Raw genomic sequence first — 55,760 nt, forward strand, 5'->3', positions numbered from 1 at the left:
GCCATGCAGAGAAGGCAGGCAGGATGAATTTTCCTGTCATAGGAGGTCAAGAGGGATGAGGCCATGGATAATGTCTTTGTTTCATTCAGAAAAACTTATGCAGCTTCAGGTTGTCTGGAGACCAGACTGGAGAGGCTGGGCTAAGCAGCCCCTTTCCCTGGCTGCCCATTTTCACTCAATTTCCATTGCCTTTCTCTCTCAGGACTTTGCAGAGAAGCACAGAAAAAAAAACCCCAAACGAACAAAAAAACCCAAATAAATGCTGTGACACCAGGCACAGCCATTGCTCAGCTCTATTTACAGGCTTCTTCCCTCTACAGCTGTGTCCCACCTTGGGCTGGCTCCAGAGCTGGATAACCTTGGGGATACACAAAACCTTCTTGCAGACTGCTGTGTCCCCAGACTCTTGGCCACCCAAGGTAGGACACTGGCATCCGGAAGCTATTATAGATGACCACAGGAGCATCACAACAGTACAAGAAGTATAACAGGGATGGTTCAGTTTGTGGAAGACCAAAGGGGGCTACAAATAAAGCCCACTGCAAACTGCCCACTGCCACCACCTCTTTTCAGTGCACTGGTACAGGCAGTTGTGTCACCTCAAAGTGGCTGTGCCAACGTGGTGGCTGCTTCCTCTTGGTTGCTGCCTGTGCTGCCATCTTCTTGCTGTACAACTAAGACCACCAGAGCACCTGTTTTTACAGGACACAACTCTGGACATCACAATGATGAACATCATGTTCATCAGGCTTGACTGCTTTCTGGCCAATTTTCCTTCACAGTGAGGTTTCACTCATGCTAGCCAATTGCCACAAAATTTCTGGCTAATTTTCCTTCACGGTGAGGTTTCACTCATGCTAGCCAATTGTCACAAAATATTGCTGGAACCTGAAACTTAGGAGCCCAAGTGTCATTACTGTAAGAGATACGTGGGAGTCAGAGTCCCATCACTTCAAGGAGACTTCAGCTGCTTAAAAACAGGGTTTGAAAATACGTGCCCTCTAGTTTTAACATCAAAACAAATACCCAAACAATACACCAATGAGAAGCACAAACCATCTGACTCTATATGTCTTTCCATTCTTCATCTATGTGACAAAAATGCTCCTGTGACTGACTGTGCATGAAGAAAAGCAGCCAGCTAAGGCTAAGCATGCTTTAATTGCACATGTGGACAAAAGACAAAATTAAGAATGACCTCAGAGATAATGGCTTTCAACTTCTCAGTCTTACCATCAAGGCTCTTGCAGGACTTCTCACGTCAGGAAGACTGAATTTGCAGCTGCACAAGGGTCAGATTAACACAGCTTCTCCTTGTTTCATCACTCCACCTCCACCCCCAAAAAAAAGCTGCACCTTGCAGATTCCCCTTCTTGTATCCACTGCCAGAAGGTACTTGATGCTTTCATCTCTGCCAGCTGCTGTTCCTTTCTGCTCCTGACCTAATGCAGCTGGTGAGGCAGCAGGGAAGGCAATCCTATGAAAAACACACTTAGTGCTTTCAGGACATACTACAGGTAATGTGTGATCTTTTTCACTAGGATATCTATTCTTCAACTGCAAAAGATGTACTGTGATTCAGAAATGAGTAGGTGTGGATTGTAGCTGAAGGCACAAGGGAATAATTGAATTGCCTTTCCCTTACCTAGCCAAAGGTCTCATCTTCAATTTTACCTTAGCTACCAGCTAATGCACCAGCTACATTTTGATAATGACTTGCTTCCACAGCCTCTGGGAAACCACAAGTTGATCCTGATGTGCAAAACCCCTGACTGTTGATATCAAGTTGTTAATATGCTTTTTACAGATGAGCAGCACTCCAAATCCATCCATTTTCCCCATCTGTGAATTTGCAGGCATCCTTTCACTGCAGCAAACTGTGGCAGCTGGCCTTGCCAAAAAAAAAAAAAACAAAAAAAAAAACAAAAAACACACACACAACAAACCAAAAAAACCCCACAAGGTCTCTTGAAATTGGGGCTGTAACAGCTAGAAGAGAAGGAATGAACTTGGGTGATCACCTGGCTGCCAAACTGCAGGCCTGCCTTCCTTTGAGTTTAACCTTTGTACCTATGAAGAATCATGAGTTGTGGGCTGGGTAACATGAAGGTGGCTCCTCTCTGCTTTCCCCTTCTCTCTGACCTTGTGCAGTTCCATTTCTTTCTTGTTAATTGGCTCAAACAAGATTTCCCCCAAGACTTGGGCAGTTGTATCATCAGCCAGTAATCCGCTAATTCCCTTGGACACGCAGGAGTCCCTTGTGTGCTACTCCATAACTGCATTTTGCCAGTGTTGCACTCCTCCATGATACACCAAATCGATATTATGTTGTGATCAAAGACATCCTTGTCCTCGGAGCAAATTTCCAGCACAGTTAGGGTATTTGGCTGCACAGTATACCATACATTTGAACAGCAGAAATTCTCAAGGTGTCACCATCTAAAACAAAAAGCCTTTGGAAATTAAACATTTTTTCCTCACAGGGGACAGGCTTTGATACATTGCTGAAGAAATCAGCACAAAGCATGTCCTGAAAGTCAACGTGATTTACCTAGACTTTCACAAGAAGGATGGCAGATGTCAGTATCAGAGCTTTCTTACGTCATGCTAGGAATCTATATGTTAATAACTACATATTTGTCATTAAGTAAGAAAGAGTGGATTTCTGGTTTTAACATCCCAGCCAGTGTTACCAGGAGCAGCTTCCCTAAACTGGGAGCAACCAGGGAAGATTTTATTTTTAACTAACTGCCTCAGCGCGATGTTGGTCTGTACTAGACAGCAGTGACTTCACTGAAGTTCACACATCTAGCGAGTGATACCTTGTATCAGGAGTTCAAAAAAACTAGACCTGAGAAGTTACTTGTTAAAATACCTAATCAAAGAGGCTGAAGATCCAAGTTAAAAAGCTTTCCTGTCGGATTTCCCTGAGAACCTTCTCAGGCATAAAATAAAATGTGCAAAGTAGAGGTGCATCATCACCTGTCAGTATGCTTAAAGCTGTTACCACATCTTACATGGCATCCTAAGCTGATGTTGATAATCATAGAATCACAGAATGGTTCAGGTTGGAAGGGACCTTAAAGATCACCTAGTTCCAACCCCCCTGCCATGGGCAAGGACACCTCCCACTAGACCAGGCTGCTCAAAGCCCCATCCAGCCTGGTCAACAGGAAAATAATGATTTTCCTGTTACCTTACCAAGTTCTTTATTCCTAGCATGGTGGTGAGTATCTAGAGGGCACAAAGACCTGTGTCCTGAATTGCACATTTTATGCACATTTTTAGGTATTATGAGTGTTTTCAATGGCTCCCTCCTTGGAGAGGACCAGAAAGAGTTGCTGAAAGACTCAAAACTTTTGAAACTTCATGGTTCCCCAAGGATTCCAAGGAATAATGTCCACCTGAGCCTAAACCGCAAAGGTCCATCCACAACTTTATATAATTTGGGGGATCATTTCTAAAAAGGCTGAGCCTGAGTCCTGCTTTACAAGAGTAAAAGGCATACAAGTATCCCTACAGCTTAACATGTCTGTGGACTTCAGGCTTCACATGGCAGGTGGACACCAGCTTCCGTCTAGGTCCTGGGCTCCTCCCAGCGCATCACCTTCATCCTAGTCTCTCTGCAGCCCAGAATGGAGGGGCCACATTCTCTCAGGACACTGGGGTTCACCCAAGTTTAAAGAAAAAGCCCTGCTTTAGAAGCAGCTTTCATGCCCTAGAGAGCACGTTTTAATTGTACTAAAACAGGAGATCACTAGATGGCCTCATAACCTCAGAGATTTGGGCAGATCCAGGCTTAGGCTGTGTAATCACCAGATTTATTTTTAAAAACCTGGCATCCCAAGTGCTGCAGGACTTAAAATTGTCACCTCAGGCAATGCACAAGAGCCTTTTCAAAACACAGTGTGTGAAATTTGGGACATTATGTCCCATAGGGAAGGTAGAGAGAATGGGGAAGAGAAACACAAAGAGGGGAAAACAGAGGTGCAGCTTGCTTGTGGGACATACCTGGTATTAGAGCACTGGCTGGCTGGTCTTTCAGTGTTCAGTACCTTCAATAGCTGTCGCTGTTACAAATGCATCCAGACACCTTGGCGAGGCCATACCACATTTGACAGTGGTCTTGATCTGATGTGCAGAGGAAGAAAAAACAAAGATCCTATTTTCACTGCTGTGAAATTTGTTTACGTGTTATTACTCCTTTTCCTACATAGATTTTTATTACTGCTTTAAAATGCAGAGCTAGTTTACATTGACGCAAGTCTTTTAAAAAAGTAATTTATAGAATTATAGTATTGTCCAACCGTAAACCTAAGACTGCAAAGTCCACCACTAAACCATGTCCTTCAGCACCGTGTCTACCCATATTTTAAATACCTCCAGGGATGGTGGCTCATCCACTTCCCTGGGCAGCCTGTTCCAATGCTTGATAACACTTCTGGTGAAGAAGTTTTTCCTAATATCTGTTCTAAACTTCCCCTGGTGCAATTTGAGGCCATTTCCGCTTGTCCTATCACCTGTTGCTTGAGAGAAGAGACGGACCCCCACCTCTCTACAACCTCCTTTCAGGTAGGTGTAGAGAGCGATAAGGTCTCCCCTCAGCCTCCTTTTCTCCAGGCTGAACAACCCCGGCTCCCCCAGAAGCTCCTCACAAGACTTGTTCTCCAGACCCTTCACCAGCTTTGTTGCCCTTCTCTGGACACACTCCAGCACCAAAATGTCTCTCTTGTAGTGAGGGGCCCAAAACTGGACACAGTATTCAAGTTGGGGCCCCACCAGTGCTGAGGGCAGGGGGACAATCACTTCCCTAGTCCTGCTGGCCACATTATGCCTGGCGCAGGCCAGGATGCTGTTGGCCTTCTTGTCCCCCCGGGCACGCTGCCGGCTCATATTCAGCCGGCTGTCGACCAACGCCCCCAGGTCGTTTTCCACCGGGCAGGTTTCCAGCCGCTCTTCCCCAAGCCCGTAGCGCTGCGTGGGTTTGTTGTGGCCCAAGTGCGGGACCCGGCACTTGCCCTCGTTGAACCATTTAAAGCGAGCAGGACCGGAGCGCGCACATGACGCTGACCGGGCCCTGGACTCAGGGAGGGGCGGGCCCGAAGCGCTGCGGCGTGGACAAAACCCAACCCCAAGCACCAGCGAAGACTGCCGGTACCGGAGCCGGAACGGAGGCACCTCGCTCCGCGCCACTGCTCCTTTAAGGGCGGGCGGGGACCCCGGCCCCCCTCGGCCCAGCCCCCCTCGGCCCGGCCCCCGCGCAGTGCAGCGGGGCGGGGCGGAGCGGGGCGGAGGGAAGCGGCGGCCCGGGAGCAGCAGGTAGGTGGGGGCCGGGCGCTCCCCGCTCTCGGCCCCGGCCCCGGCCCTGGTCCCGCCCCGGCGGGGGGCGGTGCGGCCGCGGCTGGGCGGGGGTGGGGCGGGCGGCCCGGACGGGTTAGGCCCGCAGCGGCCTGCGCGGGGCGGGACGGCACGGCCCAGCCCAGCCCAGCCCAGGCGGTGGTCCCGGTGTCGGCCTTCCCCTTGTTCGTGCCCTCCCGTAGGCTGGCGGCCGCTTTGCAGAGGGGTGCCCAGGCCGGGGTGACGGATGGGGGGCTGTGTGGGTGGGAGCGGTCTGGATGGATCTGGCTCGGCCCGGGGCGCCGGCGGGTCGCTGGTGGCAGCGGGGCTGGGTGACAGCGGCCTGTTTGCCTCCCTGCCTCCCTCTCTCCCTTCCCTCCCCGAGGCAGGCAGCCTTGGCCTTGGTTCGGCCTGGTTTCCCCCGATGGGAAACGTGGGGCCAGCATGGTTGTGCTTTCAAAGGCACCTGCTGCTTTTAAAAAAAAAAAATTGAATTGCACGGGATTTTTTTTTTTTTTGGTGGATTTTGCTTGGTTTCATCCTCTTTCCCAAGTCCTGCTCACCCACTGATTTTTATTCCCAATAAGATGGGAAGGCCGGGAGTGCCACAACGCAAGGGTATCTGTCCCGACGCCTTCCTGCAGTAAACGCTTCAGCTCAGTTTGGCATTCGGAGCACGGAGCTCTTGGCAGATATTTCTCTACTGGCAGTTAATTTGAAAAGAGTAACCGTCGTGACAGGCAATGCAAAATATCTCAGCCCTGCTAATTTGCGGCAACTCATGGGAAAAAAGCAGCATACACCATTAGCTGACAAGATTTATATCTTTGATTGATTTCAGTTAACTTCATGCTTCCCTTAGGCAGATGAGGATTATACAGCTCTGCCTTCAAGAAGGAAGGCATTCGTTAATTATATTCATTAATTACATAGACTCTGATGAATGGCATTCTCAAATGTGGAAAAAGGCAAATTGTTCAGTCACAGGTATTTATGTGTAATAAAACCACAAAGCCTTTAGCCAATGATTTGAACTAAGACTTCACTGGACTATCAGCCTAAATAGCGAAGTGTTACGGGAGGGAAGTTCACAGCTTAACATTTTAGTAAAGGATCGAACTGAACCCAGGACCTAAAGCAGAGTCCAGTGCACAACAAAAATGGCACTAAACACATATGAACTTTTACTAAAGATCCAGACAGATAAACTGAAGTAATGAAATATGACTTTGTTTTGTTAGCATATTTTTCTTGTTCTCCCTTTGCCTAGTTTTTTTTTAAGGATTACCTGCACAGCTCTAGATGGCAAAGCTGGCCACAATTATTCTGTTGTGAAAACTTGGCAGGAGTGGGCTGAAGTTGATTTTCTTCATGCACCATTCTGCTTTTTCATGAAAACCAGTACAGAAGAGAGAAAACAATTGCAAAATAGAGAGCGCAGTTTCCCTTGTGTCCGTACTTGCAGTCTTACTGTTGTGGAAGCACAGGCCTTAAATGCTTCTCCGGCCATCAGCTTAGGGGGAGGTTCAAAAGCTGTGCCCTGAAGCATGTAAGTCCAAGCTATTGAAAAGAGGTTAGAGAGAGTAAGATGAGGAAGGAAACAGTTGCTCTTTCTTCAGGACACCGCTTGGTAAGGATACTTACAGGATCAGCGTCAGAAAGACCTAGGGTCTGCAAGAGATGGTGGATGAGGAGAATACGGTGATGGTGACGAAGTGCTGAGAGGCTCTTCTTCATTTTCCGGTCAGCTGAGTGCTGCGGCTCTCCACTCTCCATTCTCCTGATTCTTAAATGAGTCTAAACTCTGGTGTACCAATCTTCCATTCCCCTTTTCTTCACTGCTGGTGACCTGAAAACTGTCCTTGAGTGGTGTCAGAAGGCCTTTGAGTGCGAGCTCACCTAGTCTGAACGTCTCACCTTTTAAAAACTTAATTTTCTTTAATGTGTTGGATTCAGTTTCTCTCTCTTTAGACAGCTTGGAGTGAGGGACACTGAGGTTCTGGAGCATGTCCAGAGAAGGGCAGCAAAGCTGGTGAGGACTGTAGAGCACAGGTCTTATGAGGAGCACCTGAGGGAACTGGGGTTGTTCAGTCTGGAGAAAAGGAGGCTGAGGGGAGACCTTATTGATCTCTACAACTACCTGAAAGGAGGTTGTAGAGAGGTGGGGGTCACTCTCTTCTCCCAAGTAACAAGCAATAAGACAAGAGGAAACGGCCTCAAGTTATGCCAGGGGAAGTTTAGAATAGATATTAGGAAAATTTCTTCACAGAAAGAGTTATCAAGCATTGGAGCAGGCTGCCCAGGGAAATGGTTGAGTCACCATCCCTGGAGGTATTTAAAAGACGTGCAGATGTAGTGCTGAGGGACATAGTTTAGTGGTAAGTTGGCAGTGCTAGGTTAAGGGTTGGCCTTGATGATCTAGATTGGTCTCTTCCAACCGCAATGATTCTATGATTCTATGTTTATATAGTTTCTCACAGAGAGTGGGCTACAGTGGTAGCATCCACCTGAGACTGTTGTACCATAAGACTAACCGATCCTTTAAAATACAGACTGAAAAGCAACAAATTGGGAGTATTCTGATTAAGATCAGTTCTTGGGGATATATTTTTTTTTTTTTTCATTTTGGAGCTGGCGGTCTGACAAATCTGAGGGACAAAAAGTCTTTTGAGGAAATCCTTTAATTGCTCAACTTTAAAAAGATGCTTTCATATAAAAGATTCACCACCATTATAACACTTGTAATTAATGGTGTCTCACAAGCAACCTACTGACAACCTTCGCCATGCCCACAGGCCCTGCAATGCCAGAGCCCTACTGCAAAATCTTAAGATTCAATGAAGAACCTTACATGGGAGTAGCTTGCCATATGTATATCTTCAAGGCAGAGGGAGGGAGATGTTAAAAGGCTGAACGTTTAATTTTGAGCTCTATCAACTGTCCCGCTAACTGGTTGTTTCTCATGGGATATGTTTATAGCACTCTCCTGAATGGGTCTCTTGATAGCTTCTTCCTTAAACACCACTTCTTTCAGACTTCAAAGCCTTTCTGAGCAGGGGCAAAGCATGCATTCATGGTCATGCAACAGCACGTTGACCTTCTCTTCCTAAAGCCCTGGTGGTGCATAGCCTTGAAGTCACTGAAAAAACAACACTTACGTAGCATTGTTCTCCTTTCAGGAATTGTCATCTATTACTATCACTCCTGTGAGTTTGTTTCAAGCTTTCTGCCTCATCACCTGCTGTGGTCATCAGATAAGCTGTGCTCTGAGCTCTCCTGGGGAGGGTTTGACCCTGGGGAGACATGGCCTTCCGCGGCTGGAAGCGTCTCCTCCTCTTGGGCAGGCAGAACACCTTTGCCAAGGCTTGGAGGAGCAGGAGGGGAGTCCCCTCTCTGCACTGGAAGCGCTGCCACCATTGGAGTGCTGGCAAGTCTCTGGACCCTGAGGTGAGAGCGTTTTTGGAGGAGAACACAGAGGTCACCAGCAGTGGGCACCTCACACCAGAGATACGACTGCGCCTCCTCACCCCTCGCTGCAAGTTCTGGAAGGAAAAACCTGACCTGTGGCCTTACGGAGACCCTTTCTGGGCAATTTACTGGCCGGGAGGCCAAGCCCTCTCCAGGTACGCATCACCAAAGTTGCTAAGTCAAGTCTGCAGCGGCCCAGGATGTCAGACCTGGATCTGCTTGTAGTGATGCCCAGCGATGTGTATTTGCCTCGTATGAGAGCGCATTATCCATACTCTGCTTATACAGGAGAGACGCAATCTCTGCTGGTTGGCAGTGAAGTTTTGGTACCTGCTGCATGTAGAGTAACTTACAGCTCTTAAGTTGAAATCTGTTGTCTTCAGTGGGAATGCGTGTGTTGATAACGGGGCTGAATTTGGATGTGTGGAAGGGCTGTGCAGTTGCCATGAAAACCTAGCAAGGTGTTTAATTCTATCAACTCATTGTCACTCCAAACAGGAGGATTGCTATTTTGTCGTAACACATGGGGGTTTTTTTTGGTAGGAGACAGACAGCAGCGTGGATGTGTGTCTGGTCTGCTGAGAAAAGTAGGTTTATGCTGATGCACTTGGAGTGGTGGCTGGCCTGAATCACTCTCCTCATTTAGGATTTCAGCAGCCTTATTGTCAAGCCTTCTTGTGGATGCCTTTTAGTCACATCAGAAGCCACATTTTGATTTTGGACACTTACTGTCAAAATGTCTTTAATGTTCCTGATTCCCAGGAATTAGTTAGGGTACCTTTATTCTGTAAAATCAAATCTCTCACTTTGAACAGCAGAAGTTCATAATTGTCACAGCAAAGAACAAGCTGTCAGATATTCCCCACATAGATGAAAGGCAAGGATCTGAATTAGGGCTTTGCTGTTTTTCTGCAAGAAAGCATAAATAGGAAGGCGGTTTTTACCAGGAAAAAGATGAGCTTTACAGTTAAATTGCGAGTCGATTAGCCTGCCGTGTAGGTGAACTAGAGTGCTCCTAAACATTGCATAATTACATTAGGTAAGGTAATCTCTACATTCTGTTATTGTATGATTCATATGCCCAGATATTTGGGTAGCAATAATAATTATCTGGGATTTCACCACTTTATTGACTTACTGCTTATGCACTTGTTTGATGTATTGGGAATGTCAGAAATTAGCTACGTAATCTGGAAAAGCAGAAAGAAAAAGGGAGCATGAAAACAGGCTGCTTCCATAACTGCGCTCCTTTCACCCATTGGCATTGCCACAACATCAGGAGTCTATTTCAAGATGTTCCTCTTGGTGTAACTCAAGATACCTCGTTAACTCAGCATGGCAGACAGCAGTCTCCAACAGCAGCGTGATGCACTGTGTGCGTGCCAGGGGATGCAATCGATTCCAGCTGTCCCAAGTCACCGCAGTCATTAGCAGTAACTCAGGAACCACTCAGCTGGAAACAAGGCACTCGCAGCAGATCATGCTCTACACAAGTTACTGCTGGAAAGTCATTTCAAATCCAAGCATTGCCCCTAGAAAGGGGAAACAGAGCACTTTCTGTGGAGGTCATGCCCCTGTCCTCCACCCCGTTGGTAAACTACGGGCTGTCCTCAGAGAAGTGATGGCCTGAGGAGGAGTGGCCAAAGAGCTGAGCTGCTGAGCCTCGGCACCCATTTCCTGCTGGGTGCCCTCAGAAAAAAAGCATCTGTGGATCTTCAAAGTAGCAAATAATGCTGCAACGCTGCGTGCCAGACCTCATAGAAGGTGATTTTCATTAACACTGAGAAAGTTCCACTCATTGGATTCATAACCACGTACTCACATGCACCAAGTTGTGTGTGCCCAAGCTGTCTGGTGAGTTTCCTTGTGATGACATGTAGGACGAGGCATGGAATGTCAGGTCCTCCTCATGTTTCCTAGGTTCCTGATCTGGGTATTTTGTATCTTCAGTCCTGGTCCTGACTTTCCTGCTGTGGCATCTTAATGGCTTGAACTGTTTAGTTTGAGGGTAGGTTGTCTTTTATTCTGCCTGTCTGGGCTCCTAGGAATCTGTATACAGATGTGGTGGGATCTACGTGCCATCAACACTTGACACTCTTATTAGGCCTCCTTCTGCCATTCCTTCTGGTGCTTCTAGGCCCAGACATTTCCATCCATCCATCCATCTATTCACTGTTGACATCAATCTTAACGTTTCCATCACAGCTCTCTGCACTGGAACCCACCTGCAAAAGCTGTCCTTACCAGTAGCCCCGCGTGAACAGTCAGCCATCAGCCCCCATGACAGAAGACAACACAAATGTAGAATCCTTTCCTGTTTCTACTTTAACAGAAGTTATGGCAATTAGTAGTAAATTTATGGCAATTTGCAGTAATTTTTGTCACCTAAGGGTCTTCCCCCTTGTCACTTAGGGCCTTCCCCCTTGCAGAAGATTGAATTTCAAGGCAATTGTTAAAAGTTCTGAACGCTCAGTAATGGCTACATGATTCATCATCTTTAACAATAACCTGCCTTCTCTCAGGTCTTCTCCATTTCCAGCCTAGAGGTTTTTGCTTGCTGACTCCTCATGGCAGGTGTCAGCCACTAGATGAAGACACCCTTTCTGCTCACCACTGCTCTATTCTCATTTTCTTGTTGCTACTCAGGAACAACATTAAGGAGACTGGAAGAATTTGTATCTGTGCCTGCATGGTTCAGGAAAAGACAAGAAATTCCTCTTCTTCCAAGTAGTTGCATATGCAGTATTTTAGGGGATGGGTAGGCCTTGTGTTTTGATGGGTGCAATATTCACCGTAAATACACCTTCATGTTTCTTCAGTCAGATTGCTTTTAATTTCTACAAATTCTTACTTTCCTGTTTCTGATGCCAAGCATTTTAGTCACCTTGCAGTTTGTGCCCATTTATTAGATAAGGTCTATTTATTAGATAAGGTCACCTGGCAGAGAAGCTGATTGAAATAAAATGTTGCTTAATTGGCTGGATTTTTCTTTGTTTGGGGAGTGGGAGAGAAGTAAGGGAGAAAGATGATGGTTCTTGACTTTTCTATCAGCAGAGACAAATAAGGAGCCATGTACCAACTGCACACGTAGAATATTTCTAAGACACCATGTATGGCAAAAATTCTTATGCAGTGTTATGCAAAACGGCAAATTTGCATAATCTTGTTCATTGCTTTAACAGTTTTTATTTTCAGGTATATTTTAGATAATCCACGCGTTGTTAAAGGACGATCGGTTTTGGATCTTGGAAGTGGATGTGGAGCAACAGCAATAGCTGCTGTGATGAGCGGTGCATCGCAAGTCCTTGCTAATGACATTGACCCTAGTAAGGCCTTTTTTTTTTTTTCATCTCTGTGTAAAGATATTTGTCAAATTTTAAAGCACATTTGACATAGACTTTTCTTTGCTCCATTTGGGAGAAATTCAGGTTCCAAACAGAGTTCTAAGAATGCTAGAAAGATGAATGGATTTTTCCAGTATTAGAACCTGTATTGTACCAGCCTCTCTTGCACATAGTATATCTTCATGGCTCCTTAGAATGAACAAACCGCAAAATTTCTATCAAGTGTTGCCTATACACCATCACGGCTGGTTTGGAAGAGAACTCCAGGCACAGGTAGCAAGTTGGCTTCTCTGTAAGACCATAGCATTTTCCTGAACTTTCATACATTAGGGCCTAGACTTTGCCTTTTTCTCCCAGACTTTGTTTTCCCATAACTGATTTACAAATTTGGTTTATTCATAATTTAATTACTCATTGGTTATGGAAGAAGTACATGCATAGATTAAGGCAGTTGGATATTCTGGTTTGATTCTATGACCGGTTTCCATTTGGTATCCATTCAGGAATAGTTCTTCCCTGTGTCATGGTGCAATGGGGATAAAATTCTGTCACTTTATGCCAGATTTTGACCTGTAATGAAACCTGTGGAAATCCCTAGATAGCATAAACAAAAATATTTAAGAGGTGAACTTCAAAGATGTGTCAAGGAAATTTTTAACGGGGCTGAATGGCAGAATCCTAAAAGGTAACTTTCATTTCACTTTGACTTTTCTCCAGTTGCGGGAATGGCAATGATCTTGAACTGCGAACTGAACCACCTGAATCCCTTCCCCATCACCATTAAGAACATCATTAATTCAGACGCTGGCAACTGGGACCTCATTGTTCTAGGAGATATGTTTTATGATGAACAACTTGCTGATGGTCTGCATCACTGGCTAAAGAAATGCATCAGGATACAGCAAACTGAAGTGCTGATCGGTGACCCTGGCAGGCATCAGTTTTTAAGCCACAGCATTCGCAGTCAATTGCACAAAGTTATAGAATATTCACTTCCTGAGTATACTAGACAAGAAAACAATGGATTAACATCAAGTATTGTCTGGAGTTATCAGCCCTCAAATAACTTAGAAAACTGTTGAAGCTGGCTTTCTAATGAATTTTGTCTCGCTGCATTGGCTTTTTTTATAAGTATGTAAAATGAAAAAGGGAATTAAACACGGAACATATCTGTTGATGCAAAGTAGATTACTGTACCTTCACTGTACTGATTTCAGTCATACTCACTGAGGCTTTTGCTCCAATTGAGGTAAAAACTACATGCAAACTGTATTCACAGGGGCCTGCACTGAAGTGCAAATCCAAAGACATGTAAGAGTTTGCATGCTTGATGTTTTTCCTGTATATTCACGTCTTGCTCTCTGACACCATTGTGAAATATTTTGGACATCCAGCAGACTGCTGTGGGGAGAAGATGGTGGCTGAAAAGTTACTGCACTGCTTTCAGACTTTTGCAGCTTATTTACAGAGAAAATTATTGCTGTCCTTCATAAAGCTCTCTGCTAGATTATTAGCTCATACTATGCTCAACTTAAAGTGCCTTGCTCTTTTTCTGGATATCTCTTCTGAATGTCAAAATAACTAATTCGAATCTCCCCCTTCCCCTCTATAATAAAAATGTACTCTTCCTCAAAGCTGCCAGAGTGGTTACTTAAGAGTTGCACACAAATCTAAAACATGCCTCTTGAACACTAGTCAAAGTGAAAGTTTTTAGTAAGTGGAAAGTGACTAAGTAGTAATAGCTAAGGTAACTTTATCGCCCTGAGAGTCGGGTCAAATGATCTACGTTCCCTAACTTTGCAGGGGTAAAAAAGGCCATTTATTATCATGGGAAGCTAGTAAGCTAGAAAGACATCTTTCTTTCCATGATGCTTCTGAACAGAAGGTAACTAAAAACACAGAATAGAAGTCAGATATAATTATTTTTCTCTTCTCTTGAGAAGTTGCTGGCCAAGCTCCAGAATCACTCCTAGCTACATCTGTCAAGGAAGAATCCCCTGCAGAGGAAAAAAAGAAAAAGAAAACGACATTCACAGGTGAGAGGCTGTAAATGCAGCCATTTGAAGAAGAAACCGATGTTTTCAGAGCAGTCTTGCAGGAACTGTCACCTTTAGCAGTTAAATATTGAACAGGCAGTGATGGGGAACTAAAAACTGCAGAATGGAACACAATGCACCTACAACTATCCAAATACCGGGTGATGTGGTAGAAGCCTATAAAGATGAAAAAGTATGTGGTACTCACTCAGAAAACCACGGTGTTTATGAAGTAGGAGGTTTAGGAGCGCATTCAGATGTACATGGTCATAAAATATAATTTAACAAGTTTTCAGAACTATCCCAATGGAAGACTTAAAAACTTTAATCTTCAGAACAATGTGTGAATATTCTGCAGTGCTCACCCAACAATTTACAACAATAACAATATCCAAACAATACAGAATATGAAGTGGTAAATGCATACACGATGTTCTTCTCCCACTTCACCCAACACTTGTAAGCATTTGTGGAAAATGACTGCGGCTTTATCAGAGTAAAAAAATATTCCAGAAGAGTTATGCTAGTAAGAAATCCATAAGAGAGCTGACTCAAGCGCTGGCAGTGAAGGATTTAACACGACTTGCATTAAATTTTCAAACTTAAAAAATACACCATTAATTCATTGCAATGTTGCACAGATTTTTAAGTACAGAGGACATACCACTAAGTTACATATTTAGAAAAGGCTATAGGAGAACATGGTAAATCTACACACATGTTTAAGGACACAGTGTAAGCTGTATTTGCCTTCAGGATGACAAATCCAAGGTTACATTAGCAAGCGGAAAAAAGGACAACTTTTCCAGTGAGGTTAGCAGTGGCACTGTCCCACAGATAGAAATTTTTTTAAGTGTCCTTTGCTGTTACAGACTTTGGTAGTCTTCCACCTTTAGCTGCTTTACATTATCTCCATTCATAATTTTCTTTCGGGATGTAGCACTTGGGATGAGAGTCTGGCAACCATCACCACACTATGGTACAGTAACATGTTGTACAATAACAGATTGAGGGAACTGGGCTTGTTCAGCTTGGAGAAGACAAGGCTTCAAGGGACCTATAAGCAACCTGCCTGTACTTATCAGGAGATTATCAGGATGACAGCCAGGCTCTTCCAGTGAGAAAGGGTGTAAGTTGAAACAAAATAGGGTCAAACAGGATAGAAGGAAAAAATTTTCCACCATTAACACAGTCAAGCAGTGCAACAAGTTGCCTCAAAAGGTTGTGAAGGCTCTGTCATCTTCAGTTGCCCAAGACTTGTTTGGATAAAGCGCCAACTAAGCTGCTCTGAGCTGGCCCTGCTTTGGGCAGAAGTTAGACTAGAAACCTCCCGAGGCCCCTTCCCACTTGTGTTAGCTTGCAATTCTTACTCTTTTTGTGGCACCCTTCCTGAAACCTGATCCTTATGCTTTACTTATTTGACATGATTACTAACCATGTAAGTGCTGCTGCCTAATCAGCTTGATGAGTATGAAAAACAGTGCAAACCAAATTTATTGCCAACTCACGTTGAAGAGTTCAAAGGAATGATGGGCCCCAACTGACACCAGGCATTCCGCATGGCAAAACAATAAACTACTCTTTAGCCAAAAAAGGGGGTAAAATCTGGTTGATTAAAACAGGAAACCTAAGTATATATTTAGGTTCTAAGGCCTCTATCTGGTCCAAGGATTTGTTGCAATTACAGCCTTCAAATGCTACTTGCTAATGTAGCAAAACTACTTCTGTTTGCAGGAATGGTTTGTGCTGGTGCAGTTATACCTATAGGTATCATAGGAACACATTCATCACTGGGCTGAGCCATTGTACTACATGCAACAAGAATTAGGGATTTAGGCACCGGAGTTCGAAAATTATGCATTCAGTTACACTTGAACGAGTTTTCTAAATGGACCTGCTCTTCCATAAGCCATGTGATCAACAGAAGAACAAGAGATTATTCTCAGACATCATAACATCCTTTAATAGTACTGGATGCAACATATTATATTATTATCTTCCATGCAATTTGACCTGAACTTTAAATAGATTAGTAGAAGACTGTTTTAATTTCTACGACACTTAAAACGCATGTGGCTATGACAAGTGTTAAATTATGAAGTAAACATATTCCTTATGGTTGCCTGAACTCATGGGTTTCTAAGTGTCATCAGATCCACGTAAGACCTCCCTAGCCAAACCCTGCTACTTCCAGATGCAGAGTCTTAACATAGTGTGCTACCTGCCCTGTAGAATGCTAAAATTGCTAGCATTTATAGAAGTTGAATGTAGAATTCATAAAAGTCTCACTAGAAATCATGCTATTTCAACAAAGCCAGTGAACATGACATAATTGTGATGAGACCACTGTTCCATCATGCAATGAACTCATTCTACGCTTCTAAATATTTTTTTCAATATGACCACAATTGAACAATATATAAATGGTTATATTTTCAATTTCTGGGAGGCCACTGGAGATATTATAAACTGCTTATAGCAGGACATACTTTCCTGAACTCCACCATCCTGAGATTCATGTACTCAAACATTAAGTTTGGTCCTATTTCACTCACAGCCATGCTTGTGAGAACCAATGTTTTGTTCCCTAAAAGGATTTTCATACAGGAATGCAGGCAAAAGCCAGAGCAAATAAGTACATATTTTCCCATATACAATATTCTTTTATTGGTCATAACTATTATTCTGAAATTTGTTAAGTCACAATAACTTCAAAACAATTTTATGTTTACATATTCAGACTGTACTTCTGAATGTGTAAAAATCCAGCAAGTATTTGAAGGTAAATATAACCAGAAACCTGCAGCATCAGTAACATCAAAAGAAAAGTACCTGTGTTTTTTCCTCTGGACCTTGCAAAAGTACATGGTGAAAGGAGACTGCTGCTACTTAAAAAAAATTGCACTGCTGTCAATGCCACCTCCATTCAGCAGTTCTGTCTGTTGACTTTTGTCAGATTAAAGTCACAACTTTACAGAGACTGCTGCGTAAGTGTTAATACTATGTTTGGGCTCAGTACTTTTAGTTGCAACTACCCTCTCAGACTACAAACTCAGAACAGGGACTTACTTAAATTGTGTTTGTATATGTAGCTAAGATGCTACAAGATGGTAAGTAGTTGCCAAAGTTGATACTTCAAGAGGAGGCTGAGAGATGACAGTGTAATATTAATTACAGTTTAACTTTCCCCTTAATGAAGCCTGATCAGTGATGCAAAGAAGACAGGGCTCTAAGTACAGACAATAGGGAAGCCCAGACTCACAGGCAAGGACTGGAATGGCGATGGAGACCTCTGGTGGGAACAAGGAGGGAAGCAATCTGGTGGTACAAAAGTCACCAGCTATTTCTCCAAGGAGCTTGTTTTCTGAAAGAGCTCTCCCATCTGTAAACATTACACTCACATGTACACGATAAACAATCAGTAAACAGTCCACGTTACTTGTTTGATTTTGTTTGATATGACTAGCTGCTCTAAAACATCTCGTGAACGATCTGCAAAAGAACCAAGGAATTTCTTGTTATTCATTCAGAATATACATAGATGATGTTTAGAAATTAGGTAAACAGCAGAACAATTCAATTATATATCTGCATTTATTACAATATCACATTTCAGATATACCTGCAGTAATTCAAAACCACTCAGTTCTTTCTCCAATCACATTAACTGTAAAGCATCACCAACCAACCGAACTTAAAAAAACCAACAACCCAAGATAGATCACAACCCCTCTTAAGTTTGGGTTTTCTTCAGGCTGACCAGTCCTACTCCCTTCCACTGTTTCTTGAATGGATGCTGTTCCATACTTTTGGAATAGAGTACGGGTTTAAGATGCTAACATATTTTTCTGAAGTCTTATCATCAACTTTGGGTCTTCATCAGCATGTCGAGGGCCGGGAGGGGGGGGGTGTTACGGGGAAGGAAAGAAAAAAATTCCCAAAACTCCAAAACAACAAAAAAATCCCTCTCTGAAGGTTGATGTATTTCAAAGCAAAACTCTCACCTTGCTTTGAATATCTCAGCGTACGATTATTATTTTATCTAGTAAATTATTATTTGGTTGGGACTATTTACAACATATAGTGTGCTTTTTCAGAGAGCAAGAAGATACTATCAGGAAGTAATTACCCTTCCTTACTCCCTGCACAATTTGACCTACCTGTCACCAACGGGCATCCATGGAACAGAAAAATGTGTATCTTCGGACAAGAAGTAAGGACCGCTTCCACAGCAACATCAGTCAGATTCACACAGCGTTCCATGTGGATCTCCTGACATGAAAATAGTAGTAACAAAAGCCTGTCAGAGCACCCGTAGTTTTGGAGGCAGAGCTTTCCTTTGCCCAACCATTTTCAGAGATCCCCACCCAGCAGAAACTATAACCTACTACTCTTTTGTACGTTGACCTTATCTGTGGTCCTGTACAGACCAGAAAAATACCCTCAGGAAAATTAAGACAGCTTTTCTATGAAAAGTCAGAACTAGAAACATAAACCTGAGTTTTCCCAAAACACATATACCATTCAAGACAACTGAGAAAACTCTTCAATAAGATTCTGTGGTGTTTGAGTCCCATCAGTTTTCCCACAACACACATTCTCCTAACACTGTTGTCCAGAAGAACAGAACCCAAACTGAATTCTGGGGTTACCCAAAACAGGCAGGATTCATTAGTCTCTGCACAAGTTCCTAATATCTATCTATCTAGTTCCTAAAATAAGTCTAAGAACTTCTTCCAAGGGTAGACTAAAACCTGCTCTGTTCTTCATTCCTCTGCAGTTGGGTAACTAGTACCTGTTGTATGTGCTAGAGAACGAATAAATTCAGAATAAATTAACAGACTATTACCAACATTTTCCCCCCTCTGAACTGCCTTACATATCAATAAATATAACATACAAGAAGAAACGCAGAAAAGAGACCATCAAATCTAATGAAAACAGGATTTGGGAAAACATACTTTGGGGATCATGGAGTAAAAATAAAAAAAAACAACATTGTTTTATTGTGAAAGAGTATATTTCCAAATGATAAACCTCAAGGATCTTGAAAGAGCACAGAAATGAAAGGGACCTTTTGTAATAGATGCAACTTTGTAAAGAATGATGACACAGAAAACAAGAACTGTATTCAGAGAAGCAAGATATACAAAAGCTGATATATGTACAATTTTTAGTTCATTTTAATTAAGTGAAATGCAGAACCTGAATGAAGTAAAAAGACTTATAAATCTGCCTGCTAGTTACAGTTGAGAATTTTAAGACCCTACTTTTTTCACTATGTACCCGACATTAGATCACTGTCTACAAATTTTCACTTTGATGATATGAAACAAGAGGTATGAGGATTGTGACACAGACAAGGAAAAGAGTTACACTGAAGAAGAGATTGTAGCAAATAATCCCATATTCTCTACTAAATTTATTTTTCTTACTGTTTGTAAACGAAGAGACACAAACTATTCTAGCTGTTTATACTGACAGAACACAACTTCTGTTTTTAAAATTGTCATTCCACACAAAACCATTAAATTTTGCCTTATTAAAACTTCACAGAGTGCCCCTTACCCCCAACGCCCCCCCCAAAAAAAAAAAAAAAGCAAAAGCCCTTCAATATGTGGCTTTTAAGAAAGTAGAATCAAGTACTGAGCACAGGAAAATGAACAAGCAAAATTCATACTGGCGTGACTGAAATTTCCCATTAGTTCTTCTGAAATCAAAGCCCACCACCTCAACACTACTTTCTTGAACACTTTTAGATGAAGCTACCCAACTTGTTCTTCCTGATCTAGTACAGCTTCCACAGGCATCCATCCACAGCACACGCAAAAGAAACCCCGTGCATTTTCAAAGAAATAGTAACTACAACAACGTGACGAGGAAACATTAAAGGCCACATTTTGTAAGCTGGAAATTTTTATTAGAAATAAATGGAACTGCATTTCTATGGTTTGAGAAAAAGGGTTTACACACGAGAATATAATTCTCTGTGAACTGTGGACAGTAATAATACAGAAAAGGGAAGACAACACTGATGGAGTAATTACACCAACATTGCTGGAAAATAGTTCAAAAACCTCTAGGAACCCCCTAGGAACTTTACAGAACCCCACTCCAAAACCTATTACAATATTTACTTATTACAAACTTGTGTTTTAAGACATACGTACTGAAGACTTTTGAGAGTGACCTAGTCTGAATTACCTAATTCAAATCAGGCTGATACACCTCGCTTTACATTTGCAGGCTGGATACAAGAGGTGGCTTATGAAGACCCTGCATAGTCTCAGGGTTGTTCAGAAAATCTGGAATCAATGTTTTGCTACAGATAAAGGGGTAAGCAGCTAAAATACAAAGATATTTTCAAGTCACTTCTACTATATAAAACAAAAAGATCTCTCATTGCTATGGTCTGAATAATAATAATTTCATCTTGTATCACAAGACATATCAAGACTAAAAAGATTGTGCAATATAGACAAATCAGTCGGAAAAAAACAAAACCAACTCTAACTCTTCGCCCTTCAAATAAAACAGTAACAGTTCTATTTTTTCCAGGCTATTAATTCTGTCAGTTGTCCCAGATTTGGTATTTTGTTTAGGGTTGGTTTTTTTTATTAAACACTACAATACCGGCAGAAGTATGACTTGTTTCCCATCTTAGTTTCTAGATTAATAGCTTGGATTCAGAACCAGCCTATACAAAAGCAAAACCACACACAGAGGTAAGAAATGTACTATATAGAAAAGTAAAAGATCATTTATGATAAGACGTATGGGATACCTCTTCTCCATCATTTAACACTGTCTCAGTGCCTAGAGAACCTTTACGCAAAACCAGCTTCATTTCCACATTCACTTTCATGAGTTAGAGATGCACCTATGCAGAGGTGCTAATTGATTTCATAAATCCATGGAATTATCAACATTATAAATTCTGCCTCAGCGTTCAACAGAATGAAGAAATAACTCCGAAGAAATCAAGGGGAAAAGTTAAGCATTCATTTGCATTTATTATACAGCTCTCTAAAATAATATGAGTTAAAATAAGCATACTACAGTCAACAGAAGAAAACTTAATTTGAAAAGACTGAGGTTTTCAAAAAGCTGGTCTGGGGCACTGCTACAGAGACAGAAAATAGCCAACTGATAACAAAAATCAAGGCAATAGTCATTCAATAAAAGCCATCCCTCAGAAGTAATACTAATAATAATAATTTAAAAATACAAGTATTTGCTTTTGTTCATTTCTTTGGTATTAGTTTAAGTAAGTTACCTTTAAATTCTTTGAACATGTTCCACTCACTAGTGCTACAACGCCATCATCTGTTACCTAGAGAAAAAAACACGTTAGTATTAACACAATGGATTAAAGCTCAACTTTTTCAAACACAGCTATTCGGGGGGGGGGGGGGGGGGGGGAAGAATTATATTAATTTGTTCACTCCCCGCAGTCACTGAACACGCTTAACAGTACAGTATTTTCTTCCCAATGAAGCTTGTAGAGAAAGTTATCAAAGTATGTTTTTTTCAGTCTATTAAACACTGTTGCATTTTACTGCCACGTGATCCAGTCTGGTTTTCTACTGGGATGTTTCCAATTGTGTAACTGCTGTTTCTGCAGCTTCCTTGTCCCATTTAACAGGGGGCACACTATCATGGTCAGAGCACGGCACTTTTAATTTATAAGGTTTAAAGCACTGCTGGAGATGTTCCTGAAGGAAGTTTCTTGGATTGGGAAAAAAAAAAAAGTAATCATAGCAGTCTTTTATCTGCTGTCTTATTTTTACCTATCTCGAAACAAACCAGCCACATAAGACAAAAATCCCTCAAACAAGCAGGCTTACAGCAGTCGTCATACATGCGCTCTAAAAGGTTTATCAAAGTGATTGGCTACAGACTGCCATGAAGCAATGATTACTTGCAAGAGAGACGAGAGAGACCAAAGACATTCCTTTCCTTAGAAAAGCAAAAAAGGCCAATTTATTAATTTGCTCCCGGGAACCAAATTCATTAAGCTACCTCCCCAGTTCAAAAGCTGGACTGGATATCGGATCCGTCACACAGGTTTTTTCATAGAGTTTACATTAGATGGCAGGAATAGTAGTCAGCAAATATGCACAGTAAGACTCAGCCAAATTTGACAGCTAGAATCTAGAGACCACAAGCTCCATTTCTGTTTAAAGATTTGATTATTTCCATTGCACAAACTGTCTTATTGCCTTCTGGCTCTCTATTGCAAGTCTACTGTACAGAACTGTAACAGAAAGGGTCAGATCAGTGCACATGGAGAATGGACAGGAACATCCAGCATGGAGGCGCATAAAGGCCTGTAAGAATGGCAGCTATTGTCAGTACCTAGCTTCGCAGGTCATCAAGATGACAGCACAGTTAGCTCCTGAAAACACTCAAACCAGGAGACAAAGGGCAGTAAATGAATAAATTCTAATAACTCCCATAGGTGGGACAGAACGGAAAGAGTAATCACTATGTAATAAATAAAATCATGTTTGTTAATCAAATCAGGCTTTCTTAAAGGCTGGTGAAAAATTACAATGTTTTGACCCTTCACATACTTAAATCACAGGCATCCGGTGTGCTATCTGGTGCGCTTTGACACCTCAATACCTAAATCATAGGCATCCGGTGTGCTATCTGGTGCGCTTTGACACCTCAATACCTAAATCACAGGCATCTGGTGTGCTTTAACACTTCAAAGGGAAGAGCTAAGTCGTGTGATAAGCTGAAAAGAGTCACCCAAAGGACACCGATAAAGATGAGGAGCCTTCAGCCTCACGACCACCAGGAGGCGGGACAAGACCGACCCCCTAGCAACACGTCGCTCAGACACAGAATATACCAGGATTGACACATACACGGGAACCAGAAGAGTATATAATCAGCTACTTCCGGGAAGTGGGTGCGCGCCGTTGGCGGAGCAAAGACTCCCCGGCCGCCCAGCGCTGTTTTGCTTGCTGCTGCTTGCTTAATAAACTAATTTGATTAATTGGACTGGTTCCTGTCAATTATTGGGCCACAATCTATAACAACTATCAGTTCCTAAAGGGTATAAAATGGTCAACAACCTAAGAGTAACCTGAGTAAAGTGATGAAGATTTGACAGCCTGTGTCCCTTACCCTCCACGACATCAAAACAACCCTGGAGCAGAGTGCCTGGTTGGTGCCTGAACACTGGGGAGACCATCTGAATGCTACCGTCTTGATGCTTGTGAGTATATGGTTATGACAGCAGGAAAGCATGAAACCAGTTTTGTATGAAAACAAAGTCCCCTCGCTTCCCTGTACAAGCTCACAGTAACCATTGCTATACTATTACTACAGTGTTGCAGTATTGTTTTCTACTCTATTGAATATCTATGTGGATTGTCTGCAATGCCACATCTGCACATCCTCTTCAAGGGATACACTCTTATATTGGTGATAAACCACCTGCAGTTAACACCAAGTCACAAATATATCAGCTTCTTGGTACAGATCAGTTGTCACCAAACTCTATGCATCTCTCGAAAAGGCTCACATAGCCCAGCACCAGCAGTTAAGTACATCAGCAACCCAGCTCTCTTCTACGTGAGAAGTGTCTGGACAGATAAAAACGGCTAACCCACAACACTCCTGCTTTTCCCAACACATTTTGCAGAGAACTAAACTGTCCCAGACGCTACATAGAAAACTGATACAGTTCACACAGCCCTTTCAGGCAAGATTGTTCCCACTATTATTTGCCATACACTGAGTCAATGAACATTAGAGAGGACGTGTACCGTTTAATTAGTGCAGCAATTTGGGCTCTTGAGTCTGTGTTTCTACCCGTTGACGCTGCTGGAATTTAGAGCACGCTAGAAGTAGTGCAGTAAGAACAGGGTTTATGTATAAAACCTACCTCCTCAGAATGGTAACATAAGCATACCAATAAACAAACATGAATACATTTCTTATGCAGTCCTGGGCCAGTGTAGCAGAGCTCTTCACGCCAAGCTTCCACTCACACTTTCTGTGTGCGTACAGGGGACACAGTGCTACATCTCCTTCATAATTCAATCCTTCCCTTGCCTCACCTGACCCATTTCTTGTTATTTTACACCACTTCTATGCCTTATATTTATTGTACTTCATCTCTGCAGTCACCAGATGAGCCTATTTTTAAAATGGCTACATCACCTTGAGGCATTTGGCTCCTTTCTAGTCCAGCTCACATCTGCTTCCTCGTTCCTGCAAGTGAGCTGTGTCCTTCTTTGCCTGTTCATTTATTTCCAACATTCTCATGGTTTTACTCTTACACACAGCTTTGCCAGTTTCACCTGATATTTTTACTAAGCATTCACAAGAATAATAACACAAGAATACGGTTAGGCCTTGCAATCTCTACAGGCGTGAGCCATCCATAGTTTCTCTGCTTCGTCTTAAACTTATTTCATTTAAATACGTTTCCATTTATTTTTAGTCAAATGAAATTCAGAACTCTAGTGTATTGTCATCATATGATTATCAGAAAGAAAAAAACTGTGGAAATGTTTAGTTACTCAAGAAGCTTGTATCTCATTTAAAACATATACAGGGAAACTTAGCTATTTTGTATAAAGGAAAAGAGAGGCAAGGGAACAAAACAGTAGTGAAATAAGTTTGAAAAACAGAGTTAAATGATAATATTGAAAATCACCAAAGAAAACATTAAATTACTTTTGACACCCTACTTCTGGAAAACCTGAAAGGAGAAGAATAGCATCTAAAATAAGAGCCTGCTACATGTTTTCCAGATCTGACACTTCATTACAAATGCTCTGTGCTTGACTCACGGTCAACATAGTCTACTCACCATCACAGTCAACTGAATGCTACACTTACAGCAAAAAAAACCCTTTCCCCCACTTCATTATCTTACTGTAATTATGAAGTATGTTACAGTATTGCTGTTGCAGCTGGTTTCCCCCTTCTCAACGCTAACTGTTGTTAAATCCTCTTACCTGCCCTTTCTGACATCTTAAGTATCATTCTTTCCGCACTGACTCCATAATATAACTCTGACAAGCTATTCAGAAAGCACAGTCACTCTTGAACTAGAACTAGTTATGGAGTGTTTACTTCTACTAGGGGGCTGATATGTTTGACATCCTATATTATTGTTACTCAGGTCAGTTTGTCCTAACTGAAAGCAAACAACAATCTGTCCAAGATTCTACTTTCTTTAAATGAAGTATTTTTGATTACTTTACAACTTGAAGAAAATTATTGCATTAAATACAGATACTGAAAAACAATCTCCAATATTAGGTAGATTCTAATAAAAGGTTATCTTTGGTCCACAATACATTCAGTAATACCAAAACGTGTATTTTTCTGGTTACCAAGATGCAAAATATATCTTTCCTTTTCCCTGAGAGGAGGAAATTGGAAGCAAACTGTGGTCCTAAATCTTGTTAAGAGTAGAACTAAAAACATCCCCTTTCAATTTTATCATGACAATCTTAAAAAATAAACAAACAAAACTCAATTAGCCAATTGCCACCGTAATTACCTGAGTAGATGAAAAGTCCACACTGTGAAGAAATTTGCAGTTTTCTCCTAGTGCCTGCAGAGATGCATCCATGATGCCTGAACAGCTGCCCAAGTTCACTATTTGTAGGAACTGGCAGTTGAGTGCAAGAGCAAGGACTCCACTGTCAGTTATATCACAGCACCTTTTAAAAGAAGCTTCACGCAAGTAAGGACAGGATAAGGCCAGTGCTATGACACCTGTCAAAGAAACGGAACCATTTAAAGAATTATTCATTTTTTAACATAACCACCATGCTGAATCCAATATGCTGTCCCCTGGTCACTGTTCAACTTTCATCTCATGCCATACCAGCAAGGCTCTGTACAAGGAAATAATTTTGTGGTTGATTTCTTTTAATTCAAGGATAAGAAAAAGAAATTGACAATGAACAATGACAGAGTTGATAAAAATTTCTAAATGCTAAATTCCCTTCCATACTGCAGAGGGATACCTGAGGGATGTTATATGATATGACGTATCACCTCAGTGAGTGCATGAAAGAAAGTGAATGGCTTGAAAGCAGACTGATGACAGCGCTAGGTCCCACGGACAGTGCAGTGAATATCAGGCAAAAAGCAAGGCAAGAGGTCACGCCTGAGGGCAATTCAAGAAATCAAAACAATAGTTCAGAAGCAGAACAAGAACCAGGTACCCCTACAACACAGCTCAGGCAGGGACCCAGGGTCCATGGGCAGCTGGTTGGTGTAGGTGGGCATGGCAGGTGAGACCAGTCATGGCCATTAGGGTCTGCTGGTACTCTCAGAGCCCTGACAGTTAGCAATAACCAAAGTATTTGCATAGAAGTGTCAGGAGGCAGTCAATAAAATAAAAGTACATGAACTACAAATGCAATTTGTGAAAGGAATTCATTTCAAGGATGATGGAAACATGATGATTCCAGCTGTACAGAAAGTTATATCACTTCTGGTAGACAGAAATAAAAAAACTGAATGTCTTCAAGATAGGTTACTATAGAAGAACTTCAGAGAAACACAGATGAAATAGTACTTGCTTGGGTCAGAATCACTTTGCAAACAATGCTAGAAGAGACAGAAGTGGTAGCTGAATTTGACAAAGTAAGTACTACTGCACATTGTATTAAAGGACGCTAAACATTCCATGTGCAATCTACAGAGCAAATGTTTCCTAGTAATGAGAAGGCTCAGGTATTTCTGGATGTGGTAGCCAGCAGGTTTCTTAAAAAAACAAAACAAAACAAAAGAACAAACCAAACCAACACCAAGCAAAACAAGAACAACAAAAAAAACCTCAAACAAACCAACCAAAACCTCCTCACCTGTTACTGAATTAGTAAAAGGTAACACCACTCTAAACTGGAGTGGTTTGGGGTCTTTTTTTCCTCTATGTAACTGAGATGACTGATAAAAAACTGTTCCAGCTCAAATTAAAGGCTTCATAACCGATTGTCAGGGCTTCGTTTATAAGTAGGGAAGTTAGTAAAGTTGGATGGACTAGGAACTTGCCAATAAAGAACTAGACTTCCCAGATTTAATTGCAAAGTAATCAGGAATCTCTATACAAATAGACAAAAAGTATACATAAGGAGCTCTAGGTTTAGCTGGTACCTTAAGAACCATACTAGAAATCAGTGGACAGATGAAGGCATGGAGGGAAGACCATTGCAAACTATATCTTAGGGGTCAAAAAGTAAAACAATGAGGTGAAAATAAATAAAAATCAATTTTTCGAAGTTTAACCAATGACTTAAGTAAAAAGATAAGTGTATTACTGTGCAGTGGTAAGAAAATACAAACCAAGACTGATCTAAAGTATGGTATACATTAGATGAATACTAAATTAATATTTTGCCTCTGTTTTCAATAAGGGGGAGTTAATGCTGGAGCAAAGAAGTAAGTGTAATGAAAAGACAAAACAAAACTTGTGGGAAATAAAACTCAGCAAGCTTAATTATTTTAAGCTAATAGCTCCTGACACAACTTGAAACTGGAGGTTAAAAGTAATGCCTGAAATGCTAAAATCCTAAAGCAAGTCAAGTCTTTTAAGTCAGAGGAGATGCTATAGGCTTATTTCATAACAATATATTTAATTTTAAAAGGGGAAAAAGTAAAACAGAAAATCACAAGCCTGAAACTTTAACGCCAGTGGTACTGGTAAGGCTCTGGAACAAGTTTTGAGGAAGGAATAATTAAGATGAAGTGGAAAATACAAACAAATGTAGCATAATTTTTCCTGAAACCTAGCATGAGAGTAACCTGATAGCTCTCTTTCATAAGATAATCAGTGCTCTAGGCCTGTAATTTACACCACTGAAGTGACCTTTAATTAGTGTTAGTGTGGCATTGCGGATTTTTTAAGCAATATTTACCCTAGACATTTTTTGCAATTTACTCCTATCTAACAAGAAAAACAAAACATAAATAAGATCCCAGTTATCTGTGCACAGATAACATACCTTCTGAAGTGATTCCCAATCTGTTTTCTTTGCAAGAATTTAAGTTGATTTTTTTCAATTGCTTGCAGTTATAAAGCTGCAATAATGCATTATCTGAAATATCACAGTCTCGGAGGTCTAGAGACTCTACAGCAGGGTGCAATACCTGTAACGAAAACCTATCAGTTCAGTCAAACTCTGCTATGTCTTAGAACATGCATATTTTTATCTAAAATACTTGTAATGTTAGACATCACATAGAACTTCTAAAAAAATATTCACTAGAGGATGGGGTTACCACTCCTAGGAACAAAAAAGTCTAATGAATATATGGTACATTTGCTGCAACAGTTCACCTCCTATTGCATGAACGTTCAGTTTCTGTGATCACATCTAGAGTAGGAGCACATTAACATTACTATTTTAATGGTGGAAGTATTATTCTGATGGTATCGTTGCTAGCATAATGCTTCTGCCAGTGCAGATATGATCTGAAAGGTCCCTTCCAACCTAGACAATTCTATGATTCTATGTTTACCAAGCATAACAGCCCCAAACTTACTTAGCACAACTTTGATAGCAGAGATCTGAAGTGTAAAAAAATACTGACTGTGATCAAAACTTAAATCTGCTGAACAGATAAGGGTAATATTTGAAAGATATTTTGCCCCAGAGTATTTTTGTTACCTACACATACACGCTTTTCTCATAAACAAGCAATCTCATTATCATAACATGCGGAGGTACCAAATCCTCATTAAATGGGCTCTTTCACTCCCACAAGACCATAGGTTGGAGTTTTTGTGAAATCTTCCCCAGGAGGGCATTTATGAAATTTAGACCCAAACCAATGGAATGCCTCAGATTTTAGTAGCAATAGCCACATATCTTACCTCTAATTTAATTTGCAAGGATTCTCACTATTTTTTAATAAATACGGTTTATAGCCCTCTCTTGTGCAAACGATCTATATCTTTGCAGAGCCGTCCTTCAGACCAATAGGCAAGTGTTAAATCAGGTTTTCACATTACCTTATGCTACTCCCTTCACTTTGTCACTCCCTTCCTTAACTCACAAGGATAAAAGCGTAGCATAAATTTCCACAGACAAGCAAAGACAACAGCATAGCTGACCGTCTTGTTAAAGGCCTATTCCTTTCTCAGGTTCACCATTCTAACAGGTATAACATAGATATTACAAGGAATGCTGGTTTTCTGTTTTGCAAATATATAAGATGCTAAAATCTTTACCGACAAAGTCAAATAAGCCTTTTGAAGAAAACCAAGAGCTTCTAGCAGATTATAATCGCAACATTTCTGCAAAATGAATGGCCGACCCCATACAGCTTTGACAGCTTTTTCTCCCCAAATGCCAAAAGCCTCAGATATGCCTCTTTGTGACACAAACCCACCAACGTATCCCACAATACACTTGTGAATAGCTTTCACAAGATAACAGTCAGCTCTTATTTTATTCATATTTCTGAATTCATATCTAAGGAACTAGAACAGCCAAACGCAGAGATGATGTGCTTAAAGCCAAACTAACCGTCAACATTTATTCAAAATGCTTTCCCTGACTGTTGGCTTTCTTTCACAATTCCAAATTGCCTAAGACACAACAAAAGTGAGCAAACTCTGGAAATCTTATGAGAAAAACAACAATTAGATGCAAGGAAGTCTAAATGAGAAGCAACAATACTATCATAATACTGCCTATTTAAAGTAGCTATTTAAAGTATTTAAAAGCTATTTAAAGTATTAAGCTTCCATAGCCCACGATTCTTCACACGCTCATGTATTACTTAGAGGTTTGCTTTCTATTGTTATTCACAGGTGCATATTCACTGAATGCATACGCCAAAATCTAATCTGTCTCAAAGAAGATGTAATTTTACATAGAGTAAAGATTGTTTGGATGCAGAGTACGGGAGATTAAAGGACTTATATCCTCTGGACACATGCTGTATGGCTTTATAGATCTTTATGGTAAAAGCGAGTTGGAATAAGGAGTTTAGCATGCGTGTCACGGAAGGCTGCTCCAAACAAAAAGCAGAGTAAAGAAGAAAAAAAATATATGACACAGTTTGGGGCAAAAACATGGAGGCAAGAGGTGAAATAGAAGTTTATATGTAAGTGCAGGTTCACAGAATTTCAACTGGAAGAAATTTAAGCAAAATGCTTAAAAAACACCAAAGAAAGGACATAAAAGCAAATGAGACAGCATAGCCTGGAAAATCCCAAGAGAACAGATCTAGCCGCAATACTGTGGAGACTATAAAGAAAAGGGCAGGACAGAAGCAATAGCAAAGAAAAAAAATCCTGATCCATATGGAAGATTAATTGAGATGTTGCAAATGTGTCACATGTAGAACACTTTGGTTGTACATGATGTGAGCAAGGAACAGTAAGAACAGCTAAACAACATAAGCCATTTTTGCTATGTCGAGCAACAAGAATACCTGCAAGATAAAAGTACAGGAAAACTGAAGAGTGAAATGGTATGGAGAAACATGAATTCAGAATCTAAGAGGTGACGAGCATTTTTTTAAAAATGCAAGTGAGATAAACCTGGAAACTGTTAGCAAAGAAAGCTAAGGTATAACATGGTCCAGGAAAGTGATGACAGCTAAGGATAGAACTGCAGGAAATTGCAGGAACAGAGAAAGCAAAAACACATGAGAAAACAAACCGGAACAGAATATGCCAGTGTCAGATGGAAAACAGGCTCCAAGACAAGGCACTGATCAACTGCTGAATGAAGACAAAGACAGATGAGATTTTACAAAGAAACAGAGGAAAAGATTGTAACTTAAACTCTCTGGTTTATTTCCAGACTAAAGATATCCTAATAGGTTTTGTGTATTTATGCACATACAATCAAATGGTTTCAATTATATACATCTCTTAGGATTCTCAGAAACACTTACTGAAAAGACAGCCTAAACCAAATTGTGTCAACTCAAATTTTCCAAAATAAGATAAACGAATAGGACACTGATTTTTACTCCAAGACTTATTTTCTACAAACAAAAAGTGACACATGCTAAAGATAAATTTTTTTGCTCCTAAGTTTTCCACAGTACTTCTGATTCTGCCTCTAATCTTGGCTTCACTACTCTGACTGTGAGAAACCGATACTATTTGCCTCTTCCAAGTTACAGGTCAAAGCAAGAATGAACAGGGAGTCATTCATTTTCTGTTTCACCAAGGCCAACCTCCAGCTTACTTCAATTCTCATGCCTCCCCTTTGAGTCTAAACAAGATAACAGTAGACAGATACCAAAATAAATGTGCCCTTGAATTTATAGCTAAAAGTACTCATTCATTGGTTTAATTTTGAAACACTGACACGCATCAGTGAGCAAAAGGGATGAGAGAATTTGAATTATCAATTTCTAGCTCTAGCATCATGATATTTCAAAGAATCAAGATTTAAGTAAATTAAATAGAGATCACGTACATAACGTCAATAGAATATAACAGAAATCTAACAAGCTCCTGAAATCTTTTCATTAGTAAATTAGGCACTAGCTTCTTGAAACGTACTATATTTAGGAACAGAGACTGGTTTGCAGTAGATTCTAGTTTCCCCATACTGAAAAGGGATAATATATGCCAGCTGATTACACAGAAGTCAATTATCACTGAAGGGAGAACATTTTTAATTTACTTGTCACTACAAACACCATCTTATTACTACCAATACTGGACTATTAACATTGTGAAGTTTAAGAAAAAAAATATGAAGACATGGACAGAGTAAGCAGACCTGAATTTACCTGTTATCTCATGTAGACAGTTTTAGTTTAGTTCATCCTGTGTCTTAACTATTACAGACAGAATAGTTTTGAATGGGTTCTTACCTCACTGATATTTGAATCAGTTATTTGCCCTTGCATACTCATTAATTTAATCAGTTTATCCTTTATGTTAGGTGGCAATGACTTAATATCTGCAGCATATCTGGAAAGGTTCTTTGTCAAACAGTGAAGGCATCTGAAATAAAGGAAAGTTACGGTACAGTCAAAAAAAGGCATTACATATTAGAAGTAGAACAATCAAGCCATAAAATGTCATCTTCTGCATACAGCTATGCTGCCTTCAAATCTTACCAGCTCCAGCTGTTCCACGCTACTACCAACTCAGTTATTGCCCTTTGGAGTCAATCAACTGATCCTTCTGTGCAACTGTTCCCCAATCAACCGTAGGCAAAAAATTGTAGCCTCATTCACTGCGCCCACCAACCCAGCTCACAAAATGAGTTTGCTGGTAGTATATTCACGAGCTCTAAGAAAAGCCTTTCAACCAGCTAAGCCTCCACTCGGTAGGCAGTAAAATCTTTAGTTGGGATAGTTAGTTCCAGAGAAAGGACATCTCTCTTTTACCTCAGTTAAAAACATTAAGGAGATATTTTCAGATGTAGTATTTTGTTCACTGTCTAGTTTGTAGTACTCTTTTAATATGAATTGTGCTATGTAACACTGTGCTCACATTTTTAACCCTGTGCTTAAAACTAGATCTGATCACAGAGGATCATCACCTGAGGCAGAAACTCTTCTGTCTTGGTGGGGTTCAGGAAACCACAGATCAACAAGTTTATGGTCCTACAAGGTAGATTAGACAAAAAACCAGTGGACTCATGGAAAACATAATATATAGGGGAAAGTAAACCCATTTGGATATTTACAAGGGATTCAAGAAGCCTCATCGGCAATGGTTCTTCAAGAAATTAAGCTGCCCTGGGATGAGAAGGAAGGTACTCACACAGCTGGTTGAAATCCTTTCACAATAAGAAACATTGATTGGTAAGACTCAATACAGCCTTTTTTGTTGTCGTTTAATAGCAGTATTTTAGGCCTCCTTCCCCCCGCCCGCCTCCCACACGCTTATTCATCAGAATGATTTATCAGCCTGATTATCATATACACCAGGCTAGAGATTTTGAACTAACAATAATGCCAACATACACGGCATTTTCTATATATTATAAACAACCTGCTCTCTGGAAGTCTTTTGTATTCAGGGTCAAAATTGTTTCCCTGTTACAAGCAATCTGTTCCCTTTGTCAGATACTGAAACTTGACTTAAAAGTTTCCATTATGAGATGCTGCTGCATGAGAAACTGCAAACAAATCTCAAAGATACATTGGGCTTAAGTATTCATCTGAAAAGGAAGGACTAGGCAGAAATAAATACTAGCATCACAGAATACCGGGTGATGCTTTAAAACAGGATTTGAAATCCTAGAATTTTATCTGTGTGAATGCAACAAAAAGGGATCATTTCAGTAAGAACACATTGTTAAGAGACGCCAGATGGAAAAGAGCTTTTTGGGAGAAAATATGAAGAACTTAAGCAAAATAAATCAAAGAGATCAGTATTATCCAGATATATGTGGAACAGTACCCAGATGGAACACTTGAAATAATGGTTTTCAAGGTCAAATATACAGAAGAGTATTTACTTATGTGATATTGAGTACTACAGAGGGACACTAATCATGCACTCCTATTTTTTTTTTTTTTTTTTAAGATTCCTAAGGCATTTTAATTTATCATAGGATACATAAAATGTTAATGTCCCAACCTCTGCAACTTTATATTACAATCATGGGCCTACTGAAACACCACAGGCAACTCTGGGAAGAGTTTATGAATAGCTTCTGAGCATACTGACCTTCACAGCAATCACCAATTGTTAACATGCTAAAAGACAACTGCTGGTCCTTAAGGAAGGAACTGCAACTCTCTGAAAGGACATTTTATTATCAAAAAAACAAAGTCCCTAGGTAAATGAGGAACATAAACTAGAGTGAAGCTAACCAACATCCACAGATAACCAAAAAGGTAACACTCTGTCACCTAGGAAATGCCAAGACTTCAAAAAGGATCACACTACAGCAAAACTAAAACGGAGGGAGTTGAAATGGGGGAGGAAGGGTAATTCCTCACAGCCCCCCTCTTGCTAAGAAACATAACATGAGTCCATGTAGGTGATGTAGTTCTTAGAATTGGAGGTTGTAATATCTATTGATCACAGACACCTGGATTAGATTCCCTAGACCAGCTTTTCTTTTTAAATCCTATCCAAACTTTTGAAAGAAAACGTTACTGTCCTACAAAACATTTTGCTTTTTGGAATCAACATTTTTCCAATTAACTCACTCTACTGGTAAACTCAGAGCAGCTACTGTAATTGCACAATAACTCTCTCTACTGTAGTTCACCTCTATACTTCTATGTGATCTAGATACACGCAGCAATAACTAAGATTGGTAAATAAAGAATATAATGCATTCACCTGGCGGACAGATTTTGTCCCAGTCCAACTTAAGAGAAACCATGAATCCTGTTTTTCACAGACAGGGAAAACTGAGTAATGCTTTACTCCTGTAATAGCCTGATAAAAGACCATTCCTTCCTGCAAAACCCCCACCTGCTTTTTCACTGCTGCACATTACCATACTTGTTACAGCAGCTGTTTATAGTTCAGTGTTCTCTACAAAGTGTCAAATGGCAAACTCATTTGTTCCAAATATGTCAAGAAGTGCACAACAGAAAAGGCCTATGATCTTTAACCTTAAGCTTTATGACAGCATTAAGGCCTTATGACAGGACAAATGTGTGTATTTCCAACAATAAAACAGAAATTAGATCTTTATGACTAACTACTCTGCAAATAGTCTAACTTACATCAAGGTGCAGCGTGTACTAAGTTATATCACATGAAACAGAATAGCAGAACAGATGTGGGACCCATGGGAAGAAGAAATGAACCAGAAGAACAGATTGTTGAAGAAGAGTTCAGGAAGACCCTCCCACTGAGTCGTGAGGTTCAGGTTGGAACCCCTGGCTTTCTAAACTCCCTCTCAAAAAGGAGTCTAGGTGTGGCTGGATCCAATCTTAGCCTCTGACTGTAAAGAAGAGCTCAGATCCTAGGTTCTGTCACAAAGTTGGTTTAATACAGCCCAAGCTGGGTGCCTCCGAAAAGGACCCCCTTGGTTTATTTTCTGTGCTTTTTAAAGCTTCACAAGCTATGACTTAAGCTGTTCATGCACCTGTTCACATGACAAACATGTGCCTTTTGTCCAATCAAACTGTTCCACGGTTACACGTCCTCTTCGATGACTGGAATTTTGGTGCAGAGACCTTTACCTTCTTACACAGTTTCATAATGTTTTTGTCCCACTTGCACCTGGATCTCATCTGTCTTCTGCTGACTCTGGGCAGAACGGTCCCTTTCTTCATTTCCAAGAATTATAGTTCCCTTTCCTCTGATCACAGAGGTCACTCTAATTCATATTGCTAAGTCTTCATTAATATTACTTATGTAATAACATTGTGTTAGTTAAGTTACAATATATCAGTCATGCAAAACTACTAACTGTTCTTCTTGGACTAAGAAAGAGTTCAGCCTAAATCACTATGTTGCCAGGTTACAGCTTGCGGTCCAGGGCTTCACCAATCTAGCTGCTCGTGCTAAGTTACCTACTAATGCTAACCAAAGCACATGATTCAAATAATTAAGTTTAAGATTACTTCAGTTCCCAAGACAGATGCTAAAATAGGATTAGTGGCAAATAACAGAACACATACATCTTCCCACACTCTTTAGGGTTGGATAATTTATATTGATAGTAAGACCATAAAAGGAAGCTCTGTTTCGAAACGAATGCTCTACTGTCCTCAGGTTTTGTTCATGAAGATGCACCCATCTGCAAATGTTCTGATGCCTTTGTAAGACCTTAGTTTTCCCTGACACCAAAAGGTCAGGTAATGCATTAGTCTGCAACAGACTGGCCACCTGTTAATGGTACCTGTTACACAGGAGCTATCTATCAATGACACATGGAACAACGAAACCTAAGCAATATGTTACTACATACTCTTGTGACAACTTACATGTGCAGCATACTTGTTTATTGTGTAGTGACAATCTTAATTAAAACACCTTTAAATGTGGTGTTTCATTTGTGTTGCTCTAAGAGTCTCATTTTTGATGGTAGAAACTCTCTTGGTGCTGAGTTTATATCTAGGCATTAATAAGTCAGAGTAAAACACCTGCCAGGGCTCTGAGAGATTTGTAACAGCAGCCTCCTACAAGTATGACAGCTAAAGCTGTTATCTGCCCCAGCTGCCCTCTCCACATCTCCAGCAAGCGATGTCGCTGCCAGGCATCCACTCCGTTTGGCAGGCCCTGCAACTCCTACACCGTCAGTGTTCAAACACGCATAACTATGTGAACCAACTATAAATTTGGTGGACCTCAATATGCTAGCCTTAAAACTGCATCAGCTAGGAGTGCATGTGTAAGTTGGTCATTTCTCGTCTTGGGAACAGTAACGTCAGGAAACAGAAGCTAATATAACTTGAGTAAAATAAAAGAATATTCCTAAATATTTTTTCAGTATGATGCCCTTGTGCATGTAACCTTTGGAGTGCTAATTTCTCTTTTGGGGCATGGGGGTAAAGACTAACTAGCGGCAGATAAGCAGCAGATACTATCAATCAGCAGAAACACCTTAATAAATGCACTTTCTGTTACGTTTGGAGATCTTAAAAATAATAACCTTATTAAAAGGATTACTCCACATACTAATAGATTAAAGTTTTTAGTTTCTGCTGTAAATTCTGCTAGTTAAACAATACGCCTAAGGGCTAGTGTAAGTAAGAAGCTTAAAGTGCAGCCTGGCATAAATAGATGGCCATCACCTGACTGGTGTAAGACAAGAAACAATACAGTAAAATTACACACATTTGCTAAAAAGTTGTAATTATTAGTTTCAAATATTAGTCTTATTGGTATAATAAATATACTGTTATAATAATATAGAAAATTGCCAGAGAACTACTAATAAAGTAGTATAAAAGGATTAGTAACCAATCAAAAGCAGAAATTGCTTATGGTATCAAGTGCTACAGTACACGTAAAGAGAAATTACTAGGACTATGATCCAAGGTTAATCACAAGAATATAAGCATGTAGCGTAATGTACCTCTTAAACATTTTAACAGATTAATCATGCACAACAAAAAAAAATGGGTACTGTTTTAGCTTTGCAAAAAGATTAAAAGCTATTAGCAAGACAAAATCCTTGTAATTAATTTCATTAGCTGTCGTTACACACCACTCTAACCAAATGTAAAGTCCACACAACGGTTGAAAAGGCTAGTTACAACCCCTCTTGTCTCCCCAACCAGTTTTTACTGTGCCTTCCTCATGCTGGCTCTGAAATTCACAGTTGCACAGTGAGCTGTTGGGCCTCTGATCTGAATGAAAATTCATGTGACTAAAACTGTGAGGTCACAGAAATAATACTCAAAACAAGTGGCTGAGGGCAGGGGGCAGCAGCAGCCTAGAGTTAAGCCAAATTAGATTTAGCATATACCCACAGCTCTGGAGTCCCTATAGACCAAATCACAGCAAATTATACTCATACCAATTAAAACCTTCGGAGAAGTCAAAATATTAAGGCTCTATAATCTGAAGCGTAGCACAGATTTAAGCAAGGAAAGAAGCAGCGTTTCCAGTGTGGAAGCACATTAAAAAAAACCAAACCTCTAAAGTTAGCGCAGTGTAATAAGGGCATCTGTAGCAGGTCACCGCAGAAGACACTGCAATGAGGAGACAGCAATTTCAAGCAGAATTTGGGGAGAGTTTAACCCCAAGCCTTGGCTGCAGAGATCTGGATGTCAGCATGAATGACCAGTACACAACCTAAGCACACACCATGATTGCCTTTAACTTGTTCCTCTGGAGATGTGTAAGAATGAAATGCCCTCACTGAACCTCAGCGACTGCTGGATGAACTTGGCTGACTGACTGTAATAGAGAAGCCTGTACATGTCTCCAGCTCAATACAAGATTACACCATCCACATTCTTTGTCTTGTCTCAAGATTAAACAGCATTATCTACATGTAACACTCCTTCACTCAACTGCAGAAATGAAGAATAGTTGTTTACTTCCAAAAAAAAAATCTTATCAAAGCTCTAAAGACTATGAGTGTGAACCCCCCCCAGACAGTATTTGTGCAGCACACTGATCAATGTGAAGGGGCTTCTCTCATGCTGAGATAGCCAGGGTCCTCAGCATCAGAAGGGACATAAGACTGCTATCATGTTTTCTACTGTTACTATTCTTTATGCAATAAACCAGTTAACTAGCCTTGAGAGCCCATGCCTTTCTTACTGAGATCCTAAATGAACCAGCACCCAACCTTTGGCTAGGGCGAGTCAAACAGACTTTCTGAGCCTTTTGGGGGGTTATGTGTGCACCTGCCTATGTGACTGTTCCCTCTCCCATGATGGATGCTTACTGAGCCATGCGAATGGGCAAGCAGTCCATCACACAAGGGCGCACACTTCAGTTATGCGCTAAATTCATATTTATTATATGACACCTACTTTTCGGCCACTGGGTAAATGAACTTTTCTGGCAATTCATCCTGAAGGAGGCAGACTGTTTGCCTACTGTAGTACATAAAACCAGTTGTATCTAAGAACTTAATACAAACTTAAGATTTTTTTGCTCTTGAAAATACTAAGTGGCTAATGCAGTCATGCTTGAATAGGGACCTGCAAATCTAGACGAACTACTTAGTTGAAATTGGCATAAAATACTCCAAAACCAATGCAGACAAATGCAAATCAATGTGAGCCAAATCTTCTAGTTACATTTAACTGTCTCTTGTCACAGATTTTTAAATTTAGCTTGAGAGAAAAGCTTATTAATTGCATTATTTTCAAAAGGCTGTTTGATATTCTCAGAGTACTTTACTGATCTGCAGTTTAAACCATTAACCATTTGAATAATAAGTGTTTTCACTGTTATTGTACTTTATAGGAAACAATAACACCTACTGGCTACACCAGGGCAACTATGATCTTATCTTCAGTGCTTTAAAAGAACAAAAGACTAAGACTAATTGCATTGTTTGCTAACTATTTTTCTTTTATCTGTCAAACCAAATATTTTATCCCTATGCTGTCTCTAACTCCCTCCTAAACACAAAGGAATGTGACATAATCAAAAACTCAAAGTGAAATGCCATTCAGTGGATTCACTGGGGCCAGGTGACACCAGGGATCCTCAACCATCCCTCCACATCCAGACCTGTCAGGGATCATCCTGTTATCTACCTGCCAAACCCTTTCACCCCCACCAAACCCTGTCACCTCTCCTGTAGCTCCTGCTGAACTCTGCCGCACCTTGTCACCTACCCCTGCCACCACTACCAAACCCTGTCACCTCTCCTGTAGCTCCTGCTGAACTCTGCCAAACCCTGTCACCTACCCCGCCACCACCATCAAACCCTGTCACCTACCCCGCCACCACCATCAAACCCTGTCACCTACCCCGCCACCACCACCAAACCCTGTCACCTCCACCAAACCCTGTCACCTCTCCTGTAGCTCCTGCTGAGTTCTGCCAACCCCTGTCACCTACCCCTGCCACCACTACCAAACGCTGTCACCCACTCTACCACCTCAGCCAAAGGCCTGCAAAACCCTGTCCCCCTGGCCAAACCCTTCCTCCGGGCTCCCCCCACGGGAGGGCCCCGCCGGCCGCCTCGGTGGCGCTGCGTTCATTCGAGGCAGCGGGCCCGCTGTGAGGGCAGGGCCTGAACCCGCCGCACTTCCCGGCGGCCACGGGGGAGGGAGGGTGGGTGTCGGGGCGGCACTCACAGGTCCAGGAGGAGCTGGACTTCCTCGCCGGCGCCGTCCCAACCGCCGCTGAGGCGGCTCATGGCGACGGTGGGCAGCGGGGAACGGGGAACGCGACACCGCCTCCACCCAACGGCTCCTGGGAACGGTGCCGAAATGGCGGCGGCTCCCCCCGGCCGGCGGGCATGACGGGAGATGTAGTCCCGGCGTGGCCTCAGGGGTCGTGGCGGGAAAAACGGCAGGAGTGCCTCCCGGAGCGGCCCGAAATACTGTGAAACCCCGCCCAAATCTCGCACAAAGGGGCCGTCTCTCCCCATTTCCAGCGCTTAATATTTGGTACAGAGTATCTTCCCAAGCCTGGAAGGAGTAGAGGGGAGCTTGGGGAAGTCAGGGGCCTTCAGGTGAGGAGCACAGTTGTTTTCACCCCTGTTTCCCTCATCGCTGCCATCTGTGGAGTCATACCACAGCACCGGCTTTCTTCATCTCCATTAATCTGCAGAGAACAGAGCCTGCTGTCTGCCAGGTGTTTTTACCTGCAATTCATTTTCTCTCTCAGTTTTTCCACCCACAAACACCCCCCTCACCCCGGTCGTCTTACATTTCTGGCTGGATAGTGTGATATGAATTGAGACTGCACAGTCATTAGGAGCTAACAACGTTATTAGCATATAATTGCTGCATCATTATCTTCAGACCCAAGACCCATCACCACTTACCCACACTAAAAAGAACAAGTGATCAACTAAGATAAGGAAACCTCTGTTCTCGCAAAATTAACTGAAGGATTCGTACCTAAGAGAAACACGGGTTGCTGATGACGCCCGATAACTTTGCTGAAGTCGATGACTGAAACATCTGGATTAACAGATAAACCGCAAGGATGCTGATGCTGCAAGACCTACAAAGTATACTTTTTTATGATTGGAAAATTAGAAATATGCATTAGTAGGTAATTGGATGATTCATATCAGACCTTTCTAGTGTAAGCTATAAAACCCCTAAAGAAAAAGCTGCTTGGATGTGCCCGGTTTGGCTGGGACACCTCATGCACGTGAATAAATACTTCCCTTTGTAGTTCTATTCAGCCAGCACAGGCCAGTTGTAAATTTTGTAACAAAAGCAGGAGGCACGCAAAGCCAACAGAGCGAGCTTTGTTTTAGCTTTCCCCTCAACAGCACAAGTGGGGTGTCCCCAGGGAGCCCGGGCACCAGGGAGGCTACGGGAGCAGGTTGGCCTCAGCCACCGTGGAAGGGTCTTTGTCCCTAAGGAAACACAGGAGAGCGCCAAGTTTTCCTGAGTGGCTGGTGTCTTGGGGGGCTCCTTGGTTCCTTGGAAGGACGTGACAAGGCCATGAACAAGAGGAGATGTGATGACGGGAAGAAGTTTCATAGAGCAAGTCTGCAGGCCGTGGCTTTTTACTCTGTTACATCAAAATCATTCACGGGATTCTTGACAGTTTAGGAAAACATTTTTCCAACAGAAAACACTTGCAAGTAAACGCATTTGTTTTAGCATTGGGAAGGGAGAAACCCCCGTGCCGGTGGGAGGTGGCAGGTTGAGCAGGGAGTGCTGGCAGGCCTCCCTGGAGATCCCTTTCCTGAGGTCAGGAGGTTTACTTTTCCTCAGTTTGTGAGCTGGAAATTATTACTAGCCCAGTGATAGCCTTTAACTGTTCAACCTCAGGAGTTGCTTCTGAAGCAGCTCATGAACTGCCAAACTTCACACACCCATGCTGTATCTTAAACTGAAACTGGCACCAGGCTATCTCAGAGAGCAGTTACGTGCTGCTCTTAAAGTGATTTGACTGCAGGCAGCTGCAGAAAGGACTTGAGTCACATGAACCTAACCATGATGAGAAACTACACTGATAAACCACCAGGCTGTAACCGGTGATTGAGGAAGTGCTTGAACACAGTCTCTCTGCAAAGCTGCTTTTAGTAGATCAGGCCTCAGCTTGTACATGAGTATATTTCTCCCCAGGTGCAGGACAGCATTTCGCTGAATTTCATGAGGTTTCTCTCTGCCCATTTCTACAACCTGTCAGTTGTCTCTGTTCAGAGGTACATCATCAAGTACATCAACCACTGTTCCCAGTTTTGGATCATCTGCAAACTTGCGAGCATGTTCTTTGCCCCATTGTCAAGGTTATTAATGAAAATGTTAAGTGGTATGACCCTAGTATTGACCACAACATACTGGTCTTGAGCTTGTCTTTGTGCTGCTGATCACACCACTTAGAACCCAGAAGTTCTGTCTGTTTCCAATCTAACTCGCTATCCAATTATCCAGCCCATACTGGGCTGGATAACAACCTGATCTAGTTGAATAGCAACCTAATGAGAACATCCCTGCTCATTGCAGGGGGGTTGGACTAGATGACTGTTAAAAGTCCCTTCTAACCCAAACTATTATACGATTCTAGTCTAAGATTCTGTGATTGTAGACTTCATCAGCTTATCTATGATGTTAGAGACTGACAAAAGCCTTATTAAAATAAACACTTTCACTTTACTACTCTTATCTACCAAGTCAGTCATTTCATCACAGAAGGCTATGAAGTTAGTGAAGTACAATTTAATCTTCATAAAAGCATGCTGACTACTCCCGGTGACCTTGTCTTTCATGTGTTTGGCAATGGTTTTTAGGAGGATTTCCTCCATTTTCTTCCCACGGATGGATGTAAGGCTGTAGTTCCCTAAATCCTCCTTATTACTGCCCTCTCTCAGAAACTTTTTCTAGCATACCAAGGCCTTTCAAAGATAATAATCAAGAGCGGCCTCACAATGACATTAGCCATCTCACTCAGTAATCATGGATACATCCCATCCGGTCACATGGACTTATTTATGTCCAGTTTGGGCATTCCCTAACCTTAACCTGCTCCACCAAAAGCAAGTCTTCCTTGTTCTAGACTTCTACTCCCAGCTTCTCGTGAAAATTAATCCTATCCCAGCCAGAACCAGGACATTATCCACCCATTATTCTGTACCATCTACGTCATGCCCAAATCTTACATCTTCCAATTAATCGCCACCACTTTTCCCTGACTTTGATATATATATATACACACACACAGAGAGATATCATTCCCTTAGTCTACAGATCATCCTTCTAAAATGTCCATTGGGTTCATTTAATCCATGACTTTGGGCTTCATCTGCCATAACTGTCTTTCAGGACAGGAGAGATGGTGTTTGGTATTGGATTGTTGCATGCTGTATCCGGAGCTCATGGCTGATGTATCTGGCATAGCCCATGCTCATGGTCTGTGGGTTGAAGATGTTGATCTTGAGAAAGTTGCTGGGTGCCAGTTGCTGGAGCCAGTTGTAGTTCCATCACCATTGCACTTTGCTCGGTTTCATCAAAAATCCATCCTTCGTTAGCTTGAGTGATTATTACTGTAGTACAATTGATAGTAATTATAGTAATGATGACATACAGTGGCAGGGTTATTTAGCAATTAACATCATACAATTTCATTCATTGGCTATTCTCACCCAAAATCAAATCCCCATGAGGTACACATTGGACTTCCACATCACTCACCAAGTGCACCCAGGTCCTGAGAAAAAGCAATCATGCAGATGGTTTGCCTTTGCCTGAGGCAGGACTAACCCAGACTGTCTTCCCAAACGTATTCTTTATGTGCACTACAGGGGACTTTATCCCCTTCTACAGTACATGGAAGTTTTGATTGGGCAGGACCGGCTTGATTGGCAGATCCCCTGGTGTTAACTAACCAGGTAGCTTTCCCTAATTGTGTATTCCAATTTTTAAGGTCCCACCAGCCATTGCTCTCAGTGTAGTTTTTAGAAGTATATGGTATCATTTGATCTTCCCAGAGGCTGGTGCATGTTAGGTGATGTGATATACCCACTCAATGCCATGCTCTTTGGTCCAGATGACTATGAGATTGTTCCAGATATGAGTCCTGTTGTCCGACGCAATTCTTTCTGGGGTGCCATGTCACTATAAGACTTGCTTTCAAGGCCCAGGATAGTATACTGGGTTGTGGCATGGAGCACAGGGTATGTTTGCAGCCATCCAGTGGTTGATTCCACCATTGTAAGCACATGATTCATGCGTTGGTGGGTTTGTGGGTGTTCAATACAATCAATCTGCCAGGCCTCCCCACATTTATTTTTCCTCCATAACAGAGAGGTTTTAACCACTTGGCTTGCCTGCTTGCAGCACGTTTCACATTCATTGATAACCTGTGCAATAGCATCCATGATCAAGTCCACCCCTCGGTCACATACACATCTATATGTCGCACCTCTTCCTTGATGGCCTGAGGTGTCATGGGCCCACCAAGCTGTAAGTAATTCACCCTTATGTTGCCATTCCAGATCCACCTGAGCCACTTCCACTTAGTGGCCTGATCCACCTGTTGGTTGCTCTGATGTTCCTCAGTGGCCTGACTTTTAGGTACATGGACATCTACATGACATACTTCTCTGGCCAGGCAGCAATATCCTGCCACAATGGGGCAGCCCAGATGGGTGCCCCATGATCAGAAGTAAATGGTATCAAAACATCAGAAGTGTTTTGCCAATGGCAAAAGTTAGTACTTACGCAAAAGAACCATCCAATATCCTCAAGCCTCATTTACCACCTCAAGGCAAGGCACCACCCAGTAAATGCCACAACAGCAAAAATGAAGGTTTGGCAGGTCCCGCCAAATTGCTGCCACTGTAGCTTCTTACTGTGAGGGGAACTGATGCCCCTATGTTCCTTTAACTATAAAATGGTGGTCTGGGGGGATTTCACATGTATTAGCTCTGGTGGATACTGTATTACATAGTAATATTAATAATAAAGAAGTCACATCACAGATCTATGGATTAGGAGGAAATCCAACCTCTGCCCCCCAAGCTAAGATTACCTTAACATAGGAAATGCCCTTCCGTTCATGGTGACAGTGTTAATTGCCCCAGTTAAAGAATGTATTTTGGGTATTGACGTGTTGCCAGGATGAGGAGTTGATACTTTAAATGATTGCTTCTTCAGGACTTTGCAAGTGGGATTCACTGTTAGATCTATAACAGTCTTGCATGGATTCCTGAAGTGGGATCCTGTTGTGCTTCCCATGCCTGTCAGGGTGGTAACTGTAAAATGAGATCATATTCCAGGGGGGAGGAGGAAATTAGTCAAACCATTCAGGTACTTCAACAAGTGGAAATCATTAAGGAAACCATAGCTGCTTTTAATAGTCCTATTTGACCTCTTTGAAAACCAAACTTGAAAAATGACTGTAGATTATAGAGAATTGAGTAAAGTCACCTCCTCACTTGCAGTTATGGTACCAGATATGGTTACACTTATGGTAAAAATTAGCAAAAAGTTACAATCCTGGAAGGTGGTCATAGATCTTGCTAATGCTTTCTTTTCAATAGACTTTGTTTCAGAAAGCCAAGACCAGTTTGCCTTTACATGGCAACAAAAGCAATATAGTTTACAAGTGTTGCCTCAGGGATACAAACACAGTCCCTCTATTTGCCACTGAATGATAGCAGCTGATGTAGCATTATGGTCAGGTACGGTTATGGTTTACCATTATATTGATAATCTATTGATTATGGCAGAGTCACAACAAGAAATTGAAGTAGCTGCCAAATTGTTGAAAGTACAGGTCCAAGGCCAGGCAATTAATCCTAAGAAAATACAGGGTCTTAGTATTACTGTAAAAATTTTGGGAATAGTTTGGCATCGACAGATTAGAGAAATACCAAATAAGGTACAACAAACAGGCCAGTGATTTCCTACACCAACCACAGTAAAACAGCTACAGACCTTCTTGGGACATTTAGGGTATTGGAGAATTTTTATCCCACATCTGGCAGTATTAATGCACCCTCGGCAGAAATTACCTAGGAAGAATGTTGCTTGTTAGTGGACCAAGCAACAACAAGAAGCCTATGATACCTACAAAGGTGGTTTGATTGAGCATGCACAATTACACGTTCCTAGGCAAGGATATCCTTTTGAATTAGAAGTAATAATTTCAGACTTGTGGAGATTGTGACAGATGACTGGGTCAAAAAATCAGAAAGAACCTGTAGGATTTTGGCCCAAGGCATTATAAGTTTCCTCTATACATTATACCCCAATAGAAAAAACAAATTTTAGCTGTAGTTTGAGCACTACAGGAAACTGAAAGAATCACAGGCCAAGATAGTGTGACTGTACACATACCCATACAAATTCATCGTTGGTTAATCTGGAGAAGAGGAGGCTGAGGGGAGACCTTATCACTCTCCACAGCTGCCTGAAAGGAAGTTGTAGTGAGGTGAGTGCCGGTCTTTTTTTCCCCCAAGTAACAAGTGATAAGATGAAAGAAAACAGCCTCAAGTTGCACCAGGGAGGTTTAGATTAGATATTAGGAAAAATTTCTTCCCCAAAAGGGTTATCAAGCATTGGAACAGGCTGCCCAGGGAAGTGGTTGAGTCACCATCCCTAGAGGTATTTAAAAGACATTAGACATGGTACTTAGGGACATGGTTTAGTGGTAGATAGGGACATGGTTTAGTGGTAGACTTGGTAGTGTTCGGTTTATGGTTGGACTCAATGATCTTAAGGGTCTGTCATGGTTTCAGCTGAGATAGAGTTGACTTTCTTACTAGCAGCTGGAATAGTCCTAAGTTTTGGATTTGCGACGAGAATGGTGTTGATAGCACATTGGTGGTTTTAGTTGTTGCTAAGCAGTCAAGGCCTTTTCTGCTCCTCATACCATCCTGCCAGTGAGAAGGCTAGGAGTACACAAAGTTGTGAGGAGACACAGCCCAGACAGCTGACCCCAACTGACCAAAGGGATATTCCATACCACGTCGCATCATGCTCAGCATATAAAGTTGGAGGAAGAAGAAGGAAAGAGGGGACATTCAGAGTTATGTTATTTGTCTTACCAAGTAACCAGTACACATGACAGAGCCCTGTTTCCTAGAAATGCCTGCTGATGGGAAGTTGTGAAGGAATTCCTTGTTTTGCTTCTGTGCACAGATCTCACTCTACCTATTAAACTGCCTTTATCTCAGTCCACAAGTTTTCTCACTTTAATTCTTCTGATTCTCTCCCCCATTCCATGGGGGAGGGGAGTGGAGTGAGCAAGCAGTTGCACAGTGCTTAGTTGTCAGCTGGGGTTAAACCACAACATGGTCTTTTACAACTAAATGATTCTATGGATGGGTTACTCATGATTCCGTTAGGGCCATGCAGGGGTAGCTCAGGCAGCCAACACATCGGAAGTTGAAACGTTATTTACAGCAACAATTTCTACTAGGAAAAGCACACGTAACCACTCCACCCTTCTAGGAACTGTATCATTTAATCATATGCCCACACTAGGAGAAACTCTTCCCTTCGAGATATCCCTACATCTCCTGTGGATGAACTCTCCCTTATGACAAGTTAATGCAAGAGCACAAAAAAAATGCGTGGTTTACCAGTGGAAGCACAATGTACGTGGCAATTGGACAAAGACAATGGAGAACAGTGGCATATGCTCCAGTTCCAGGAATTATATTATAGCAAGCAGGTGTACAGGCATCTAGTCAGTGGGCATGTAGCTTGTGGACGTGGATCAGCTTGTACTGCACATGCATTGGACACTGCTCACAATCAAACCCCTCTGCCACTACTTGTTTATAATGTGTGTGGACATAATTGTACTATTTGTACACAGCTACATTTAAGGGCATCACATAGGCCACACGGAAAGATAAAACAGGGTCAGTGGGCCTTGAATACCTGTCAGGTTGATTACATGGGCCCCCTGCCCCCATTGAGGGGGTGGCAATATATATTCACTGCTGTAGATGCAGTGTCAGGCCTGATTTTTGCTAAACCCACCAAATATGCTCATCAACATAGCACAATTGAAGCATTAAAACAACTCATTCATCAATACAGAGCTCCTCACCAAATACAAAGCGAGCAAGGAACACACTTCAGTGCACACGATCTCTAAGACTGAGCTGAAGGGCTAGTGATAGATTGGATATTCCACATTGCCTATGATCCCCAAGCTAATGGCTTGATTGAAAGAATGAATGGGATGTTGAAAGAACAATTAAAAACAAAGTACTAAAACTGTACAACATTGGAGTTTGCATCTTACTAAAGCAGTTTTTTGTTAAACAGCTGGAATATTCATAATCAAACACCCTGTGATTGTATTACACCACCAGTACAAAACATGGTGAGAATTGAAATTCTTACAGACAGTATTTCCCCAAAAATATTAAGTACAGGGAAAATAGAATTGTTTACACTGACAGATTGCACAGTGGAACCACAATCTATTAGTTTAGATGCAGAGATTCATATAATAACCCCTAAGAATGCTGGATTCATATAACAACCCCTGAGAATGCTATATGGTTCTGTAACCCAGCTTCTCCTCTTATTTTACATCCTCTGTTGATATCAGATTCTCAGGTTCTTGTATTTCAGATATCTTCAACAAATACTGTGCCTTATCTAGAGGACATAGCATTAAAATGGTGTTTTGGTGTCATGAACCCAACATCAAATTGAAGTTCAATCTGAAAAAGTGCTCTTCAATCTGTGTGGACAATTACCCTACATGAGGTTATCAAACCCAGAATAATATCAGCTGAAGGAGCTGAAGCATACTGCAAGGAGGTGACATTCCCATTTTCCTCCCTTATCACAGGTTGGCTTATTGTGCTTTGTAGTCACGTACTATAAGCACATGCCTTGGTAACATACTTGGTAGCAAGTATTAAACACTTTACATGTGCTCTAGCACCAGGTTTAAATTGGACAAACAAAATTGCTGCCTCAAATTTGGAGGTAACAGCTGTACAACAGAGAACATTACCAAAAAAGCATTTGGAAGTAGACTATCTCCTTCAACACTGTAAATGCTGCTCCGATTTTGAAAGCACATGTTACTTTAATATAGCTGATGAAGCAGCCAGCATAGAGGACAACATTCAACATCTCCAGGACTCAATGCATCAAATAGATGAATCTACTGGTTGGTGCCTGGCTAGCACAGCAGTTTAATTCCCCAATGGAATGGGTGGGACAACTGATTCAAAGCATTATTGTAGGGATATGTTTATTCCTTTTTCTGTATATGTTTTTTACATGCCTCTAAATTACCCTGCCCTACACCCTACAAGCCCAAATGGACACCTCCAGCTTTGCCAACCCCACATGAAGTAGTCCCTTGAGCAAAGGGGTGGAATACTGGTTAATAATGGAAGATTGGTGAGGATTATAAACACACTTAAGTGACCTGCAGCTGGGGTGTAGAAAAATATACATCTATCATACTAGTTGTTGTTTATCCTTGTGTGCTTGACAAGCAGAACATCTGTGTTTAGATAACATAGGTCTGTGATAGACTTAGAGGCACCTTATCAGACATGGTTGAAATTCCTACCCTGCTACAGAGAAGATCAAAGCACAGCGGTAAACTATGCCTGCACAAATCCTTGATAAACAGGCAAAACCAGCACAGTCAGCAATCCTCCAGCATGGACCTCCATGCAGTGCCTGCATCCCCACTTGTGTGCCTCTGCCTGGGTGCTACTTCAGGGATTCCCTAGTTGGCAAGGTAACAAAAATAAATATAATCTTTACATTTCACCTGTGGTTGTTCCTGCATCCTGCCTGTCCTGACACACACAACTCCAGATGGATTTGGTTTTCCTAACCCCCATCCTTAGACACTTGGCCAGTAGCTCTGTTTCTTCTGGGTCACCTGTCCTTGCTTCCACCTCTTGTATGCTTCCTTTTCATGCTGGAGTTCAGTCAGGATCTCCTTGTTCATCCATGCAGGCCCTCCTGCCACCTTTGCAGGTCTTCCTGCACACTGGTATGGACCACTCTTGAGCTTGCAGGAAGTGATTCCTTGGGGAGAAGAAAAAACCCACCAACTCTCCTGGACCTCTCTTCAATGTGATCCTGAATTGATTCATCCAGTAGATCCCTGAACAGACTAAAGTCTGGCCTCTTGAAGTCCAGGACCATGATCCTGGTTTTTGCCTTCTTCCATCCTTTTATGATCCTGAGCTCCATTTCAAGGCTGTCCCAACCTTCACATCCCTGACTGGGTCTCCAACTTGCTTGTAAGGATCACTGCCAGCAGATCATCTCCCCTTATCAACTCCTGAGTGCTTTAACTCCTTAACATAGGAGACTGAGGAGTCTGTTGGACTGCTTGTGCCCTGCAACAGATACCAAGGTGGCCGAAATCCCCCATTAAGACTCTCGTTAATCCCCCATTATGCCCACAAATATGAGGCCTCTAGCTGCCCGAGGAAGGCCTCATCTAGAGCTCCATCCTGAGGAGGTAGTCTTCAGCAGACATGCACCACATTGCCCATGTTGCTCTATCCATTAATCGTGATCCATACATTCTCATCTGGCCCTAGTCAGGGCTTTATGCAATCCCACTGCCCTCTCACATAAGAAACAACTTCCCCTCCTCACCTTCCTAGCCTGTATCCCTCCATCATAGTACTCCAGTCATATGAACTATCCCACTATGTCTCCGTGATCCCAATGATATTATTGTCCTATGACTGCACAATTCTCTTATTGCTCTATTTGTTCCACATGGTGTATTCATTAGTGTACAGACACTTCAGAGAAACACCCAATCATACTGATTTCCTAGAAAAGATATGAAAGCATTTCCTACAAAGCTGTCCTGTGGTCACCTGTTTGTATACATGTACTTGGATGACCCCACTTCATCCCTATTGAGTTGATTGTAAAGTCCCCTCTGTTCAAATAAGCCCATACCCTTTGCTTGATAACATGATTCCTTATTTCCTCACTTCTTTGTCATCCTCTTTCTCTGGATCCCATCCTCTGGAATTCCTCATTTAAAACTCTTTATCAGGTTGACCATCCTGTTGGCAAAGATGCTCCTCCCATACCTCTTAGTTCAGTGGATCTCAGCTCTTCCAAGCGGTATTCAGTCCTCAGAGCGTGCCATGTTCATAGAAACCAAAACACCATCACTGTTGGCCAGCAGGGCTGAGGAGACACCAGATGGATGCTTATGCCCTTAATCATCACCCAAGAGCTATATGTATCATGTTTGATACTTCCCATGGCAATATCATTGATATCCACACAAAAAAGGATCAGGGAAAAATAATCAGAGGCAGAGAAGCTTCTGCAGGCTCTCCATGATCTAATAGATTGGATGCCTTGGAAAACAGCAACAGGTCCACAGACAGGCCTGTTCCCTACAGCAGAGGGGTCACCATCTACTAACCCTCAGTGTTTCCTTCTGGTGCTCCTGCATGACTCAGGCTCAGCCAGCTCAGGTGTTTCACTTGACAGAGCTCCCAGCCTCTTTTCTCCAACCATGACACTGAACATATTTTGTAGTTATAAGTCTTCAGACAGAGCATGAGTCTTCCTGCTAGTACCAGGAGACACTAGCTTCCAGCTTTCACCGTACTGGGAGTCTCTACTTCCCACCCTGATAAGCAGGCTCAGCCTGCCCCTCCTTCAGTACATACCTCTGTGGTTTCTTGAAGCTGTAGGGTCTCAGAGAAGATCCAGTCAGTCTCTGATGACGCATCATGTGTTGACATCCTCCTGCAGCTCCTTTGCTTAATAAAACACCTTAAAAATTGTTTATCTCCTGTCAGGCTAAAGGAAGGTCTCTCCTTGCTCCTTCCAAAGCTCTGACTGGGTTGAGACCTCCAACATTACAGGCGAAGTTTTTCCAACAGCTGCTGAGAACAGTGCCTTGTAGTACAGCCCCACCACTGCTGAGGAAGTAGGTGCTCTCAACAAGATAAGGCACTTACCCTTCCCACAACAGCTGCACTCAAAGACCTGTGCTTTAGGACCAGCTCTTATATAGGCTTCTCCTGACCACAGGCGGAAAAGGGTGCCAGACCCTCCCTAATCAGTGCCAGCTGGAACAAAAACTCCAAGGGCCCTTTGATCAAGGACAGCTGACAGAGCTCTAGCTAAAGCTAGACCCTGCTAGAAGTTAAGGCCTCCTATAGCTCTCTATTCCCAACAGTGACAGGCACCCTCAAGCTCCTCAAAGGCTTCCCAAAAGTGTTCCCAGAGGTCCTTTGACAATGATCCCAGAGGATGGTCCCAGAAGATCTGGAAGCAAGAGCCCAGAAACTGCTGTGCCAAATATTCACGGCCTCTTTCAGCTGTGCTTTCCAAGGAAGATTTCTGTGACTATTAGATTTTATTAGCAATGGTGTTAGAGCTTGTTATTGCTCAGTATTAACATGACTGAGAGTTTAGTTGGCAAGGAACAAGGTACCAGAATGCATGTTGGAATAGTAATTTTTGAAAAAGCCAGTCTCTGTTGAAGAGGAAGAACATGTCTAGTGATCCATTCCAGCAGACACAATTTTTATTCTGAAGTCTGTGTAAGGATCCACCTAGCCCATCATGCCAGCTGATACCGTGATAATGGGAATGCCTGCATTTCTATGCTGGTGAGAGTACTATAGCCTAATCTTGGCCAAGCATTGAGTACAATGCAAAGAGAGGCTGAGAGCAGTAAGTGGTGACAAACGGGACCATAGAGCAAGAACTGAGCAGGAGCTGGGCTGACAACTGACAGAAGAACATGTTAGCAGGAACAAACAGTGTAATACTGGGTACCACATCAGAAGACCTTACAATGAGGAGTTAGTGATCCTGAGGTATATGCAACTATGACTAGGCCTTCCCAGCTGGTGCCGGTATGTATCACTGAATGGCCTGCTCCACTTAAGTGAACGTTGAATGACCAAATCTGCTTTGGGCAGCATCCCCAATCCATGTCCTGTTATGCTAGCTTACAGATGTTACAACAGAATGTATAGGTGGTCCTGTTTGATGTTTTGGCATATATGACTTGTCCTTTGTGGACATTTCACATTCTGTGGACAACAGATCAATGGTTGTATTGTGAAGAAAAAGACTGGTCCGAACACTAATAGAGTCTGACAACACGTTACAAAACAAAGGTTTCAAAACTGAGGGAGTGAGAAAGATGAGCAACGATGTACCCATACAGCGACTCACCCAATCACGAATAGCAAACACGGGATCATGAATGATGCCATGGCTCCAGCGGACTGCCAGGGACACTTGGCATCCCGGTCATCTGGCAGCCACATCCAGTTGTATGAATGCCTTCTGAAGGTGGGTAAGAGTCACTCCACCCCATGGCTCCGCACATGGAACTGTGATTGGAGAGAATCGTATCTCACGTGGGTAATGCGGGTGGCATCCTGCCTACGCTGCTGGTGTTGGTCAAGGGGCAGGGTGTTAGGAGAAAGGGTGTCAAAGACTTTAAAAGCAGTACAGGTGGTGAGGTATTCTGAACCTCACCACTGTTTTGAATTCTGCACAGTGTGCCATGGCTACCTTGAAGAGGTCTCAGATGCTGACACACCTTCTGTGGCGGATGTACTCGACCCCTTAACCAAACTAGCAGTAGTTTGGTATGGGCTCCAAAGGAGATAAAGGCCTGAGCTGTAGCCAGGCCAAGAACTCCTCTATTTTCAACCTTTTCTCCAAAAATATACAAAGGACACAGTAAACATCAATACAGATGAGTTTTGGAACACTGATCATGAGATTAATGCATAACTAACAGGTGGCTTTTCCAAAACTCATTTATCAAGAAAACAAAGTTGTGGATACAGGGAGTCTTGTGCATACATTTTCAATCGCATCTAATTTGATTACAAGCCAACTACTTTATCCCATAAATATGACAGCCTAAGTGAACCTTCTCTGAGCTCTCCCTGCTAGGCAGTGTGGTGGTGATCCCCCCTTGAGCTGGGACACCTCTCAACGTTGCTCCTTCATGCAGAAAGACCTTTTACCAACGGCAGATCTTTGGTAAGTGACTGATATTGTGCATAACCCTGTAGTATGATAACTTTGATTTTGCCTTGGTAACATTGATTGCATGCTGAATTGATGCTAATGGAACAGATACAATCCTTTAGACATAAACCATTGACCAAGTCTGGGACTAAGTCTGGATCCAGCTGCACCTGGATTCCTCTCTGAGAAAGAGTTTAGAATGCAAGGAGGTCCATTCTGAACCTTGTGACTCAACGGGAGGGCCTCCCTTACCCTTTGTGTCCTTGGTCTTTTTGTGAATCATTCTAGCTCAAGTGTAATTCAATTTTCCTTTTTATGTTTTTCCGTGCAGTAATTAATAGAGTGAACCTTGCCATCGAACTTCATTAAGTTGCACTTTTACAACATTATGTTAAAATCACTTTGCTAACACTTTTGACAGTGGTTCTTTAAGTGATCTAAATCTCCCATCTGCAACAAATTGGCATAGTTGGCAGGATGCTAAATCAGTATCTGAGAGCTTCCCAGCATGAGAAAGAACATAAGATTTACCCATTACTTTTTGGTTTTTAATTATTCAATAAATAGCAAATAATCATGTATACCTCTGAGCTGCCTTTCTTATTGAGATCTGGAAAGAACCTTACACCTGCTCCGGTGTAAAAGATAGCATTGTCCAGTGGAGGGCAGAGATTGTGAATACGCAAACATGTATGGCGTGATCCTTTAATAGCCTAAGCATTCAATCACATAATTACTGTAAACTATTTAAAGTGTAGCAACATATAATTATGATAAATAAGATCTCAAGTTCTCCTAGCTTTTTAAGGTGTGCAGGACGACCACTGTTGCTCCTAGGGTCCATGTTTCTGGCCCAGTGGCTCCTAGAGTGTCGTGTCCGGCACATTGAAGTGCTCTGGGGGAAACCCATACTGTAACAAGTCCTCAAGATCCTACACAAGCATTTGTGGTTTGTTTTCTTTAATGATAGCAAGGTAACACTTGTAAATGAAGCATTACAGAATGCCATTGATTGATTCTGCATACCTGGTTCTGAAACAATGGCATCCACATGACTAGTTCGTTTTGTTGCAGCCTTGTACACTTTCTAAAGATCATGCTGTTTCCTTTCATTGTTATACAATTACTCTTGTTCAGAAGACTCTTGTGACTCTTGTACAGTGGTTGGCTGATTTTCCATCATGCAGTTCCTTTTTTTTCTTAGATGTTCTTCAGGATACACTTTTCTAATAACATAAACAGCATTTTTCAGATGTGGCATCTTGACAACCTTTGTGCATGCTACTTATGTGTAACACACATCCTTGTTCTAGGATCAGTGAATAGGTTGTGCACACATTCTTGTCCAAAGTTCATTAAATTTTTTTTCTACAAAACAATGGTTCATTAAGAGAATATATACACAATACTTTTGCATTATACTCGTTGTTACTATTTGTCTAATTATGGCAGTGTTACTGTCACATTGATCTATCAGGTTTACTTAAATGTATTTGATTCCCTTAAGGTTATGACACCAGATGACACCTCAACCTATGTTGAAGCGAGTAATCATAAATCTTACTTCATTTGCACTTTAGAGCTCTGTTTAGTACTTAAGGAGCCAGGAGGTCACTAAACTGTAAAAAAGAAGGTTGACAGATGTTTTACTGACACATCAGTAAAACAATTTTATAGTTTCTACTGTGTCTTGTTTGACAGCAGTGTTCTTTCTTTGGTTTTTTTTTTCACTTAGTGACACAGCATTATGATTTGGTTCTCTGGGCACAAGAGATGATGGGATTCTCTCAGTGAAGACCTTATTTTCACTGAGTTTGAACATACATGCTGTGTTGAAGAAGATACCAGACTGTATTTCCAAAAATACGTCCTCTGCATGAACAACTCTAGGTAAGTAACATGTACCTTAGAAAACAATTGAAAATTCCCTTTGTTTTTCCTTTCTCAAAACAAATGGTGCTGTGTACAAAGCTACTACTTCATCTCCCTTGTCTAAGACTTAAGAAGAAACAGAAAAGGAAGGGACACTGCCCTAATCTTAAAAAAATTGCCTGTTTGATTTTAGAAATGTTTAGGAGTAGTGACAGATGAG

At 41.8% G+C, this 55,760-nt stretch overlaps 2 protein-coding genes across 2 annotated transcripts; one reads left to right on the forward strand and one right to left on the reverse strand.

Annotated features, from left to right (window-relative positions):
* Positions 1 to 5,037: 5,037 nt before the first annotated feature.
* Positions 5,038 to 13,677, forward strand: ETFBKMT (electron transfer flavoprotein subunit beta lysine methyltransferase). Its single transcript, XM_063319267.1, has 4 exons — positions 5,038 to 5,319; positions 8,517 to 8,960; positions 12,001 to 12,131; positions 12,867 to 13,677. The coding sequence occupies exons 2-4, from the start codon at positions 8,641 to 8,643 to the stop codon at positions 13,229 to 13,231; spliced, it is 816 nt and encodes a 271-aa protein (XP_063175337.1). The 5' UTR covers positions 5,038 to 5,319; positions 8,517 to 8,640; the 3' UTR covers positions 13,232 to 13,677.
* An 826-nt stretch (positions 13,678 to 14,503) lies between these two features.
* AMN1 (antagonist of mitotic exit network 1 homolog) lies at positions 14,504 to 40,152 on the reverse strand. The gene is made up of 7 exons (XM_063319254.1): positions 39,842 to 40,152; positions 32,018 to 32,150; positions 28,174 to 28,318; positions 25,719 to 25,936; positions 21,462 to 21,518; positions 18,346 to 18,457; positions 14,504 to 17,677 (listed from the first exon to the last, which is right to left on the reverse strand). Exons 1-7 carry the CDS (start codon positions 40,135 to 40,137, stop codon positions 17,604 to 17,606), a joined length of 1,035 nt encoding a protein of 344 aa, XP_063175324.1. The 5' UTR covers positions 40,138 to 40,152; the 3' UTR covers positions 14,504 to 17,603.
* Positions 40,153 to 55,760: the final 15,608 nt, after the last annotated feature.

The sequence above is a fragment of the Chroicocephalus ridibundus genome, chromosome 1, assembly GCF_963924245.1.
Source record: "Chroicocephalus ridibundus chromosome 1, bChrRid1.1, whole genome shotgun sequence".
Taxonomy (NCBI): Eukaryota; Metazoa; Chordata; class Aves; order Charadriiformes; family Laridae; genus Chroicocephalus; species Chroicocephalus ridibundus.

Bases quoted from the DNA above. Each gene is read 5' to 3' on its own strand.
- AMN1 (XM_063319254.1), bottom strand. From the start codon at position 40,137: ATGGGGAGAGACGGCCCCTTTGTGCGAGATTTGGGCGGGGTTTCACAG. The intron at 18,458-21,461 runs GTAACTTACTTA...TTTTCATGTCAG, and splicing joins CATGTTCAAAGAATTTAAAG to GAGATCCACATGGAACGCTG. The intron at 17,678-18,345 runs GTAGGTCAAATT...GTTCTTTTGCAG, and splicing joins TGGATGCCCGTTGGTGACAG to ATCGTTCACGAGATGTTTTA.
- ETFBKMT (XM_063319267.1), top strand. From the start codon at position 8,641: ATGGCCTTCCGCGGCTGGAAGCGTCTCCTCCTCTTGGGCAGGCAGAAC. The intron at 8,961-12,000 runs GTACGCATCACC...TTTTATTTTCAG, and splicing joins GGAGGCCAAGCCCTCTCCAG to GTATATTTTAGATAATCCAC. The intron at 12,132-12,866 runs GTAAGGCCTTTT...ACTTTTCTCCAG, and splicing joins TGCTAATGACATTGACCCTA to TTGCGGGAATGGCAATGATC.